This window comes from Biomphalaria glabrata, chromosome 4, assembly GCF_947242115.1.
Source record: "Biomphalaria glabrata chromosome 4, xgBioGlab47.1, whole genome shotgun sequence".
Classification (NCBI taxonomy): Eukaryota; Metazoa; Mollusca; class Gastropoda; family Planorbidae; genus Biomphalaria; species Biomphalaria glabrata.
The window spans coordinates 33,425,750-33,497,838 of NC_074714.1; the positions used below are offsets into that span (position 1 = coordinate 33,425,750).

Here is a 72,089-nt window from a genome sequence, read left to right on the forward strand (position 1 = left end):
AAGTCTAGATCTAGTAGGCCTATATGGCCTCTATATAAGTCTAGATAAAGTAGGCCTATATGGCCTCTATATAAGTCTAGATAAAGTAGACCTATATGGCCTCTATATAAGTCTAGATCTAGTAGGCCTATATGGCCTCTATATAAGTCTAGATAAAGTAGGCCTATATGGCCTCTATATAAGTCTAGATCTAGTAGGCCTATATGGCCTCTATATAAGTCTAGATAAAGTAGGCCTATATGGCCTCTATATAAGTCTAGATCTAGTAGGCCTATATGGCCTCTATATAAGTCTAGATAAAGTAGGCCTATATATAAGTCTAGATCTAGTAGGCCTATATGGCCTATATATAATTCTAGATCTAGTAGGCCTATATGGCCTATATATAAGTCTAGATAAAGTAGGCCTATATGGCCTCTATATAAGTCTAGATCTAGTAGGCCTATATGGCCTCTATATAAGTCTAGATAAAGTAGGCCTATATGGCCTCTATATAAGTCTAGATAAAGTAGGCCTATATGGCCTATATATAAGTCTAGATCTAGTAGGCCTATATGGCCTATATATAATTCTAGATCTAGTAGGCCTATATGGCCTATATATAAGTCTAGATAAAGTAGGCCTATATGGCCTCTATATAAGTCTAGATAAAGTAGGCCTATATGGCCTCTATATAAGTCTAGATAAAGTAGGCCTATATGGCCTCTATATAAGTCTAGATAAAGTAGGCCTATATGGCCTCTATATAAGTCTAGATCTAGTAGGCCTATATGGCCTCTATATAAGTCTATGGTCAAGACTTTTCCATTTTATGAAACAAATACTCTTTCCCGCCAAATTCCTAATCGTCTCATAGCTGTTTAAAAAATATTTTGCTTGTTTTTGTATTCACCTTTTACTCCTGTAGACGACACGAGAATATATTTCTGCTGCTCAGAACACAGGGTGGCTGCCGCCTGGAGAGTATACAGCGCTTCCCCAGACACTCTACCGATCTTAAGGAGCGCGAATTGATTTTTTTTTTTGGTCTGTTGGCATACGTCCCAAGTAAAAGCTTCTCAAAAGTAATTGCCCTTCACCTGAGCACGGAAATAAGTCATACATTGGACAGTGGCGACAAGTGGTGGAAGTATCAGTAGCTAAACGCAACCTCGAACAATCGCCCAGTCCTATCACATTGGATTGACTCAATGGTTTAAAATAGCTGGTGACTGACCAACAAGATGGTCAAGGTGAGTATATTCCTCAGGGCATCTTCTCATGTGGCTGTGGTATTGGTTTCACAGGTCGACGCACTAGATTATCTGACGTCTTACTCAAGGGGAATTACTCGCGATTAACGTAACATACAGAGAATAGCTTGTGTTGGTGTCTAGTCTAGTGCCCCTGGCCTAAGTCCTGACACGTTCTGACTTAGTGACTGGTACCTAGTCATAATAAGAATTGGTTTGCCTTCCCTTTAACATTTCAGTAATACAATCCTTTGACTGTCTCACTTATTAAAAAGATTGTGTTGATCAGTTCTTTAAACTACTGAGTTTTGAAACCTCGGGATGTATGACTTAGTGACCACAACCGCTTCCCAGCCAATGTGCCCACATATCTACAAAACAAAATTATATATATATAGCCCAGAGCGCAGTGAGAATGCTTCAGAAGATGAGCCATAAAACGAATGCCTACAAATCTATTGTTTTTTTTTTTAAATCTAGTCAAACTTTTCTTGACATTTTAACAAAATTATTTGGTAAGATGCATGCTGGGTATGTGCTAGATATGTATGTGCTAATGTGTTCTAGGTGTGTAGGCCTATGTGCTAGATATGTATGTGCTAATGTGTTCTAGGTGTGTTGGCCTATGTGCTAGATATGTATGTGCTAATGTGTTGTAGGTGTGTAGGCCTATGTGCTAGATATGTATGTGCTAATGTGTTGTAGGTGTGTAGGCCTATGTGCTAGATATGTATGTGCTAATGTGTTGTAGGTGTGTAGGCCTATGTGCTAGATATGTATGTTCTAATTGGTTCTAGATAGTCTTTACAAAGCGAAGTAATTGAGGTACAAAAAAAATGCTAGAAGTCCACTGATCAAAAGACGTTGTGTTGACTTCAAACAAGACTTTATAACTTGGTCAAGGACTCAGTCCGGTTCATCGTGTCACCACATGGATGACGCACTAAATGGGGCGTCCGTTTCTAGCGCTGCCTAGTGGTCATTTGTTTTCCTATTGGCTGGAGGCGATCTTTTATTTTGATTTCTTTAGGTGATCGTTTGAACATCGCCTTCAAGTTTTTTGTAAGAAACAAAATATTCTCTTCACACAGAATGTGGATACTTCGTAAATGGTGTAATTATTTGTCTTGTTACGAGGCAGAAAGGTGGCTTGAATGTTTCAATTGGTTGGTCTCTTGTTAGGTCTTCCTTCACTATCAGACTTTTGTTGTTGTGATGTCACCTACTTGAAAACTAAATCAGACTTTGTCTTGAGATAAATAAATCGACTTAGTGGACACCTTGTAATTTATTATTTATTTCACCTTCATTTATCCCTTAGTCTGTCGGACCGCTGGGGCACCACGCAAGATCTGTCAACCGTCTTTCTCCATTCCATTACAATTATTTATTTAACAGGAGAAAAAAAGATGATTAAAAGAGCATTTTAGTATCGACTTTTTTTTTACATGGGAGGAGAGAGAAACTTAAAAATTGATCAGTACATGAACTAGTTTATTTGTTCCTAGCAAGTGTTAGATGTCAGTCTTGTCATCAATATTTGCTGTAGTAAGTAGTCCAAGCATACACTCTGCAGATATATCTGATCCTATTACTTATGTCTTTGTATAGAGCGACTTCCATTCTGTTTTAACATGCTCACAAAACTTAGGCTCCATCCCCTATATGGACATGTGGGCACTCAGCCAACATCAGAAGAAAGTCTCGACATTCGAACTTGAAATCACTCTTCCAAGTGAACAAACTAAAGCTTAACTAAAGTGAAAAAAAAAACATGTCACCCTCCCAGATTTCGCTGTCTCAAAACAAACAAACATATACAACAATACTCCCCAACCTCCAGCAAAAATGTCAAACTAAAAACTTGGTATCGAATGACCTTGACGCAATGTTTAAAAGTAGCCTTATATAAAAAAGAAAGTCTCCTCAAATCAAAAGTAAAACAATGAAATGGACGCCCCAGCTGGTTGGAAGGCACCTACCCATACAATGTTTTACCCATGTGACGACACCCTTTGCCGGACAATGGAACGCGTCCTTGAAAAGTGGACCTCTAAACCTTTGTTTTTCATGTCGACGTGGTTTTCTGCTGGGTATAAATACCGTCTCCGGTCACAAAGTAGACTACTCCAACAGACGGACGTGTTTAGTGTTGCTATCTTTCATAGGAATACATTTTTAATTCTTGATCGGTGAGTCTTTCTAAATTCTTTTTTTTTTTTTTTTTTTGCAAATATTTTGTGACCGAATTCTTAGGTTTATGCATGATTACTATCAAAATTCTCTGCAGTCTTCTTATAAGTTCTCTCTTCTTACCATGTATAATGTCATTTATTTTATAATTGTATATCTAGGATTGAAATTATATAAGATATCAATCATATTTTAGCTGTTAATGTTAGTGCACTTATTACAAAAGATAAAGAAATAAATATATGTGCTGTATACATGAATTGATGAATAGAACATATGCTTGCACTTTATTATTCGTGGTCGAGAGGCTAAGTACGCTTGAACTTGGCTTGGCTACCTATGAAGGGGGCTTGACACCCGACTCGAGCAGAGTTGTGTTTACCGAGCGCCTAAAGGCAGTACGGAAAACCTTCTCCCAGATACCCCCCCCCCCCAACTGATCCACTCATGAGATTGTACCACAGCGCTATGACAATGCTATAAGCAGGAAAGTAGCGCTATATAGAAGCTAAAATTAATTAATTAATGTTTCGGAAGGGCTAGAACTGACTTAGTTTATATTTTTTCCCTAGATTGTCGACTCGATAGTTTCGGGTTCGAGCTCTGCCCAACGCTTTCCTCCTAGAGGGTTGGGCTGGGGTTCATATGTAGACCTACTCACGTCTTGATCTTTAAATACTTAATATATTAACTCTGTTAGTTTACAGTACAAAGTAGCTGAATAAAATTCAGCATTTCTTTGAATGTTTTCACTATAAATCCGATGAGATGAGGACAGACATTTTGGGGCTGAGTCTTTAGGCTATAGGCCTAATGTCTTGGAACCATATCACATTAATAAGTGAATTTGATAAGAACAACATAGTACACCATTACTCGGTACCAAAAGGTCTACTATTCCTGATCATAGTCATAGCATTGGTCTAGAACTAGTCATTTTAAGATTAAACCTGTAAGGTCATATGGTCATATGAATTCTAGTCTTGATTCTATATCTAGATTCTAGTTCTATTCTAGTTCTATATCTAGTAATTCTAGTTATAGTTCTAGATCTAATTTGTCGGTGAACGAAATGTCAGTGAACGAATTGTCGTGTCCCTGTTTATAACTGTAACAAAGTTACAAACAAACACACGTGCACACCCAACATTAATTTGTCGTCAAACCTAGCAGGTAAAAAAAAAAGTGGTTAGATTAGCAGACTATTTTTTTTTGTACTTGAAGTTTAAAAATGTTTAGGATCTAAACAAACAAAAAGGTTAACCAGTTGTACCCATAGACATAAATAAATATAGACTGGCCGATTAAAGAGTTTTATGAAACGAAAATTTGTGACTTGCAATTTTGTGTACTTTATTATACAGCAATTATGAGCAGTATAAAAGTTAAGTATTCATATCTATTTCAGCCATACACCTATATATATTGTAAATAAGGAGGCAGTGTAGTTTTGTTTAATCTCTAAAACTGAAGATCATGCAATTTTTCATAATTCGGAAATCCGAATACAATAGATATACATGTTTTCAAGTTACATGAAGTTACTTCCTTCGGCCTGTCTATATTTATTTATGTCTATGGTTGTACAGGAGCGGGACATAACCCCGTATTTATCTGCTGACATGAAAGAGAGGACAACTCTTCTGTTCTTTTTTTCCCCACGCATTTTCCCAGATAAATCTAAAAGAGAACAAAAATCAAAACTGAAATCATGTGATAGATGTATCAATAGTCTTGTACAGAATCAAAATACACTCTTATAGAATACATATTTCAATATTAGGAGTCACAATACAAACATCAGTTGTTATGGTGGTAAAGACGACACAATTTGTTTTTCATTTATCAAGCATACTTATTTCAAAAGAAATGTAAACAAGATATTTTTATAAATTGATAACTCTTTTACTTTCCTTTCAAGGAATCAATATTCATTTTGTCTCATTTTGCAGAAAATTAAAATAATTGAGCAAGTCGACTGGTTCATTGACTACACAGAACCTGCTGTTTCCAGTGTCCAGATCTACTGCTATCATGAATGCTTACAAAGCTGCACTCTACGCTGACCGTTTAAAACAGTCCAGCCAGACCGTCAAACCTTTAGTGCCAATGACATCTCAAGAAACGGATCCAATTGATAAACATATGTTCCAAACTGCTAACATGACATCGATCACAGCCAATACACTCCTAGAAAACAATAACTACATTCTGTACCAGCATAGCCCAGAGTTTGAACTTGCACGGTTAGAAGCTGGGATGAAGTGTGAACCCGTCTCTATGTACCCCGAGAAAGACGAAGACTTCAGGGAAGTCTATATGTACCCCAAGAAAGATTTTAGGGAAGTAGAGACCTTCACGTCTGCTTTTAACCAGCTGCCTAACTTCAACAAAATTTTACTCTTTGTCTCATTGGGGTTCGTCCTACTGACCATTCTAATGCTCCCAGTACTGGTTTGCACAGTCTCTTTTGGCCATCAACTGGACGCTCGATTAAATAAACTACATAAAGTATTTCAAGATGAGAGAGAGTTGGTACATTCCTTCTTGCGTGACTCTCTGGTAGCAGATCTCAAACTGAAAACCAATGACACTTGTTTCTGTTTGTATAATCAACAATTTTCTTGGAATGATGCCAGACAGTTTTGTCTCAAACTGGGAACTGGAGTCCATCTGAGGGAAATCTACAGCCAAGACGACGACTCCCTGATGCCTCTATTTCAAAATACAAACCTTACTCAAGGAATATGGCTCGGCGGTTCTAATTTGATGAATCAAAGTGTCTGGCTATGGGACTACACAAGGACACCAATTAGTCAATGGGATAACAATCCATCAATTCAATGGGATCTTTCAGTTGACAGCAAGCAATGTTTGGAAGTCTTCAAAGGGGACAATGACATCTACAAACTGAATGGTGTTGAATGTGAGGATAAAAAATCATTTTTGTGTTCTGCTAAGTTAGTTGATTCAGCATGTGTTTGTTGAAAGTAGCCTCTGTCTTGTCATCGCCTAATGTCAAAGATAACTTACTAGGCTTCACAATAAGCATTCAATAGAAACCAAAGTTTGAATTTTTAACATAAATGTGCCATGGCTTAAATAAAATACCTCCTAGTCAGTAAAAAAATAAATACACTGATTTAAATAAGAATTTATTTTTTAAAAATTGGGACAAAATGTAAATAGACCTTAACTGCTTGATTGATTGTCTTTATTTCATTTAAAATAAGATTTGTTTTTCAACATTGTTATATATATATATTTATTTTTAGAAATACTTGTAGAAAGAGTAATTAGATGAAAGCCATGGTAACTTGTTTATTTTGTCTTTTCAACTCACCAACTTATCAAATAAAGTTTATTTAGTGTATTTGTAAATACATGTAAATATAAGTTTAACCAATTTACTGTGTTGTATAAAACTGAAGTTATGTTTGCTCTTGAGTTTGACATTCCGATCAAGTCTCCATTGTTCAAATCATGGGCGTAGCCAGGATTTTTTTTCGGGGGGGGGGTTTGAACCCCAACCCCCCCCCCCCCTCTGGCTACGCCCATTGTTCAAATGTTGTTGTCACATTTATTCGTTTTGACTTGTCCAATAAAACAAAAAACGACCTACTCAAAATTTGTCCTTCTGACACTGAGTTGTAGCCTATTTTAAATCTGCCTCATTGTGTTTCTCGGTATTTAGAGAAATGAGATAGGCAAATGGTAAAGAGGAAACTTGGAACATCTAGAAATTTGTTCTATATCTATTTAGATCTATTTGTAAGCAAGCATGCCAGCTTACACAAAAGTCAAAATATAAATATTTTAGTATATATGCATATATAGTATATACATACATCTAAAATTGAGAATTTAAGCAGATTTTTTGTTAAAATACACATCACGTAATGAATTTTTGATGAATTTTTTAAATGAATCTTTTTTAATATACAATATGCAATAAGATGTCCATCACATTCCATCTTCCTATCGAGTCACGGTGTTTTCATTTCATAATTCCTTCGCATTGCTCCACGCTCCTTTAAAATACAAACTATTTCGCAGTTCCCTAAACACACACGCATACAAACATCCATAACAAAATTGTACGTGGATTTAGGTCATTATGTAATATTCTACAACTGAAATAATATATGACTTCAAATCAACGTCAATAGCATTAAACTCTGGTGTACCTGAAGGTGCAATATTAGGCCCACCACTGTTTCTAGCATAAATTATGACCTAAATACAAGCATTAATTCGGCAACAAAAGTCTATTGGAAGGAGATGGCATAATACACAGAATAATAAAAACAACAAAAGATACTGAAATGTTTACGAAGAGAATTAGATGAATTATAGAAATATTAATCCAATTGTCTTTCCAACAGGAAAATGTCAGTTATTTTGAGTAGCAGATTAGAAAAAAAACAACAACTAAAAACTAAACTAAATACTTTTAATGTGACCTATTCATATTGCTTAAATTTGAATAGTTAAAAATCAAACAAAACATTTGGTTTATTACATTCAAATGTCTGACCAATACAACACAAACATAAAAACTAAAATGCTTTTTAACCTATTAGACCAATATTAGACAATGCAACTTCTGTTTGAAAACCATCCACCCAAGAAAACAAACAAAAAAACTAGAACAGACACAAATTAGAGTCGTACAATTTCTATCAAATGAATACTCACATTTGTAATATCAATAAACTTAGAGCAGTGGCGTAGCTAGCCATGTGCGGGTGGTGAGGGCCGCACGAGGCATCAAGTGGTGAGGGGCATCAAACTAAGGATAAATTTTTTGAGTAAAAAATACCTTCTGGTATGTATTTAGTTTCAGCCATATTGAACAGACTTCCCTGCTTCTTGTCAACATTCAATACCACTGAGTGACAATAATCTCTCACTAGGTTTTCATTCAAATAATCTTTTTTTCGTTTCGTTTTCTTCTTTACTCATTAGTTCACTGTAATACATGTTTTGTAAAAAAATATCACGGGCGTTGCTTAAAGTCTGAAAAATCTGGGTGGCGCGCATAGTATTAGCTCAGAAAAAGAAATTGTGTTATCCGGTCTAAATGGTTGGTAGGTAGGAATGAAAGGGCCCAAAAAGGTAAAACTCTGAAAATAGCCGACTACTTGGATATCATTCCTTTTCTCTCATAGAAGAAAATAGCTGCGACTACCTGAACAAAATCTTGGACATCATTCCTTCTCTCTCATAGTAGAAAATAGCCGACTACTTGGATATCATTCCTTTTCTCTCATAGAAGAATCTGGCACTCAATGGGCATAGCGAACAAGTTCAAATAGAATCGCAAAGAAAAAAATCTAGGTCATTTCTAAAAGTTTGTGAAACTACTGTCTAAGTACAACCTACTCCTAAGAGTAAATGTTCTCCGAACCAAGCTAGATCCAGACCAAATACGTACATGTTTTTTAGAAATACAAAACGAAATTACAAAACGTAATAAGATTACGGGTCAAATATTTCTCCATTATTTAGACAGTACACCTGACATATCCAAACTGGATCAATGTTCTCAAATGTTAAGGTTACGTTGTCATAAAAAATGAAGAGGTATAAACACAAAAGAAAAAGCCTCGGATTTTAATGTATTCTGTCTTGGATGGGATAGTTCAAACAATAATCACCCAATATGAACAATATCATGATGTGGTAGGTAAATATGAATTTGTGTCACCATCCCAACTATCGACCCATCAGGTCGAAGCTAATCTCGATAGTGCTCACATTGACATTGACAAAAAACAAATCTTGTCTGGAGCGAAAGATACAAAGAGAACTGAAAGGTTTGTCGCAGTTTCTTAAGAAGCCTCTGAACTTCTGAAACAAGGACCGGCTTGGGATCTTGAGTTCATCAAAATAATAAAGATATCGGCGAGATGATTCAGTTCAAAATATGCTTGTTTCTTTTTGTTTTTCAGATTTCTGAAAATTGAGGTAAGCGTGGTTCTATGCTAGAGAAGTTTTTTCGGACTTAAGTTGATCTAGAATTAACTCTTTCTCTCCGTAATTATTTTTCCACGTTTTGAAGGAATTCTTCATTTGCTTATTACTATTTCACTACCCCTGTTTTGATTGGACTTCAATAGCTTTGTTGTTTGTTTTCAGAATGTGGACAAAATACATTTAAAAAATGGTTGATAGTTTTGCGAGCAAGAAAGCGCGTATTGTTTATTTCTAGTATCTTTCTGTTACATGAATATGTTTGTTACAAATAATACCGTTGTACCGTTGTTACTTTATCACAGGATGAAATTCTATCAAAAGCAAATGCCAAAGAATGAAGAAAGAAGGTTGGCAGTTCTTGTGTCCAACAGATCAAGGGATAGGTGAATGCAGGGCCGGTTTTAGGCCACTGCAACCTATGCGGTCGCAGTGGGCCCCGCGCTTTCATAGGCCCCCGCGCTAGTTCTATGTGTAATTATTAATTGCAAAATATATACGAAAAAATTTTGGAAATGTCCTGCACTAATTAAAATCTCATGAAAACTTATAAAAATCTCATGAAAAATAGCAAAAATTATCATTTGTGTGTGTCATTCATTATGGAAAACGCCATTTCTACTCTCGATAAAAAAAGAGACAATGTCAGCTTTCATGTAATAAAATGTAATGATCGGACAAATTTTCCCCATAACCGGAAGTTCCATTACCGTATTTACTTTTATAGTCACTGGCATAAAAATATGTCATAGGTTGCAAGATTCGTAAAGTAAAATTAACTTGATCACAATTTTGTACTTAGAAAAGAATGAATAAAATGCAAAGCCGAATTTATTTTCTAATAGAAAATCTTAATGTTCACTTACTATCCTTATTCCCACCTAGAGTAGGCCCCGCGCAATCAGTTTCGCATAGGGCCCCGCAATTGCTAGGACCGGCCCTAGGTGAATGTGAAGTTAGATGTGAACCTGGCCTAACTGACGTCTAATAATTAATTAATCTAATTGTTTTGTAAAGGGTCAATCTCTTATTGAAAGCTTCAAGAAAAAAAGAATTTCCTTTAAAAAGAAATCATTTAGTTTAGTGCTCTATGGTCTTGAAATGGCACTGCAGTTCACACGAGAATATAAAAAACTACTTTTAAATTTTTTTCTCTTAAAAAAAAAGTAAACAATTTTGTAAATATAGTACTTTGTAAGACAGAACTTACATAACTTACATTTTAGAATGTCGACCGTATTTATTGGTAATTAATTATTTTGTTTGGACAAGGGAAAGAAATAGTACTTGACAGATGTGGTGGTATAAGTTGAATTAGTCCCATTGAGGACTCTTCATCCCTAAGGAAACATTTTTTTATGCATTTAAAAAAGGATAATGTAAACATTCACCAAGGTACCCCATTCTGCCCTCCCCCTTTCACAACTGATCCAGACAAGTTATAGGATCATAGCGCATTGAGAAAGCTAAAATCTTAACAAAAACAATTGGTATAAATATTTCTAATCGAACAGATTCATTATGTCTAAATCAGAGGTATATATAATCACATAACTGCTACAAACTATTTAATACAATTACATTTATTATATGCTTTGTTTATTTTAAAAAAGTTTTTTTTTTTCATTGCTTTTTTTTTTTCATAAAGTTCAAGGTTATTTCTTTACATATACGGATATGAGAGAGAGAGAGAGGGAGGGAAGAGAGAGAGAGAGAGGAGGGGGAGAGAGATAGAGAGAGGGAGAAAAAAAAGAGAGGGAGAGAGCCCATGTTAAGGTTACATACTGAAAGGACATGACCAGTTAGTAATATCTAGTTCTTGTCTATTAACACTAAATTCTTCGAATGTTCCTTCAGAGTTGAAGATAGTTTACTACCTAGTCCAAACCTCCGGCAGGACGACTGGGGATGGGAGTGGGCAGGATTTGAACCCTCGACAATCGAAAAATCCGAACGACAGTCCAGCGCGCAAACCACAAGACCAGGTGGATAATATAACACTCAGTAAGTTAGTCATCAATTTGTATAACAAGCCTATCCTATAAATGTACGCATGTTTGGAATACAGGACCTGATGACCAAACAGGCAAAAGTTCATTGTACTGTGTCTGCACTGACTCTACTATATAAACATATAGTCTACTTAAACATGCTCGTTGTACAGATTCTCTCTCTGACACAGACACTTGAAAGCTTGAATAGCAACATAGAGATCCTGTTGATGTTATTTAAGTCAAACACTTGACTGGAAAGTCATTCATTTCGTAGTGACTCTTACAAAGGATTCAACAAGAAGGTTAGTAGACTTGCAGTCCCTTCTGATAAATAGTCAGTGTATGCTGCTTAGTCAATTTTTTGTTGTCTTTTGTATTTCTCTCTCTCTCTCTCTCTCTCTCTCTCTCTCTCTCTCTCTCTCTCTCTCTCTCTCTCTCTTACTCTTATTACTATCCAGCCCTTTCGTTTCTCCTCTCTGTCTATTTCTCTCTCTTTTCACCCCCGTTTCTCCATTCTTCTCTCTTTCTATGTGTCTCTCTCTTTTTGTTTCATCCATCTGCTTCTTACTTCTGCCTCTTTCTCTCTTTTTCTCTCTCTCTCTCTCCGAATTCTGTCTTAATTGTACACTTAAAGACACTTTCTATCTTAAAGTAAACAACTTCCAATTGTCTTCCAATGATTAAAATGTCTGTTTCTCTAGTTGTCTGCCCCTGTACTGCCTGCCAGAGAAACGTACAAACAACAAAACTGTTGGGAAAAAGGGGGGGGGGTCACTAAAGTGATTGCAACGTTCTTTTGACAAAATATTTATTGTAATCATTAAATATTATATTATTATTACTGTTATATTATTATTATCAATTAATTATTTACTAGTTAACTCTAGAGAAGTCATTCTCAATAGGATTCATGTCACCAAGAGAAAACAACAACTAATGGTCTAATAACAACTTTAGTTTTGGCCTTTGTGACCTTAGTTTTGTTTGCACACAACTCCTCAATGTACAACATTCTTTCTTGTGTCTAGAATGCTACGAGCAGTGCACACACCGGATACGCCCGTTGATGTGTTCCCAGGCTTTCTAGTGTTTAGTAAGGCCTTCTTTTGCTTTAGTTTTACATTTCCATAGCCAAAATGGCCCACATTTTAACTATTCCTCAAAGCCCCAAAATTTTTAACATGATTTGGAAAGACCTACTTTATAACGCTCCCCGACACACACACAAACACACACACACACACGCGCGCGCTTTGGGCCAATTCGTAATGGTCAAATGCTTTCAAACTCCATCAATTATTTTATCACCTGTTAAAAATCATCTTAGGATCAAAATTATAAATTCATTTCAACTTTTATATAGAGCTAATTATTACAATTAAATTGTTTAAAAGAAAAACGACATAAAATAAAAATTCGCGCAAATTTAGGGACTTGAGCTCCTGACTTCAGATTTAAAGTCTTATGCTTTACCAACTGAGGTAACCAAGTTTTATTAGTGTCGGAAGAAATTACGCACTGAGTCAGGGCCGGTCCTACAGATTGCGGGGCCCTATGAGAATCGGATCGCTCGAGGCCTAGTCTGAGTAGGGATAAGGATAATAAGTGAAAATATATATTTTTTGTTAGAAAATAACTTCGTCTTTTCATTTTATTAATACTTTAATAAGTACAAAGTACTAAGTACTAAGTACAAAATCACAGTCAGATCTGCCTTTTAAATGTACTCTCGACTAGCAAAATATCGCTTTAGATTTGTTTAAAGTGATTGAGATAGATTTAGAGCTCTATTTAGTTACCAGTTGAGTGACTATTACATTAAATGAAGTATTGGAACTTCCTGATTAAATTTCAAATTTGCCTTTTTTTTTACATTTTTATGAAATGAAAGTTGACGATGCCGTTTTCTTTAAATCGTGAGTTGGATTGGCGTTTTCCATAAAGAATGACTGCCCGAAATGACAATTTGGTCTATTTTTTCAGGACATTTTTATAATATTTCAGGATATTTAAATAATTTCAGGATATTTTAATAATTTCAGGAGATTTTAATAATTTCAGGAGATTTTAATAATTTCAGGAGATTTTAATAATTTCAGGAGATTTTAATAATTTCAGGAGATTTTCATGACTTTTTCGTATACTTTGCAAATTTAGGAAAGTTCCAGGAGCTCCTGGACAATCAGGAGGCCGCGGGAATATTGTTATAAGTTCAATTGGTTTAATTAAGTAATTTACAACTAGAGTTAGCGCGGGGCGTATGAAAGTGCGGGGCCCACTGCGACCGCATAGGCTGCAGTGCCCTAAGGCCTGCCCTGCACTGAGGTATAATCTTTGACTTTCTCACATGTCGCCTTAAAAAAACAACACGTGGAGTCGAACTAAAAATCGATGATGGTAAATTTAACCGATGCGGTATCGATGATGGTAAATTTAACCGATGTGGTATCGATGATGGTAAATTTAACCAATGTGGTATCGATGATGGTAAATTTAACCAATGTGGTATCAATGATGGTAAATTTAACCGATGTGGTATCAATGATGGTAAATTTAACCGATGTGGTATCAATGATGGTAAATTTAACCGATGGGGTATCAATGATGGTAAATTTAACCGATGTGGTATCAATGATGGTTAATTTAACCGATGTGGTATCAATGATAGTAAATTTAACCGATGTGGTATCAATGATGGTAAATTTAACCGATGTGGTATCGATGATGGTAAATTTAACCGATGTGGTATCGATGATGGTAAATTTAACCGATGTGGTATCAATGATGGTAAATTTAACCGATGTGGTATCAATGATGGTAAATTTAACCGATGTGGTATCGATGATGGTAAATTTAACCGATGTGGTATCAATGATGGTAAATTAAACCGATAAGGTATCGATGATGGTAAATTTAACCGATGTGGTATTAATGATGGTAAATTTAACCGATGTGGTATCAATGATGGTAAATTTAACCGATGTGGTATCGATGATGGTAAATTTAACCGATGTGGTATCGATGATGGTAAATTTAACCGATGTGGTATCAATGATGGTAAATTTAACCGATGTGGTATCGATGATGGTAAATTTAACCGATGTGGTATCAATGATGGTAAATTTAACTGATGTGGTATCGATGATGGTAAATTTAACCGATGTGGTATCAATGATGATAAATTTAACCGATGTGGTATCGATGATGGTAAATTTAACCGATGTGGTATCGATGATGGTAAATTTAACCGATGTGGTATCGATGATGGTAAATTTAACTGATGTGGTATCAATGATGGTAAATTTAACCGATGTGGTATCAATGATGGTAAATTTAACCGATGTGGTATCGATGATGGTAAATTTAACCGATGTGGTATCAATGATGGTAAATTTAACCGATGTGGTATCAATGATGGTAAATTTAACCGATGTGGTATCAATGATGGTAAATTTAACCGATGTGGTATCAATGATGGTAAATTTAACCGATGTGGTATCAATGATGGTAAATTTAACCGATGCGGTATCGATGATGAAAATAACTTAGTTGTTCCAGTTCTTCTTGTTCTCTGTAAGTGGGAGAATTATTTATAAGTGATCAATCAAATACTCCTTCTTCTCTAGCGCTTTTAGAGCATGGAATGGGTTGCCTTAGCTAACCAGGAAAACCAATGACTTGCCAGAATTTAGGTCATTGGTTAATATGCATGACTAAATGCATGACGCGTAGGACGTAATCATCTTCTTTTTTTGAAGTAACGTCTGTATTATCTAATATATAAAGCAGAAAGTAAGGCGTATGTATGTATGTGTCCCCGCATAGAAATCAAAAATCGTTTCACCGGTCTTGATAAAACTTGGCAGAAATGTTCCTTGGGTACTAACTTAGACCGTAGTGTATGTATTGTAGCCCTAAAACAAACTTAATGTGAGCAGGTCAGGCAGGCGCGAGTGTGGTGGCCTATTCTCTTCTGCTGCTCAACATTAACTTATTTATAACAGTGGCAGGTGGTAGCTCTACTGGGTGGGCCCAATCTGTGCACCTCGGTCTGCGACCAAGGGGCTAGAGTCGCCTAAGCAGCCAGACAGCACAATTAAACTAAACTACACTAATCTAGCTAACTAAAGGAACAAACTAAACTAAATTTATAAAACAAAATATAAATACACTTTATTTACAAAAAACTTACAAAGCAATAAAAATATAGATGAATACAAAAAAATAAACTTAGAAATAAACTAATCCACCTGACTATACCACTACCAACACTAACAAACTAATTAAACAAACTATCTAACTAAATCACTACAATTACTACCCTAAACCTATATCTACACAATTCTACACTAACTGAACACACTACAATAAACTAGTCTACATATAACAAAAAAGGTACAAGGAGGCGATGGCAGACTAATGGCAGCTATAACTGCGGCAAACAGGCAGTAGACTAACAACAGTTACAGTAGATGTAACGACAGCAGGAATTATAGCAGGCGGTCCCAGCTGAATATAAGCACAACAATTAAATAATTATTTCTTCTACATGGTCACACTGACCAACGGTCAACACCGGAAAAAAGAAAGAACTGACCGCACCTGTTCTATTTATAGAGCCAGGTCATGACTCGTACAAACTAACTTCTAAAGTAAAAGAGCTGGCGGGAGACATGCATGCGCTCCGCACTAGCCTAGATAGTTTACAAAACTTAAAATACAGATATAAATAGATAAAAATTAAATCTAGGATCGCCAGCTCACATTCACCCCCGCTCAAAACTTTTGCGTCCCCGCAAAATAAAAATACACAAAATACAGAGATAACAAGATTACAAAGAGAGTTTGTGTTACACAAACTCAGAGGCGGCCCCCGTCGAAGTCGGATCCCTGTCGGATCTGCATATTCGCAAATAATATTCAAGAGGTGATTTAATTTTGATGTAAAATGTTTTACACGTTTCGGATGTTCCTTCAGAGTTGAAGATAATTACTTCCTAGTCCAAACCTCCCGCAGGACGACAGGGGATGGGAGCGGGCAGGGTTTGAACCCTGGGCCATCCATAAATCTGAACGACAGTCCAGCGCGCAAACCGCACGACCAGGCAGCCATCCGATGGTCAAAAGTAATAATGTTTCAAAGATTCATTTGCCGTAAATTTAAATTTAATAAAAAAATAGTAGATTAGTTTTAGTACATTAAAACATTACAATATTGATCAAAACGTTTGGAAATGAAAATCTACACTTTTTCTTTACACTTTAAGTTTAGAAATTGAAATTCTACACCTTAATCTAGTCTATTTTAGTCTAAACTAGATCTAGAAATTCTAGATCTAGACTCTAAAATAATTTTAATTAGAATATAAATCCAGATCTAGATATACTGTAATAAAAATCTAGATCTAGTTTAAAAAATCTAGATTAGATCTAAATCAAGATATCATTCCTTTTTTAAACGCGAGTCACATAACGAGGCTTAATAAACATTACTATACCGAGTTCTTTTTTCATTTCATTTGAAGAATTAATTCCATAAAACGTCAGAGGGAAAAAAAAACACTACGTCACACGGCCTAGCTAGACTAAAAATCGCCTTCATCTATAAGAGCCATTTATCGAGTGTTCGTAGACTTTGGTGCACCGAGTGCGTTCTTTAAGCATTTCATTTAAAGAATTCATTCCATATGACGTCAAAGGGAAAAAAAACACTACGTCACACGGCCTAGCTAGAATAAAAATCGCCTTCATCATTACGAGCCTTTTATCGAGTGTTCATAGACATTGGTGCACCGAGTGCGTTCTTTTAGCATTTCATTTAAAGAATTCATTCCATGTGACGTCAAAGGAAAAAAAAACACTACGTCACACGGTTTAGTTAGACTAAAATATGTTTTTATTAATACAAGCAATTTTTTCGAGGGTTAATAGACATTGGTGCACCGAGTGCGTTCTTTTAACATTACATTTAAAGAGTCCATTCATATGACGTCAAAGAAAAAAAATTCCATTACCTCACAATAGGCTAGTACCGGTACCATAAAAAAAATGTCTTTATTTACACGAGATATTTAACGAGGGTTCATAGACATTGGTGCACTGAGTTCTAATAGATATTATTTAAAAAGGATCAAAGCCACATTGTTTTTGCGTTTTGTCTGTCAGTCGGTCTGTCCGTTATCTTGATATAAAAAAACCAACTAAAAGTTATTAAAAATTGATTAACCTTTATTTTACGTTTCAAAACATCGCAATAATTTTTAGGTATGAACACAATTGAAAAGTTTATATAATAGATTGTTCCGGATGTTTGTGTAAATAGTAAAAAAAAAAGAGAATTTCAGATAAATGTAATACCGTTAATTAATTTTTTTGGATGGTCTCGTATAAAAATTAGATGTACTACAGCCACGTGGAGAGATTTTCATACCTTACTTTGGTGTTTGGATTCTGTTTTCCTTAAAAATCGGAACATAATATTAACGATAATTAGATTTTTTAATGTTTTAGGTAGAAAGTTAAATGTACTGTAAGAGAGTAGTGAGTTAAAATATTTTTCATAAAAATCCGTAAAAACATTATTTCGTAAATGAGAAGATTATTTGTTTATTAATTAGAAGAGGGAGTTCAAACAATTATTTGGCGTTAGTAGATTTTTAAATAAATTCGGAAATTTCTGTCGACGATTTGTAAGAAACAAAATCCGGAACTTTCTTTATCGATTACAAAACTTCTATGTTATGTTTTACAAGAAAATTAAATGTCTAAAAAGTAATTTTCAGTAATCAATTCTAGTAAATTACTTTTTTTAAAAGCCTTATGCGATTTCAAACAATCATTAGGCATAATTCATGTTTTATAAAACAATATCCGGAACATTTTTACACTTAATGAAATATAAGTCAGTATAGAGATTATGATTTAGCATTAATATGCTATTTACATAAAAAACGGAACAACATATTATTGATAATGTGTTTTTGCAACGTTTAAGCATGGAAATTGAATGTAATATAAGTTAGAAGAGCAAACAAACATTTGTTGGCGTTGATTAGTTTTGCACACAAAAATCCGGAACAATCAATTTTAGATACTTAAAACTATTGAGATGTTATGGGAGGAACATTAAAGGGTAAATCAGATTTTCAATAGCTTTTAGAGTTCTAGTTTTTTAAATCTAATCGTGACGGACAGACCGACCACAGACAAAACGCACAAAAATAAGCTTCTTTTATTCGGATGGGAGCACTAAACAAAAAATAAATAAAATCTGATTTTTAAAAAAAGTTTAAGGAATTGGTTTAGCACCTGATCATGTTGCGACGTTACGCTACTGCACGAAAATCGCTGCATAAAAAGTCCATTTAAAAAAATGTGCGTGATATTTACATACAAAGTGCATTATTAGCCTTTATAAACAAACAGAAATGTTTTCTTTTAATTTTAGCAGCTAGTAGACCAGAAAAAACGTCTTTAACTATTATTTGTATTTGTTGTAAACATTTCCTGTACATTTTAAAAATATATTTGACTTAGTGATACTGAAAATACACAAAAATTGTCCATCTTTGTTAGCATATTGTAACATTGCCTCCCTTACATTTACGTAATTGTTTTAGAATTGGTGTATTTGGTGTACAAAACTCAAAAGAAAAATCTTACTCTGGAATAAATGTAACCTAACACAACTACACCAAGCTGCACTAAACTTTCAACAAACATTCTTATTAGAAAAAGACATTAACCAACCAGTCGATGACCTCTGGAATTTCATTAAAAACCATCTTAAAAGCATAATAGAAAATCATATACCAACTAAATACACATCAAACAAAATAAATAAATGCTGGTTTAATAATAGACTAAAGAAGCTTTGTAAACAGAAGGAAAACCTCTATAGAAAATTTAAAGAAACTAATGCAGAAAGAGTTTACAAAAAGTATATAAAAATTAAACACTTAACCCAAAAAGTAAGCAGACAGCTGCAGAGTGAATACATAAACAATGTAATATCTAAAGATAACAACAAAAACCTATGGTCATACATTAAGTCTAAGAAAATGGAAACAACAGGCGTAGCGCCATTAAAAGATGAACATAACATAATACATAATGATAATGAAACTAAAGCAAACATTCTAAACAAATACTTTGCATCAGCATTCTCAGCCCCAGGAGACAAAGACATATTACTGAATTTGAACCAAGTAGACAACATAGAAGATATAGTAGTACAAGAAAATGGAATTCAGAAACTATTAGCCAACACCAAACCAAATAAAGCTTCTGGACCTGATGGTATTCCAGCTAGATTACTCAAAGAACTAAGTAATGAGCTAGCCCCAGTGTTCAAAATACTCTTTCAGGCTTCACTTAACCAGGGCAGAGTACCAAAGGACTGGAAAGAAGCTAATGTCACCCCCCTATTTAAAAAAGGAGAAAAATCTGACCCAGGGAACTACAGACCAGTATCACTTACCAGCATCACATGTAAAATCCTAGAACACATAATATGTAGCAACATCATAAACCACTTAGACAAACATAATGTCCTCACACCATACCAACATGGCTTTAGGAAATATAGATCATGTGAAACACAACTAATAGGACTAATTGATGATTTTTCAAAAGGTTTAGATAATAGTGAACAAATAGATGCTATCTTACTAGATTTTTCTAAGGCTTTTGACAAAGTTCACCACCATAGTTTGCTTAAAAAATTAAAATATTTCGGCATTAATGGTCCACTGCATCAGTGGATTAAAGACTTTCTGATAGGGAGAGAACAAACTGTAATAATAAATGGCTCTAAATCAACACCGATAACAGTAAACTCAGGTGTACCTCAAGGTACAGTCTTGGGTCCACTACTATTTTTAATTTACATAAATGATTTACCAAATTGCATTAGTTCAGGAACAAAAGTCAGATTATTTGCAGACGATTGCATAATATATAGAACAATAAAAACAACACAAGACACAGATATTTTACAAAGAGAATTAGATGAATTACAGAAATGGGAATCAAATTGGAGCATGTCTTTCCACCCAGAAAAATGTCAGTTGTTAAGAGTAACAAAAAAACTAAAACAAATTAATTCCACTTATCTTATTCATGGCAAACCAGTATCACAGACTAAAAACGCAAAATACCTAGGTGTTATAATAAATGAAAAACTATCATGGAATCCACATATTGATGAAACTACAAAAAAATCAAACAAAGCATTAGGATTTATTAAAAGAAATTTCTATAAATCAAATAAGAACATAAAACTAAAATGTTACTTAACCTTGGTTAGGCCAATAATAGAATATGCATCCTCCGTTTGGGACCCCTCAACTCAAGAAAACATTAAGAAACTGGAACAGACACAAAATAGAGCAGTGAGATTCATAACAAACGAATATTCACATTTGACTAGAGTAACACCTTTAGTAAAATCACTAAATTTAGAAAGCCTTCAGGACAGAAGGCTCAAAAGTAAAGTAGCAATCATACATAAAACACTGAACCATAATCTTCAAATACAAAAACAAAATTTAATAAAATACTCTGAAAGACACAAAGATAAAGGCACATTCCTCGTCCCATATGCTAGGACAAATTTGTACAAATACTCCTTCTTCCCTAGTGCTATTAGAGCATGGAATGGGTTGCCTGAGCTAGCCAGGAAAACCAGTGACTTGGCAGAATTTAAGTCATTGGTTAATATGCATGACTAAATGCATGACGCGTAGGACGTAATCATCTTCTTTTTTGAAGTAACGTCTGTATTATATAAGATAAGATAAGATTTTTATGAAAAAATCGCTTGCATAATTAATTTTATAAATTAAACGGTTTGCTTTTAGAAAACCAAAAGTAGCCGTTGCACCTAAACTTTTCAAGCCGGATTTAATGATGAAATAATATTTTTCATATCTCTTCTAGTTTTCGAGATCTGAGTGTGACAGACGGACAGACGGACATTTTGCACAAACCTAATAGCGGCTTTTTCCCCTTACGGGGGCCGCTAAAAAAGTCAAAATATATACAGCAGAAATAAAATAAAAATAAATTCATACAAGAAAACGGAGAACTATAACCATAGCTCTCAGAATCAAAAATACATTAACCTTTATAAATGGCTTCACAAGTGGCAAAGCTTACAACAGAACCATAAAACACAGGCAATACAAAAGTGCATGACATCTTTTAAAAAATGGAACGATAAAAAAAGTAATTAACGAAAACTACATGGTTAGAGCAAATGACGCCCTAGCCAAACTTGATAAACTTAGTCACACAGACTAACAGGAACTCTTTAAGGCTTAACTTAGTTCCTTAGCCACACAGGCTAAAACAAAGTCACACAGACTTATACAAAGCCACCAAGGCTTCAACAGGCCCATAGTCACACAGACTTATGGCCAGCCACTGAAGGCTCACAATGGTCACAAAGACCAAAACATTAAAAAATAAAACATCAATACCACATAGCTGACATGTTCAGCCAAATGGCAAAACACAAAAAAAAAACTGGTACACTCAAAGTGTCATAACACAACCTGAAGTTACAGTGCTATAACAAAAAACACAGGGCATCCAACAGTGGTGATGAGACATAGAAAATAAAAAAATAAAAGGACCACTGTCAGACAAATCAACTTAATAGGGCATTAATGAGTACTTAAACTTCCTACATCAAAAAGCAAAAAAAAAGTCGAAACTACTTACAAAAAAACATTTCCTGCCTTCTAAAGGCAACTATAAAAAAAAAACATTACAAGCCTTCCAAAGGCAACAACAAAAAACCATTATATGCCTTACAAAGACAACTGCCGAGTGCTGCAATGTGCCATTTATCTATGTCATGGCCTCCAAGGTAAAACAACATTAACGAGTACCTTGACGATACATCGCAAACTTTCATGACTAGAAGAATGCACATCAGCGACCAACAACCTAAGCTCAATATTGGCTATTGAAAGCCCAATAAAGACTTAAAAAAATATCTACTATGTTGCAAAACCATTAGTAGAGCAAGCATGGAAGATACAAAAATAAAAAAATCATTATACAAAATACATCATTAATACCACACAACAAAATAATATTAAACATGCGAAAACATAGCCATACAAAGGAAAGTTTACAACAAACAAAAAAGGACTAAAACTAAAGATCCAGCCGGGTAGGTTGTCTTCTCCTTCTGGAGGACCTCCTTGGCAATTCCGGTGGGTCTGTCAATGCTGGAGCAGAGATGGACTGTGCTCTGCAATTACTTCGGCCTCAAAGCAACGTCCTTGATCTGAATGCAGTCGCCTAGGCACCCCACAATGCACTATCCAGTTCTCTATGATGGCCTTGGCAACCGTTTTGGCTGTTTGGTCTCTGGTGGGGACCGCCATAGTCCACTTTGTGAATATGTCTGTTAGCACTAGGACATTTTCTCGGCCATCGGAGGCAGGCTCGAGCACCGTAAAGTCCATGGCTACCACTTCTAAAGGAAGAGTAGCTGTGACGTGACCAGGAGGTTGATAGATTTTGGTGTTGGACTGCTTTGCAAGTAAGCATCGCTCACATGCCATACAGTGTCGCTTGATATCCTGTTCCATTTTCGGCCAATACATGTCGTTCTCCGACTCTGGACATACAATTTCATCTGCAGAAGCTGGGCTGACATCTCTCTGCAGGCATGGGGGTAGCTGCAGACTTCTCTCCTCCTCTCGGATCACTCTTCCGAGGCACCTCAACTTCAGCCTGGGACCGCTGCACCCTTCCTGCCGCTGCTGCCATTCTGCCACCCTAACCTAACACTTCAACTCTAACCAACTCTAACCCTAACCCATAACAACAAATACTAACTACCTCACAACGCACTACAACAACTTCCTAGAACTACATCCTACTAAAACTTCTAGGCCCCACACTTTAACAACAAATAACAGATAGCAAAAAAATAAAACAAAACTCCTACTGCAAACTAAACTATCCATATCCTAAAAACCTACAACAAAATAAATTCTCTAACACTGATGCCAAATCCTAACACCAATGCCAACCTAATAAATCCTAACACTGACCTAAAGAAACCTAACAAAAGCCTAAAAGGAACCTAACAACAACCTAATCTAAAAAAAATAATGTGCGTCTGGCCACTCAAGCACAGATCCCACTTCTGACACCAAAAATGTGAGCAGGTCAGGCAGGCGCGAGTGTGGTGGCCTATTCTCTTCTGCTGCTCAACATTAACTTATTTATAACAGTAGGCAGGTGGTAGCTTTACTGGGTGGGCCCAATCTGTGCACCTCGGTCTGCGACCAAGGGGCTAGAGTCGCCTAAGCAACCAGACAGCACAATTAAACTAAACTACACTAATCTAGCTAACTAAAGGAACAAACTAAACTAAATTTATAAAACAAAATATAAATACACTTTATTTACAACAAACTTACAAAGCAATAAAAATATAGATGAATACAAAAAAAAATAAACTTAGAAATAAACAACTAATCCACCTGACTATACCACTACCAACACTAACAAACTAATTAAACAAACTATCTAACTAAATCACTACAATTACTACCCTAAACCTATATCTACACAATTCTACACTAACTGAACACACTACAATAAACTAGTCTACATATAACAAAAAAGGTACAAGGAGGCGATGGCAGACTAATGGCAGCTATAACTGCGGCAAACAGGCAGTAGACTAACAACAGTTACAGTAGATGTAACGACAGCAGGAATTATAGCAGGCGGTCCCAGCTGAATATAAGCACAACAATTAAATAATTATTTCTTCTACATGGTCACACTGACCAACGGTCAACACCGGAAAAAAGAAAGAACTGACCGCACCTGTTCTATTTATAGAGCCAGGTCATGACTCGTACAAACTAACTTCTAAAGTAAAAGAGCTGGCGGGAGACATGCATGCGCTCCGCACTAGCCTAGATAGTTTACAAAACTTAAAATACAGATATAAATAGATAAAAATTAAATCTAGGATCGCCAGCTCACATTAAGACCCTCAAAAAAAAAAGTTGCCCAACTCTATAAAAGTATTGTATCTTATAAATCTAGGCCATGTTTACATGCTGTGTCTGAATGATGAGACAAGACCGAGAGGTCACGCATGCGCAGAGATAAAAATCCCTAGACCTAAATTATCTCTAATTCAAGAAAACATTATTTTGTTATTTTACACATGAACATACAAATACCTGTCTATTCATTTCATCATTTGAGGCACATTAACATTCAAATTTGAGTTGACAAAACATTTGTTACATAAAATCGTTCACTCTAAATGTAAATAGCTTTAAACGTCTTGACATACTTTTCCGTAGCTTGCGGCACCGTTAGATCGCGTAGTGATACAAATGAAATGAACGTCAGAGGTCATAATATCGCGCATTATAAAGGCATATTATTAAACTAATAAACTACGTACATAATACAATTTACTTTCCAATGTGTTTTTTAAAAACATTTCAGCCTACAGTTACGGTTTAATTTTATTTTCAATTTACTTTTTTCTTTAAGATTTACTTATGCGCAATTAGACCTCTTAGCAATTTAGCTACAAAATGATAAATGAAACACGGCTAATGTATCTAGGTCAGTGATGCCCAAAATACGGCCCGCGGGCCACATCCGGCCCGCGACGTGGTTCCATCCGACCCGCCGAAATGTCGGCACAAAGTATATAAAATCCGCTAACCCCCCCCCCCCTCCTAAAGAAAAGGTTTAAAAATGTCTCTTTACCTACGTTAGGGCCATCAATTTTACTCCGATTGATTGGTACCATGACCAACATTTGTGCGTTTATGAATGAAACTCTTAATGTAGAATTTATCAGTTAAAATTTACTTTTTTGGAAGAACATGATAATAAGCCAATATTTTTTGAGTTGTAACTAAAGTCTGGCTGTTGTTTTTTTAAAAACCCAAATATAAAACAAATTTGACGCCATTTGAATAAAAATATTGTTAAAATACGTCTAGCGATTGGAAGATTAATGTTAATATTTATCAAAAAGAGTCAATAATATGAGTCGTTGGTAAAGTTAGCTACACTGTTACTCAAATTTTTAGTAGAGAAATGAAACCATTTTCAGACGCATGAAAAAAAATAAATACTAATATCCCATTAATGAATGTAAGTGCTAGATCCACGGGTTTCTAATCAAATAGTTTCAGGTCAATTTCATTTCATTTTTGTACCTTTCCTTTATGTGGCCCGCGACACCAGTGTCGGAAATAAAAATGGCCTCAGGTCGATTTATGTTGGGCATCACTGATCTAGGTCGACACATTACACCTAGCTCGACATAAGCTCACATCACAGTGTTTATATTTATTATATTTTACTATAATAGGCTCAAAGTTTATTTATTTACTAGACTACTGTGGCAATCAAATAGTTTAGATTCTAAATCTAGAGCTACATAAAATTAAACTAACAATGTTATATTCACGCGTTCGCTTTGAATATATTTTATTGCTTTTTGTCACCTATACGCCTGCAGTATTCACCAAGGCAACGCGTATTGAGGTCATGAACTTTCGGCTCTAAATAAAATTAAAAACAGATGTTGGCTTTTGGCTAATAAATTGAATAAACTCTTATTTTGCGTTATATTTAGATCATTGAGAGTTCAATATTTTACTCTCTTAAATATACGTTTGACTATACTTTTAATAAAGAATACACATTTTAAAAATAGATCTAAAACCTACTTTCATTTCTATGACTAGACTACTATGGCATTCAAGTTTTTTTTTAGATTTTAGATCTATATCTACATTAAATTAAACTAACAATGTTATATTAACAGTTACATTTACGCGTTCGCTTTAGGTATAATATGACATCTGGATATCGTGCACTTCTAAATACACAAGCCAATGTTTTCATTGAATAATTGGATCTTGATAAATGCATGCTATTTTTAGAAAGAAAAACCCGAGCAAAGCCGAGAAAAATTAAAGCTAGTATAAGATAAGATAAGATCAATCAGGGCTCTTGTAAAAAAATAATAGATTACATCACCATATATATGTATATATATATATAATTCTCTTCTTCCCTCAACAGTTTAAACGAGTAGTAAGGAGTAAAGGAGAGATCACTCTGCGAATAGTCCACGAGAAAACAAGAAGGGGGGGGGGGGTGGAGGGCACGTAGTCACAAAATAGCAGGGCAGGACCGTTGCAATATCAATCTTTTTTTTTAAATATTTCTACCTCAAGTTAAAAAAAAGGGGGGGGGGGGAAGTAATCTACTCTTTAGTAACTATCGAAGCGACAGAGCACGCTCAAGAGTTTGGACACAATGGAAAGATCACTCTTTTATTTTTGCAACTCGGACGGTGGGAGTTATCCTAGGTAATTTAAGAGCGAAATAAAAAAAGAAAATTTTCATCTGTATATTTATGGAGATTGGTATGAGTTTTCAAAAGATTTTAATAATTTTCGGATATTTCCATGAATTTTTCGTACATTTTGTAATTGTAAGAGATTTCCAGGACCTCCTGTTAAATCGACAGAAGGCGCGGGAAATCTGTTATAAGTTATAAAATGGTTTAATTTAATAATTTATACACCTAAAATTAGAGCGGGTCCTATAAAAGTGCTGGGCCCACTGCGGTCGCATAGGTTGCAGTGGCCTAAGGTTGGCCCTGCAAAATAGCGGCGTATGCTACGCCGCCGGTCGACTAGTTGTTATAGTTTTAACAAAAATCAATGTTGTTTATAAAGCAGCGGTTCTCACTAGCAAAGAGGCAGGTAGTTGGCAGTAGATGGTCTGTTGGAGAGCTCTGATAAAGAGCGCGGGACACATATTTGAGGTACAAAAAAAAAGCTCTTGTAGAAGACAGGCGCAGAAGGAAATTTAAATAGACCGCCGGCGGATTACAGCTTTGTCTACGCGAGATGCTAAAAAAATATATAGGTCGCAGTGGGTTTCCGTTGTCATGTGAAACACTGCACTCATCATTAATTCTCGGAATCGAAGACATTGCCATTATTATTGTTGGTAAATATATGATCATTGCCTCTCTCTCTCTCTCTCTCTCTCTTTCGGTTTCTATCTGTCTCTCGTTATATCTCTTTCTCTGTCTCTCTGTCACTCTATTACTCCGTCTCTCAATCTTTCTCTGTTTCTTTGACTCTTTCTCTATCTCTGTCTCTCTCTGTCTTTTTTCCCTCTAACGTTCTCTGCTTCTCTGTCTCTTTTTCTTTGTCTCTTTCTGTCTCTCTCTCTCTCTCTGTTTTTTTCTCTGCCAATATGTTTCGTAACTTGACACAGACACAAAGATTGAGGAATTCATCTTACTACTCTTACAAACAAACATTTCTGTGTCCATTTTTTTAAATGCTTTCATAATGAAATTAAATCTTAAATTTTAAATAGAATACATTGTTTGAATATATTTTACTATATTTCTTTCCCTTATTTTATAATATACTTCTGTTCATTGTTTTTTTTTTTTTTGGTTTATTTCTCAACAGGAGTTCAACTTTAGGAAACAGCAATACTCTTAGTCCTGGCCTGATATATACTGACAACATTCTCTGCTGCTGTCACAAATCTAGTTCGTTCCAAGTTATGGGCATTTAGTATTGGATACTTTCTAAGTACTTCTACGACCTGGCAAAACAAAAGTATCTACCACAGAACTGGAACAAATCAACAGTCTATCCAATTAACTATGACAACGAACCGTGACAAAAATTCCAGACCACTTCCAAAAGTGTCAGAGACATTTCCAGCTTCCAGACCACCGTACAACAATGTCACTAACCAACATGGTGCAGCGAGCATGCCTTCTAACAGTAAACTGGCATCTAACGAACGTCCGGTGTACATGGACATCCCAGAACTTCAGCAGAGACGCCCAGAACCTGGTGCATACTCTCAACTCTCAGTGGTAGACCATTACGAGATGTTGGCTCCGGCCGAAAGTAGCCGAGTCAAGTCCACTCCGCAGACACCCCAGAAAGTGGTTACTAAGAAATGTGTCTGTTTAGCCGTTGGCTGCATTCTGTTTTGCCTGGTTGTTGTTTTGGCCTCTTCACTGGCCACTCTTTTCGTATTAAGGAATAATCTGGACAAGAACTTAAATACGAAATTTTCTTCTTTGGTGAACTTCCAGTCTGCCATTAAGATGGAACTAATCCAGTCTATACAATCACTTTGTAGCAACTATAACGAGACAACAGATTTGACAATTCTTTACTCTGATACATGTTATTGTCTGTACAGAAAACAACTTACTTGGGACTCGGCCAGAGAATTTTGTCTCAGTAAAGGACCAGGAGTGCACCTGGCCGAAATCTACGATAAAAAGACAAACGACTTCCTTATTCCCATCTTGCAAGCTTCACAAACAAATACAGGGATCTGGCTCGGTGGTTCGGACCTGGTCAAAGAGGGTGTTTGGCTGTGGAACTACACAAAGATACCGATAGAGACCTTTAACCCTACACAATGGGCGCTTAACGAGCCCAGTAATTTCAGATTCAGATTCACCTTAGAGGAGCACTGTCTGGAAGTATTTAACCACACAGCTCCAATATTCATGTGGAATGATCATTCGTGTACAAAGGACAATGTAAAACCTTTCTTATGTCAGTCTCCGAAAATAGGGTCACGATGTTTTTGTTAAAACTCAGTTTATCAGATTCATTGTATTCATCCGCTGCTCTAAAGCCCAGTTTATCGGACTATTGTTTTCATCCGCTGCACTAAAACTTTCTTTATCCGAATTATTTAAAAAAAAACAAAACATGTTGACTTTTAAAGTCAAAACTAAACGCTTAAAAATATTTTTTTTTAAAATATACTTCTATTTTATTTCAATCTATTGCTATAACGTGATCTAATGAATTGTATTAAAACTATATGGTACAAAGTTTATGTTATGAACATTTTATGGTGTTTTTAGTCTAAGTCAACTCTGTTCACGTTTTAATTTCATTAGAAAATGTCTCCAAGTGTTTGATAGTTGGGTGATATAAGAATTGGTGTCTTAAATACATTTTTATTTCCCGTTTATTTATTGTTTACTTTCTTTTTTCCAGTGTTCTACAAATCAACTATTAACTAGGACCAATCCCAAAGGAAAACTAACATACTAGTTGATACCCGTGTTAACTACGGTTCCAATTATCAGACTAGGTAGTATATGTTTATAATGACAGATACATTATTTGTTTTTAGTGTCTGATTGAAAGGTTTGCATTACAAACACACATTTTTCTAACTTCGAAATTCTAAAAGTCCCCCCCCCCCCAACCTCTTTCATTTTTTTTTCTCTTTCCTCTTTTAATCGAACAGTCCGCAGCCCACTTCTTTGGCCCGTTAGTTGTAGGCATAAAGAAAAAAAAAACAATCACTTTATAACACCTTTACCCGCATAGCACACAATTCATTCAGTAGAACAGCCAACATTATAATGCCACCCCCCCCTCGCATAGCACACAATTCATTCAGTAGAACAGCCAACATTATAATGCCCCCCAGCTCAACATAGCACACAATTCATTTAGTAGAACAGCCAACATTATAATGCCCCCCAGCTCAACATAGCACACAATTCATTTAGTAGAACAGCCAACATTATAATGCCACCCCCCTCGCAGAGCACACAATTCATTCAGTAGAACAGCCAACATTATAATGCCACCCCCCTCGCATAGCACACAATTCATTCAGTAGAACAGCCAACATTATAATGCCACCCCCTCTCGCATAGCACACAATTCATTTAGTAGAACAGCCAACATTACAATGCCACCCCCAGCTCAACATAGCTCACAATTCATTTAGTAGAACAGCCAACATTACAATGCTACCCCCCCCCCCCCCCGTACAGCACACAATTCATTCAGTAGAACAGCCAACATTATAATGCCACCCCCCTCGCATAGCACACAATTCATTCAGTAGAACAGCCAACATTATAATGCCACCCCCTCTCGCATAGCACACAATTCATTCAGTAGAACAGCCAACATTATAATGCCACCCCCTCTCGCATAGCACACAATTCATTCAGTAGAACAGCCAACATTATAATGCCCCCCAGCTCAACATAGCACACAATTCATTCAGTAGAACAGCCAACATTATAATGCCACCCCCTCTCGCATAGCACACAATTCATTCAGTAGAACAGCCAACATTATAATGCCCCCCAGCTCAACATAGCACACAATTCATTCAGTAGAACAGCCAACATTATAATGCCCCCCCCCTTCCGTATAGCACACAATTCATTTAGTAGAACAGCCAACATTACAATGCCACCCCCAGCTCAACATAGCTCACAATTCATTTAGTAGAACAGCCAACATTACAATGCCACCCCCCCCCCGTACAGCACACAATTCATTTAGTAGAACAGCCAACATTGCAATGCCACCCCCCCCCGTACAGCACACAATTCATTTAGTAGAACAGCCAACATTACAATGCCACCCCCCTCCCGTACAGCACACAATTCATTTAGTAGAACAGCCAACATTACAATGCCACCCCCCCCCGTACAGCACACAATTCATTTAGTAGAACAGCCAACATTACAATGTAACCCCGCCCCCGTACAGCACACAATTCATTTAGTAGAACAGCCAACATTACAATGTAACCCCCCCCCCCCCGTACAGCACACAATTCATTTAGTACAGTGGTTCCCAAACTTTTTTGTCTCGTAGACCCCCTGCCATGTTTTCTGGTTTTCGGTAGACCCCCTACTCAACTTGCAAATTTTTGCAAATTCATCAACATTATTTTTAAACAAATTTCTAACTGTAGTGCGTTGAAGAGTGAAATAGTAATTTAAAACTACACAACTACGGATATAATGTTTTATATACAAATCTGTTTAGCTATGAATTAGTCTTTCTAACATTAAATATTAATTAATTAATTAATTAATATGCCTTAAGTATCATTGTAAAAGGTTTCGCAAAGAGCAGTTTCTCGTGTATTTCTTGATCTCTCACGTGTGGCTCAAATATTAAATCTGCGGAACTGTTTTTATTAACATGAGAGGGGCGAAGGCGAGTAACTGGAGCCTAAACCAGGTCTCGTCGGTCAACCTTAAGGAAATATAAGGAGACGGCACCATTAGCGCCATGTATTCCTGGGCCGTCCCCTCTTCTTCTTTCCTTGTGGGTTCCAGGCTAGGGCTTGCCATGTTATGCTGGATGCAGGCTGGCGAAGGGTGTGACCTATCCATCTCCAGCGTCTCTGAAGGATATCTACTTCAATGGGCTGCTGCTTTGTTATTGCCACAGTTCCTCATTCGAGATCTTGTCTGGCCAGCGGATTATAAGAATCTTCCTCAGGCAGCTATTGATGAATACCTGGATTTTTTTCATGGTGGTGATGGTGGTTCTCCAGGTCTCTTCTCCATAAAGTAGTATCGGCCTAACAATGGTGTTACATAGCCTAATCTTGGTGGTGGTGCTTTTTCCCTAGATCCCCAGGTGTTCTTTAGCTAATGGAAGGCTGCTTGAGCTTTACCATGGCACCGCGATTTGGAAGCAGATGCCAAGCAGATGGGCAAGACGTGGAGACAGTTGGAGAGTCTCGCCTAGAACCGAGATGCCTGGAGAAAGCTGGTTGGTGGGCTGTGGTCTATGCCCAGAAAGGACCACAGGCATAGATGAGATGAGATAAGATGGTGACCATTAGAAAGTTTGTAGCACACAGCGCTACACCTTGTCTGACCAAACTGTATTTATATCTTTTGCAAAGATTTACATAAGAAGGTTTTAATTTTATAACTCATGCCACCGAAGCGACCTTAAACTGTATTGTCGCTTAAAGAAATTCTTTTAATACTAACAGATGTAGGTTTTTGTAAAAAGGTAATAACAATGTTTGACCTTTGCTGTTTTCCGTATTTTGCTATAAGTAAAGAAATCTTGAAAGACGCTCACAAACCAAAATCTTCTCTAAATGATGTCAAACAGAGATTTTGTGGGTCAATTCTGAACTTTGAGTGTTTGAAAGTTGTTCAAATCTTAATTTTTGTTAGGGTGGCATTGTCTCAGATGATCCTCCAGCGTAACTGGTGTCATATCGTCACAAAAGAGTCACTTAGGCAACTGCGTGTTTGACAAGGAAAGAATGAATCCCAATTTTAAATAATTAACGCTGTACAATCTACATTTCCTTTTTTTTTTTTTTTTTTTTTTTTAATATTAGTTACATGTAGACAAAATTAAGCTATTTAAATAAGTATTGAAATTGAATACAACAATGTTTCGTTTCAATAGCAGGATAAATATTGAAAGGATTAACTCGGGTACAAATCATATATTAGTGTATGAAATAATTACATTAATGGAATGTGAAAATTAAGTTACGACCTGCTTAAATGAAATCTATTACCGTAGACCCCCGTGGACATCTCATAGACCCCCAAATTATTTTTTTACTTTCGTAGACCCCTTGGAGGTCTTCGTAGACCCCTGGGGGTCTATATGGACCACTTTGGGAATCACTGATTTAGTAGAACAGCCAACATTACAATGCCCCACCTCCCCCCGTACAGCACACAATTCATTTAGTAGAACAGCCAACATTACAATGCCACCCCCCCCCCGTATAGCACACAATTCATTTAGTAAAACAGCCAACATTACAATGCCACCCCCCACCCCCCCGTACAGCACATAATTCATTTAGTAGAACAGCCAACATTATAATGCCCCCCCCCCGTATAGCACACAATTCATTTAGTAGAACAGCCAACATTATAATGCCACCCCCCTCCCTTTTCCTCAAAGAATTTTTATGTGCATCCTTCAATGAAACTTCCCTTCCAGCACACACACACACACACACACACACACACACACACACACATACACACACACACACACCTTAAATTTTAAAAAAATGCTCAACGATGACGCACTTCTGATTCATTCGAACAGAAATCTTGTTCGTTGTTGAACTGATCTAGAATGCATTTCAAATTGATCAAAAGTATCATGTCGTAGTTTCGTACAAAAAATTCGAAAGTAAACTTATTCAATAATGACATGGATTTTACTCCTAAGAGATCAAAACCATAGACTTATATATACTATATCTAGACTGGACATGGAGATTTTTTAACACTTTAAAAAAATTTCAGAATTTTTTAGAAAGTTGGATCAAGGACTGTCGTTTGAATTTATCGATGGTCCCGGGTTCAAACCCTGCCCGCTCCCATCCCCCGTCGTCCTGCGGGAGGTTTGGACTAGGAAGTAAACTATCTTCAACTCTGAAGGAACATCCGAAACATGTAAAACATTTTACAAAACATAGTATATAATTTAATTTTTAGCTCAAGATCTAGTAAATGAACATCAAAAATAAGAGTAGGCCTACTCTCGTCTAATAATTATTATTTTGCAATATTTAGATAAATAATCTAGAAAGATCTAGGTAATCAATATATTTAAATGTACATAAGATGATTTAAATCTACATGAATTATTTCGATCCAGGATTTTTGAAACATTATCTCAATGGAAACAAACAGGAAATGGCTTAGTTTCATATCTTTGCGTGAATATCCGAGAAATGATTTTGCATTATTTCTAAACTTTGAAAACTAAAGATCATTACTTTTCTAAGACGGAAAAGATTTATTGGGGCGACTCCCCTTAGAGCTTAAAAAAGAGTTTACGTACAAATATATATATATAGGTCTGTGAATCGATCAATCGCGGATAAGAATTTATTTCCGGTTTCCAGTCTAGTATAATATTGAAGTCAATGGTCAAGACTTTATGAAATCTGGAGTTCTTTGTTTTCTTGAGATACAAAGTAATTCAGCACAAAATAATTTGAAGTTTTAACAGAACCATGAATGCTAAAAAAAATTGCATATCTTGCTTTTTTTCTAATCAATTGCGATGAATTTAACTTATTAAAAGGAAAATATACAACAATTTGCATCTTTTAAGTGGAGTATCATAATTTTTATTATATTCCTGCCTTGCATGAATACTTCAATAAATTAAATATTATAGCAGTTTCAGACGAATATTTAGAACACATACAAAACCTTGAGATCAACTCTTTTGTAATTGTCCCCGAGAACTTGTGAGGAAGATCCGTTTTCCAGTTGGTTGAATGCAAGTGTCTATGAAAGTCCGAGTAATACAAAAAACAAAAGCAAAGGAAAGCCTGGTCTACCACAGAAACTCAATGAAGGCGTTTTTATTTCATTGCTCAACTTTTCCTCGGTCTTATGTTGAGAAACAAACGCAGTGAGACCCACTTATAGGACACGTTCAAGCCTCTAGGAGGACAAAGAACTAAAGCCTCACAATGGAGGAGACAAAATACAACCAAGACAAAGTGAACGTTAAAAAACTTCGCTTACAAATTAGTGAATGAAAAATGTGAGTAAGTCGTAGGTGTACAATTTGTTATATGTTCATCATACGTCTTTCAGAAAAAGCGACTTTTTAAAAAACTCTTTCAACTCACTCTGTCTCTCTACACGGTAAAAAAAATTTGTATATGTTATTTCTCCCACACCCAATCAAATCAAGCTGACATTTTGCACAATTATTTCTTGTACCTGACAAGAAAAGAATCAATTTTTAAAAATAAACCAATTAATTAATTAGCTATAGGTAATTAATTATTTTGTTTGGTATCTTGAACAAGGGAAAGAATTTGTACTTGGCTAAAGTGGTGGTATAGGATGAAATAGTCCCCTTTCTAAGTCGTCTAAGTCTTAGTGAAGACAACATGAACAAATATGACAAGGCTTATTGTCGCTATGAGGACTCTTGAGCCCCGAGTGAACATGTTTAGGCATTTAAAAAACAATCATGTAAAAATTCACCAATATACCCCCTTCTTCCCTCCTCCTTTAAAAACTGGTCCAGACAAGTGTAGGATCATAGTGCATGGAGAAAGCTAAATGCTATGGTACAATAATTGGTAAAACTATTTATAATCACACACAATCTTTTTTTTTTCAGCCAGTAACACCACTAAGCCTGTGAGCATTGTAAGAACAGAGAGAGTTTTAAGTATGCGATGAAAAAGAAAAAAAAAACATAATTATAACACAATTCAGCCTTTAGTTTGTTTAACTTTAATATTGTTATAAACCTGGTGGTGGCACAGATGGGGGTAGTGGTGTGTGTGTAGTCAGCCGACGCAAATCGCCCCAGGCCAGCGCTAGACGAGCGGTCAACCGTGACGAGCTACGACGATCAGCCGAGTCGTGTGTTAACAGGACGGTTCGGGAAGGATCGCCGTCGTGAACAGAGCACAGGAGCGTCACGAGAGTTGTAGTCATCTGACCACCTAGAAACGTCCAGCGGCGTCCTGTCCGGTTCGAGAAGGCCAGTAGGGACCCTATATATATATATAGTTCGTCCATCGTGGTTCGATGATGACCACTTTGTCATCCAGGGGGCTGAGGGCTTTGCACTGGGGTTTTATGCCTCCTCATGTGGCTGGTGAGACCTATGTGAGCCCGGAATGTTCGGCTGCACACTGGGCAGGTTATTCCAGCTGGAGCTAGTGTCGTTTGTCTTTCTTTTCTTTTCTGGCGTTTTTCTTCTGCCTGCGTTGTCTTTTTTCCTCAGCAACCTGTGCGCCAGTTTTCACAGCGTGACGCCATGATGCTCTGTCGTGTGCCTCTGTCTCCCAGGTGCCAGGGTCTATGCTGAACGTCTTCAGAGAAGCTTTGAGGGTGTCCCTGAAGCGCTTTCTTTGCCCACCTTGCGAGCGCTTTCCTTCGCTTAGTTGGCCATACAAGAGTCGTTTTGGGATGCGGTGGTCTTCCATTCTGTAGACGTGACCTGCCCATCGCAGCTGGGACTGCATCAGGATTGTGTGGATGCTTTGTAGACACGCTCTTCGAAGGACTTCTGTATCTGGTATTTTGTCTTGCCATTTGACATTTAGTATTTTTCTCAGACATGTCATGTGGAAGCGGTTTAGTCTCTTTGCATGTTTACTGTACACTGTCCATGTTTCTGAGGCATAGAGCAATGTAGGGAGGATGAAGGCTCTGTAGACCCCTAGCTTGGTGTTTGTGATGATACCACGTCTGTTCCAGACATTTGTAGACAGTCTGCCATAGGATGCACTGGCCTTGGCGATACGCAGGTCGATTTCACTATCGATTTTTCCATTTATATAGGGACCCTATATAAGAGTAGAGGTGTCGCAGTCAAGACGGTGGAGAAAAGGGGCTCAATACAGCGAGTTTCAGAAAGGAGGTTCACGACAGAAGGTCCACTACAGTCCGGTCGACTACAGCACAGTTCAGCGGTGTGGTTCTGTACGGAGCATTACGACGGTTCAGTGCGGAGTACTGTCAAGTACAGTTGAGACGACTGGCGTCTTGATCTTGGTCTGCGATCGAGTCCGACACAACGAGCCTAGTGTGTGAAGTCAGTCCTGAACTGTTGAACTCAGTGCAAGCCCGGAACGAGACGGAGAGGCCAGTGCAAGAGTTGATACGGCGGAACGGTGTTATCGGAGAAATATTTGTACAGTGTACGTGTTGCCAATTGTACAGTATTGGCTGTTATTTATTCAACTATTAAAGTGTTACGTTACTTTGGAGCCCTGAGTTGTCAAGTTCTTTAAGTTGGTGGTGTAAGGTGCAGGAGCCTGGATAGTGAGATTCGTAACAATATGTTTTAAACCTAAATTTACGCAATGCTTATTAAAGCTAGTCTGTTTAATCTTTTTTTAGCGGCCCTCGAAAGTGGAAAAGAGGCTATTAGTTTTGTGTGGTCTCTCTGTCCGTCCGTCTGTCCCGTTTAGATCCCAGAAAATAGAAGAGAAAATGAAAATCGGACATCATGATATTTTAGATCATTCAAAGTTCTGATGCAACGGCTACTTTTTTCTTTTCGAAAGTGAACCATCTAATTTTTTAAATTATATATGAAAGCAATTTTTTTTCAGAAAATTGCACCACTATTCAATGAAAAACTTCAGGCGAGATAACTTTTTGTAAAGGGTCATGGACTTCTTCATTAATAAATCAAGCTTCATTCATAGATTCGCGCATTGGTACAAAACATTTGCATCTAAGGTCACAATGATAAAAGTGTCAATGGATCATTATATAACATAACATAACATAACATTAAACAACGATATAGCACCCCTGTAATAATGCAGTGGGTACCGAGTCACATAGTTGTGACTGGCAACACAATTGCAGACTCTTTGGTCCACCAGGGAGGGCAAATTCCATCCACTGAACAGGCTGTAAGCTTTCATCAAGCCCTGGCTATAATACGAAAAACAGAAATGGAAATGTGGTTTGAGTGCCGGGGGAAGTCCCAAAAAGCGCATGAGGCGCCCTGACCGCACTTCCCCGTGGTGCAGGCTGTCCAGACCTGAGCAAGCTATTATAGCACAGTGCAGGAGAGGCCACTGTCCTGTTGGCTCATATTTCTCGCGGCTATGGCCAAATTTTGATTCACGGTGCCCCCGATGCGGGGAAGAAGAGGAAACCGTACCTCATATTCTGTTTGACTGCCCCAGACTTGCTGATCTCCGTCTCGACAGGTCTGGGAAACCCAAAATTCTCGACCTGTATGGCGACATTAATGCACTACGCAAGACAGCAAGGTTTCTGTCCAGGGCTTTTGCAAAAGAGGATTTGAGCCTCTCAAGCCCTCACTCTAATGGAGTTTGATGATGATGATGATGATGGATCATTATAAAATATGTTTTTCATTCAATAAATAACTAATTGAATAGAATACTTATTCAAATGTTATTTTTTAAATAAGAATTTTGATACGAACTTCGTTTTAGTTATAAGTGTCCAAAAAACACAACTGCTTTTATATCTCGCAGTTTTGACCTATCCTCATTATAGGAGCCTACACTTGACTGTCTAAATAAGACTAAATAGAGCCCAGATTTATATATGTTTATAATAAGAGTTCTAGTCTAGATATAGTAGATTCTAGATCAAGATTCTATATTTAGATATCTGGTTCTAGATCTAGATCTAGACTTAGATATAGACTTAGATCTAGATATAGACTTAAATCTAACTCTAGACTCTAGATCTAGACTTAGAGACTTAGATCTAGTTCTAGAACTAGACTTATGATCGAATCTAGATTTAGATCTAAAACTAGCTAGATCTATGTCTTATTTGTATGACAAATGACAATGGAGATATTAATTTTTGTTGTCATTTGTACACAATTGTAGCTTAAAGTAGGTCAAGAATTTTTTTTTTCTTGTCAATTTATCTAATTTTGTTAGAAGAATAAATCTTTTTCAGTTTCTATTTTTTACACAGCATCTCCATATATTCATTTAGCGTACACTTATAATTTTTAAAATAATAATTATTAACCTTATCCATACATTCAAAATTAATAACATGTTACATTTTAAAAGGTCCTTAATAGAAGATGAAAATACGCCTTTTACTTTAAATATTTGTATTTTTGAGACATATTTGATTAATATTCAAAAAGAGATTGATAACTAAAATGCCAATTTTATTTGTCACTTGAAATAAAATGACTGGCTATGCCCCACCCAACCTTTTGCCAGAACCTTGCAACCCCTTAGGGCGTCGTGCCCCACTGTTGTTTAGACTCTGGTTTACAGTATACTGCCAACAAACAGTAACGCCTCGATAAGGGTTACATGCATCAAATTGTCACTCTGTGTTTGAACAGATATATTTAACAATATACATTGGATACAAGGCCCTGGCAGACACTCGCACAATTTTTATTTCTACACGTAAAGACTAATAAACGCAGTCAGAATGTGCAATCAGTTATTTAATGCAATGACAAATACAAGATAAACGCAGTCAGAATGTGCAATTAGTTATTTAATGCAATGACAAATACAAGATAAACGCAGACAGAATGTGCAATTAGTTATTTAATACAATGACAAATACAAGAAGATGAAATGTATTGTATATTTAAAACAATGTTTTTTATACAAAAGAAGATGAAATGTGATACGGTAATGAACAATCCTTAGGCCATTTGCTCATGATAATCAGTTCATTTAATTCTTATTGGTCCAAACAATTGGGCAGTCAGTTTGACCGCAGTGGTCCACCTCAACATGTTTTCTATAACAATTTAAAAAAACACAAGAAAAACATAAAAAAATACTTTAAAAAAAACCAAGCTTACATTCAGCCTACTTGTGTCAATTAGTTTGGATCAGTTATGTCATTACATTTGTTACAGATCTAGACTGACAGAGAAAAAAAACGAAAAGAAAAAAGGGAGTGACCTGAATTCGAACTTGTGAGATTAAGTCTTCTAAGCCAATGCCGTAACCATTCTGCCAGTGAAGGGTCTATGAAGATTGTAAAGTAACCTATTCTGCCAGTGAAGGGTCTATGAAGATTGTAAAGTAACCTATTCTGCCAGTGAAGGGTCTATGAAGATTGTAAAGTAACCTATTCTTTTTATTTGATGTTTGCGTTCACTAAGCCTGAGACGGCAGCCTAAAAGAGAGGGGACTAATTCAGCTTATACCACCACTTCAGTCAAGTACTAGTTCATTTCTTAGTGTCAGATACCAAACAAAGTCCCTCAAAAAAAAAAAAAGTTGCCCAACTCTATGAAAGTATTTTTATTTCATGGATTTATTTAGATCTCATTTTTTTTTACTTGATTCTTATGCTGTCAGGTAAAAGAAATAATTGTGCGAAATTTCAGCTTTATCCGAGATTAGGTGTCGGAGAAATAACGTGTACAAATGTTTGGACACAAAGACAGAATAAGTTGATATAAAATTTGTCAAAAGACAAAAAAAACAAAACAACGACAACAACAACATACACATATAGACAAAAAAACATACACAAACAAACACTCACAAACTGCGCTGGATGAATTGGGCTCATCTGTACATCTCGGAAACATTGTAATAATAATAATAACAATAATAACAACATTAATGTATTCCCGAACTTTGCGGTATCATGCCTTGCGATGGCAAAACAATACTATCTCATCAGCACCTATCTTTTTGTTTTCCTATGAAAGTAGGTCGGATCGTAGGTGTTGAAAGTTTGTGCTTCATAGCTTCAGGTATTTGTGTTGAACATTTTCCTACGTGGGTGAACCCTTTAGAGCCATCTTTGAGTTTGTGTTTACACACACAAACTCTCTTCGTAATTTTGTTTTACCAAGTTTATATCAACTCACTCTATCGGTCTGTCTGTCTGTCTGTCTGTTTGTCTGTCTGTTAAAAGGTACGAACACATTTTTTCTCAGACACTCAATCTCGGATCAAATTGAAATTTTGCACAATTATTTCTTTAAGCTGACAATACAAGAATCATTATAAAAAGCTTTGCAAAATAAACTTCTCCGTCTTCTGAGTCTTGCGTGTATTTACTGTGAATGTTTTACATACAAAAATATAATACAAACAATATTGGGCAATCGTCAACATAAGAATATCTATAATATAGAGCAGAAAGTAAGGCATATGTACGTATGTCCCGAATTGAAAATCAAAACCGTTTGGCCAATTTTGATAAAAGGTGGCATAAATGTTCCTTGGATGCTAACTGGAATAGTAGCATATGCAGCCCTAAAACAAACTCAAAAAAAAAAAAGTTGCCCGACTATGAAAGTATTACTATTTCATGGATCTAGGTCATATAGCCACGTTTACATGAGACAAGACCGAAAGGTCACTCATGAGCAAAACAGAAAATGTCTTGAAGCCTTGATCTAGATTTAATTCTAAGATGGTAGATCTGCTCTTGACTTTAACACATGAACATACAAAATATAATCAATTAATTTCATTAATAAAATTAACCTTTACATTTGTTTCAAAAACATTTTTACATTGATTGGCTGCCTAATGCTGCGACGTATCCGTCTTAGTGTATATTTAATTGCCATTCATGATACAAGGCGATTATTACATTAGATACTACAGAAAGGTCACACATGCGCAGGGACATAACATTATAACATTCACGCATTCACTTTATTTACAACATTATTATTGTGTGTAATTGTTTCTAATACTCTATATCAGTGATCGTGTCAATTGTATTGAAATGAAGACCCGAGGGCCGCGGGTAATATAAGGCTAGTAATATATATATATATATATATATATATATATATATATATAAATAGCCAATCATCTGTCAAGCTCCACTTTATGGCAGTGTTTTGTTGAGTGAGATGAATGTTAACACAAACATTGGGAATTGATTGTTGAAGACTGACATAGAAAAGGTTTCAAGTCACTCTCTTCACATGCATGGTCGTTCCATTGGAAGGTGAATGTTGTATGATTATACACTTCTAAACAATGCTCCTTGTAATTAAACCCAGGCCTGACTTGACTGGGCTCACCAAGTCCCCACTGTCTAGGCTCAAAAGTCTCTAAAACTGTCCCTGAGTAGTTCCAGCGCCAAACATTTTCTTTGTTCAAGTCTGAACCGCCAAGCCAGATCCCAATGTTGGTTTGCGAGGCTTGTAAGATGGGAATCAGAAAGTCGTTTGTCTCTTGTGTGTAGATCTCTGCCAGGTGGACCCCATTTCCTTTGGCAAGACAAAACTCTCTGGCGGAGTTCCAGGAAAGCTGTTTTCTGTAGAGGCAGTAACAACTGTGAGAGGTTAGAATGGACACATCCGGTGATTCGTTACACTTGGAACTACACAAGGAAGCTAACAGGTTAGTCTGTATTTCAGACTGAGACTTTACAAACGAAGAAAATTTAGCGTTAAAGTTATTGTCTAGTTTCTTCCCTACTCCGAGCAGAGTGCCCAGTAAAGTTGCCAATACAACAACCAGACCAACTAGGATACAGCACGCAGCCAGACAGACGCATTTTTTTCTGGCCTGTGCTAAAGATGGAATACTGTTGTTTTGCACAGGGGCCAGTAACTCATAATGATCTACCACAGAGAGTTGCGAATACAATTCCGCTTGAGGATGTGTCTCCTGAAGCTGCTGGAAACCTATGTAAGAAATGCTTTTGTCTGGTTGAAGTCCACTGCTTGTTGATCCAGGATATTTACTTGCTTGGTTGGTTACATTATAGTACGGGGGACTTGACTTTGACAACGATGTTCCAGGTCCAGTTTCGTACATGTTCTGACGTGGTCTAGATTGATTGGCAGGGTTTGTCAGCGTACTTTGGTGTTTCGACATGACAATGGATTTGTTACACGTGTAGGATGTAGCTTTCAACGCTTTCGTGTTTTCCCCTTATTGAACACACTTTTAGATTTATCTCTGCTAGTTGTGAGATGTAGAGTTAAATCTCTTGAACTGAAATGTTTCATCAGATGAGCATCTAGGAAAAAGGATGTAATAACAGAACATTAATATTCATAGTAAATATTTTTTTATCAATATAAAGATCAGAATAATAACAGATTTGTGTGTGTATGTGTGTCTTTGTATATTATTGTTGTTATAGTAGTAATGCCGTAGTGTTTGTTTTATAGACTAAATTTCTGATCCAGTAGCAAGACAATAAGAAATACACCACTGATGACATCTTCAGACAGCAAGACAATATGCCATTAACTTATATCAGTACAGTATTCCACAGGTGTGTACCTTTTCTGTCATATTGCCAGCGACACGAATGTCGGAAATTAGATTGGCCGCATGTTGAATTAGGTTGGGCATCACTGCTTTAACCTATACTAATCTACACTCTAATCTATACTCTAACCTACACCAATCTATACTCTAATCTATACTCTAATTTATACTAATCTATACCCTCATCTATACTCTAATCTATACTCTAATCTTTACAAATTTGTATACCTATTCTAATCTATACTCTAATCTATACTAATCGTTGCATTATTTGAAAGCGAATGACTATGTAATAAAAGTTAGAACTTGTATTAATGCTAAGACGCTTCAAACGTAACAGACGAGATGCTAGAGTTACGTAGGTCACTTACCTTCATCTCACGTCCCTGGTAAGACTGACGGCTGTAGAGTGAAACACATTTCATCAAGTTTACTTCACAACAGCAGGAAGTCGCAAGTAACTCCAATTGTTGCATTCATACACATGTGTATAAGAGGGTGTTGTAAAGGGAATGAGTGTCTCTAAATATGTGTATGTGTGTGTGTGTGTGTGTGTCTACATCGAGCCTTCTTCCCACAGAGAGAGACTCAAAACATAAATCTTCGTTCCCCGGATGTCCTTACAGGACAAGAAACTGATGTGGTTAAGGAATTACTAATGTTAATTTATTTTTATCCTAGAAGAAAAAGGTCATATAAAAAAGATAACAGATACATAGACAGTTTTACAATGGAAGCTACAAGATAGGGAGAACTATGTGAGAATTAGGGGAACTATGTGAGAATTAGGGGAACTATGTGAGAATTAGGGGAACTATGTGAGAATTAGGGGAACTATGTGAGAATTAGGGGAACTATGTGAGAATTAGGGGAACTATGTAAGAATTAGGGGAACTATGTGAGAATTAGGGGAACTATGTGAGAATTAGGGGAACTATGTGAGAATTAGGGGAACTATGTGAGAATTAGGGGAACTATGTGAGAATTAGGGGAACTATGCGGCTGAGCAGTTCCTCAACCTCCACGGCCTCACCCTCCACGGCCTTATCTTCTTGGACCTCCACGAACTAAAAAAAACTTTAAAAGACAAATATGTATTCTAAAGAAAGATACAATTATTGTCGTTTCATTTTTTTTAACGAAGCGTTCGAGAGTTTGAAGCTACCTTTCAGTAATTGATCAGTTTAGCAGTGGACTAGATTCATTTCTCTTTCTATATAGTTCTTGAAAAAAACAAATAAAGAAAAACAACAAACATTAAGTGCGTTTGTACCCGCTGAAAGCGTGCTCTAAATAGCCAAATTTCCTGTATTATATTTTGAAAAATTATAACAGTTAAACCAGAGTTTTCAAGGTGTGGCAAGTTAGCTATTTTGTGTGTGTGTCCATAAACTGTTATATTTCTAGGAAAATAGTCAGAGCCGTTTTCGATTCCGTGAAGGTGTAGGTGAAGTGTTGACCCACCAAAGTTTGCAAGCTAATAGTAGACAATGGACAGTGTATAGGTATTTTAAAAAAGGCCCAGATACACATTCCCAGTAGTGAAGATAATTGTACATTTGTAGCTGAGACTCATTGAAGCGAGGTCAACAAGCAACTTAAAACTAAAAAACTTATAATGTCAATCGGAGACTTGTTTTGTTTTTTGTTGTTGTTTTTTTAATGAGCATATGAGTATATTTAACTAGACAAGTTTAACATTAAAATGTAATCGAAAAGTTTGCCTTAACCACCTTGACTGTGTACTAGACGTAGTCTCTGGCTACAACTGTCTGTTTTAATTACAAAATTAATGTACTCAACCCAGGTTTTAATATATATGGCTAATAAGAGTTTTTACAGTTTGTTTAATGTACAGTAACATTAAACAATACAACGTAGCAAGATCATGGTTCTTTCTTCAAGGAAATATTACCCTTATAAATGGCTTATATTACAGTCATATTTACTAAGTGCATTTTTAGTTTCCAAAGAGGGAAGCGGCCTTACTAAGATCCTTTTCAGGGTCTCCGCTTACTTAAATGTATTTCTGGTCTTGGATGTGAGTGTCCTGGGTGTAAGTAGTCCTGTGTGCGTCAGTCCTAAGTGTGAGTGACCACTACACATACCGGAGAAACAGGATATCACCACTGAAGTCTCGTGCGTAGAGTGTGTCCAATGCAGTTGGGAGGGGGAGGGGAGTAGCATTAGGCTTGTTTATTTCCTGATTTGTAAAGATGAGCGTGTTTGCGAAAGATTGTTGCAAAGTTTCTTTCAAATTTCAACATTTAGATAAGACCCCTATGGGTCTACGAAGACTTCCACGGGGCCTACGAAAGGGAAAAAGTGAATTTCGGGGTCTACAATGATGAATCTTTGATGACTTTAATTTTGGTATTCCTTTAATGGAATTATTTCATACACACATTTATGATTTGCACCTTAGGAAATCCTTTAAATTTTTATCCTGGTGCTCGAATGAAAAATTGTTATATTTAATTTAATAAATCTATTTAAATAGCGTAAATCTGTCGAATTGAGAGTAGTAATTATAAATTAAACCAAAAAAAAAAAATGTAGACTGTACAGCGTTGAGTACTTGAAATATGACATCATTCCTTCCTTGTCAAATAAGCGAGTGTTTATATGCCGCTATGAAACTATTTACGCTGTAGGATCATTAGAGATGATGTCACCCTGATAAAAAAAGACGTCTTCCTTGTATTTCTTGTTCGTTGTTACTGTCATTATTAGCTTCTGAATTTCTTCCGGATAGAGTGCGATTTTCAAGTGTATATTTATTCTTTCACATTTGGCAAGTGTGCCAGCTTTCTTATTTCCTTCTAGTGTTCTTCCTGTAATTGTTGAGTTCTACAAAGGCAGACAATTTGTTTTGTCAAAAAATGTTTTACAAGCTTCAGATTCTGTAGATAATTACATCCTAGCCCAAACCTCCAGACGGGAGATGGGAGTGGACAGGGTTCGAACCAAGGACTTTCGTGACCACCAAACGTTAGTACAGAGCATATACCACACAACCAGGCAGCCAGGAAGTATCAGAGTTTTTTTTTAAACTTTGGAGGACTGTTCTTAGTACTTCTTACATTGGTCTGGAAGACAATCTGACTGTTTGGTCTAATTGGATGATTTGCTTGCTCCAGTGCTCCCATTTCTTCTCTATGTTTGATATATTGCTCACAAGTTACATTAACTTAATTTCTTAATTAGTTTTTCTCCAGTGAGCCATTCAATTCCAGCTCCTCCGTTTGTTGTGGCTTCTTGAAAACCATCCATGCAAGCTCCAACCCATCGGTTGTTAATGAATTTGTAGAAAAGAGTTCACTATATTCTTGAGCTCTGTTGGAATGTAGTCTAATTTTTCTTAATTCTTATGTAATTGTTTGAAACGACATATTTCAGCAAAAAAAAACAACACATTTCTCTATACAGCTGACAGATTCAATCTTGTTTGGCAATGAAGTATTTATCGGCATATGTTCGATTTATTATGGATCAAGAAATCCACGAAAAACTGCTCTTAAAGAAAACTTTACAATGATACTTAAGACAAATTAATAGTTAATGTTTTTGAAGGACTGCTTAATTCAATAAATAATCCCTATTTAATCCCTATATAAGCCCTACATAATCCCCACAGAATGCCTATATAAAACAAAATCTCCGTAGCGAATAGTAAGCTTTGCCAACCTAACAAAACTTTTCCTGCGTGTTTGGTGATTGTATGTAATACCATAGATTAACTGTTATTTTAATTGGTTTAAATTTGAAGTTTGTTGATAAATTATTTCTGAATACTTCTGAAGCTTTTAATGTCGCCTTAAATTACTTTTTCACCCTTCGAGCCACAGGATATAAATTAGTTTTTAAAAAATGTATAATTTAAGTAAAGTTGAGGAATGTTCAACACTTGCAGTATAACTGAAGCAGGGGCGTAAAAAAGGACAACCACAAAACACGGTAAGGGGTCTACGAGACAAAGAAAGTCTGGGAACCACTGGCGTAGATCACAAACATTAAAAATTAAGATTTCATTATTTACAAAGCTTATATCAAAATACTCTCTCTGTCTGGTACACTTTTTGTACTCGCTTTTTCTCACATACCCATTCTCGTATCAAATTGAAACTGTACACAATGGTTTATAGTAACTAGCAAAACATGAATAACAAACATTAACATTTTTTGATTATCTTTTTTTTGTGTGAAATCGAAAAAGGGAAATAGATCCCCCTTATTGAGGACATCGCTGTATATGTGGAGTTATTTCCCTTTTTACGTTTTTACACGTTTTTCTCCCACTTCCCATTTTTGGATCGAGATGATTTTAAAAAATATTCCTAGTAGATGACAATAAATAAATAAAATATCCAATTCATTAATCAATTAGTGATTATTTAAGTAATCATGTTTTATATATAAAAAGGGAAATTATTCCTGCTGTATTGAGATACATCATTTTGCTGTTCTCCCTCTTAGATTAGCTTTTGTATTTATATTAAATATATTTATATCACAATTAAGTTACAACTAACATGAGTATGAAACTAGACTACAGCAAGACAAACATATATGAGTCTGTTTGTTATAAAGTTACAGTTCCATTGTGTATGTGTGATATTGAAATGTTAACATTTTGATATGAGAATCTATTTTAAATTATAGTCTTAAAAATGGTTTACTTTAAATTAAAAAGTTAATTATTTAATTTAAATATTTCTAAATTGTCTATCAGTAATAAAAAATACCTAACCCTTGCATGTTAGAAATATAAAATTTAAAAAATGTAATGATCACTTTTAATATTTGAGATCTAACACGGACACCACACAAACAAACACGGACATATATTGTCCAATGGTTTGTGGATCTTTTGTTACATTTATATAGATGCCTTTGGTATCTTAAAATAGGCTAAATAATAAATTCCACTATAAAAAACAGGAAAAGAGAAAATTTTCGTAAGTAAAGCAAACACACAATTGAAATATTGATTAGACATAAGAGAACAGTGAACTACATAAGAGAACACTGAACTACATTAGAGAACACTGAACTACATTAGAGAACACTGAACTACAATAGAGAACACTGAACTACATTAGAAAACACTGAGCTACATCAGAGAACACTGAACTACATTAGAGAACACTGAGCTACATTAGAGAACACTGAACTACATTAGAGAACACTGAACTACATTAGAGAACACTGAACTTCATAAAAGAACAGTGAGCTACATAAGAGAACACTGAACTACATTAGAGAACACTGAACTACAATAGAGAACACTGAGCTACATGAGAGAACACTGAACTACATTAGAGAACACTGAACTACATTAGAGAACAATGAACTACATTAGAGAACACTGAACTACATTAGAGAACACTGAACTACATAAGAGAACACTGAACTACATCAGAGAACACTGAACTACATTAGAGAACACTGAACTACATTAGAGAACACTGAACTACATTAGAGAACACTGAACTACATAAGAGAACAATGAACTACATTAGAGAACACTGAACTACAATAGAGAACACTGAACTACATTAGAGAACACTGAACTACATTAGAGAACACTGAACTACATTAGAGAACACTGAGCTACATGAGAGAACACTGAACTACATTAGAGAACACTGAGCTACATAAGAGAACACTGAACTACAATAAAGAACACTGAACTACAATAGAGAACACTGAACTACATTAGAGAACACTGAGCTACATAAGAGAACACTGAACTACAATAGAGAACACTGAACTACATTAGAGAACACTGAACTACATTAGAGAACACTGAACTACATTAGAGAACACTGAACTACATAAGAGAACAATGAACTACATTAGAGAACTCTGAACTACAATAGAGAACACTGAACTACATAAGATAACACTGAACTACAATAGAGAACACTGAACTACATAAGATAACACTGAACTACATTAGAGAACACTGAACTACATTAAAGAACACTGAGCTACATGAGAGAACACTGAACTACATTAGAGAACACTGAGCTACATAAGAGCACACTGAACTACATTAGAGAACACTGAACTACATAAGAGAACACTGAACTACATTACAGAACACTGAACTACATAAGAGAACACTGAACTACATTACAGAACACTGAACTACATTAGAGAACACTGAACTACATTAGAGAACACTGAACTACATAAGAGAACACTGAGCTACATAAGAGAACACTGAACTACAATAGAGAACACTGAACTACAATAGAGAACACTGAGCTACATAAGAGAACACTGAACTACATTACAGAACACTGAACTACATAAGAGAACTCTGAACTACATTACAGAACACTGAACTACATTAGAGAACACTGAACTACATTAGAGAACACTGAACTACATAAGAGAACACTGAGCTACATAAGAGAACACTGAACTACAATAGAGAACACTGAACTACATAAAAGAACACTGAGATACATAAGAGAACACTAAAGTGAAACATATTTTTTCATTAATGCAAAAAAGGTTTATTATTTAAAAATGAAGGTCGGTGTTTATCAATAAGTCTTTGCACCATTTAGTTCAAATTTTTGTAAACAAATTAAGAAAATGTTTTCTTTTCTTTCTCTCTATCTTCCTTTCTTTTTCTTTTTTTTTTTTGTGTGTCTCTCTCTCTCTCTCCTTTTTCTATTTTTTTCAACTTTTCTTCGTCTTCTTCTTTCTGTCTCTCTGCTTTACATTCCTCTTTCTATTTCTTTCTCTCTTTTATTTTCTTTCTTTCTCTCTCTATTTTCTCTTCTTACAGTCTCTCTAGACAATGAAACTAACATAAACATTTGGACTTGATCGGTGATGACCCACACAAAAAAGCTTTAATATAACCTCTCCCACATGGAGCGTCGTTCCAGCGATACGGTCTATTGCTAATATAGATCAAGTCCAGGCAATTCTCCTCCACTTCCGTGCCAGGAACTTTACCGGTTGGTTCCCTATCACCCCATTGCCTGGGCTCAAACACCTCTATTGGTATGCCTGTGTAGTTCCACAACCATATATTCTTGTTGATTAGGTTAGTACCACCAAGCCAGATAGATTGATTGACCTGTGCGGCACGCAAGAGGGTGGTAAGAAAGTCGTTGGTCTCCTTGTTATAGATTTCTGCTAAATGGACACCATTTCCTTTGCCGAGACAAAACCTTTTAGCGGAGTTCCATGACAGTGTCTTGTTGTAGAGACAGTAACATCGATTTAAGTAAAAAATAGTTAAATCCGCTTCCACCGTTTGGTTGCAGTCACTACATATAGTATCTATAGTATTTAGAAATTCAGTCCTTGAGTCATCATTAAGTTTGAATAGGGAAGAAAATTTGTCATTGAAGTTCTCGTCCAGTGAATTTCCCAATACAATAACTGTAGCTAGTGATGTGGCCAAAACTACGGCGATACCAGCTACAATACAGCACACGGCCAGACAGACACATTTCTTACTGGCCATCTTCTGCAGTGCGGCCGGAGTGGACCCTGAATAACTGCTTTGTACAGGGGGCAGAAACTCATAATGATTTACCACAGAGGTAAGTCTAGAATAAACTTCTGTTTCTGGATGTGTCTGTGGCGGCTGTGCGACATTCTTATAGGAGGGACTATCGCTAGAGGGCGGATCATTATTATATGCAGCTTCTTTGAAATTGTCTGCTTTAGATTTCTTGGAAGTGTCAAAGTATGACGAGTTAGAAGCGGAAGTGTTTAGATGATACAGATCCATTTATCTAGCAACTGAGGACTGCTTGTTCATTTTGAAGGACACTTATATATTTGTATTTTGTGAGGATGCTCAAAGAGTATTTGATGCCAGCTCTAAGTCATGTGTGGAGCTAGAGCTTGTTTTTATTTTATTTATAACTGTATCTGTAGTTCCGTCTGTTGGATGAAATCTAGAAAGTCATCAGAGAAGTGCTTTTGTAATGTCCCCTGTTGATTTGAGAAGAGCACCTGTGTACAAAGAAATTAAGTATTACTTCATTAACTCTTATACTACTAACTACTACTACTACTAACTACTACTACTACTACTACTACTACTACTATTACTATCAGAGCTGGCTTTAAACATAGGCAATCAAGGCAGCCTCCGATTGGTGAGGACCTTGCACAGAACTCAAAGAATGTTAAGATCTACTTGTAAGACTACAAATGTTAGAAGACTATTATCTCTTCCTTTTCTAGCCTGATGATCATGATTCGTCCATGAACATTCGAGCTACCGGCGCTATATGGATTTGTTGTTGTTGTCGTTGATTTAGATAAAGATACTGAAAGGTTTTTAATTCAAAGAAAATGTGGTAAACTAAGCTTGCAGATGAAGCGGTTATGGAAGTTGTCTAAAATAACAATATACCCTGTTGTTATATCAACTGACGGGATAATGACAACAGACCTTACAGATGCCTTTAAGACCCTTAACATTCCTAAGAAGATTCTCGTTTCCTGTCAGAGGGTTGTACTGCTGCAGACCTGCCACAGCATCTGAAAATTTCTCAGTGACCATATTGAGAGACTACAATGAATTGTGTATCTCTCTAACGAAACTTGACCCTGGCAGTGTCAGCAGAGAATGAATTGTAGTTCGTTTTAACATAATAATAATAATATTTAAAATTAATATTTCGCATATGCAAAGTTCAAAGGTCAATGACCGTGTGTTTTTGAAAGCAGTTACGGGCCTTTAGTATTTTGTATGACCATCATTCTAAGTTTACACTTAGCACTATGGAAAAATACAGAGCAGTCAAGTTTTATTTGCAAGTATTTGCGACTGAAAGCTTTTTTTGAAAAACAAAAGTATTGACTTAAATTCAAACTCATGACTCCTCAAGCCGACATACTGACCACTCTGCCAGTGAGGTGCCTATGAAAATATAAGATTGAATAATTTATTACAAACGTACTTTAAAGCGGCGACCTAAAAGGGGACTAATCTGGCTTATACCACCACTTCAGTCAAGTACAATTTCTATCCCTTGTTAAAGATACCAAACAATATAATTAATTATCAAAAGTTAATTAGCTAATTGGTCAATTTTTTTTTTAAATTGATTCTTTTGTTGCAAATAAAAGAAATAACTGCGCTTGATTGGTTGTGGTAGAAATAACGTTTACAAACTTTTTACCTGACCGTCAGAGAGACAGACTAATAGACAGTGAGTTGATATAAGCTTTGTAAACAAAAAGATTACCTTTCACGTGATCATTTAAATTTTATTTCATCTGTCTATCTCGCATTCCCAGAACCGCTGAGAAAAAACTGTGTCCGGCTACGTAGTAGGCAAGTTGTGGGCTGTGGAAAGAATGGACAACAAAACCTATTAACACAATGACAATCTACACAGAGATCTATTCAAAGTTGAATATGTCCAGAGATAAACAAAAGTCTCATTCTGTTAGTACCACCTATGAAACAACGTGACTTGAGTGTAGACTTTTCTTCATGGGGGGGGGGGGGGGGGAATCACAATATATGTGTGTGGGGGGGGGGGTATGGAAATTTCACACGCAAAAAAAAAAAGATAATATGAAAGTTCATTTTAACACTTGTTAATATTCTCTTGATATTTGTATCTACTTGTGTTTGTTTGTTTTCTGATTTGATAAACGCGGAGACTCCAGTCAATAGTCATGTTATTAAATATATTTATCTATTAATTTATTAATCTATTTTTGTAAACGCCAAAGATAATCCCGTAAGTCGTATAATACCAAAACAACAAAAAAAAATGTTTTCATTCAAATGTTAAAATTTTAGAACTTACATATGTATTTGTATTTTCCATTAGCACGACTCTTATGATCAAATAGGTCACCTATATTAAGCCTTCTCTATAACACCACCTTTCTGTTCAGTACTGTTTGTTAACCAGTTTTAAAGATAACAATAACAATTTTATCACGCGTGTTTCTCCTATCCCTACTAGCTATACTACACAGTATTTAGAAGTGATTAACTATTGAAAAATTAAAGTTAAGCTACAAATTATGCTAAATAGTTGACAAATTCCTAGACTCCAAGTATACCAAATAGGTAAAAACAAAATGTATATTTTTAAAAGTTGAACTAACCTTCAAGTCCAGTCTCACTGTTTGATCTATACACAGGCCTCGCGAAAATTACACTATAAAGAAAAACAGGATGTCCTGACAACTCAATTAAGTGTGTAAGATGTCAATATATATAGAGTTCACTATAAATGTAGATGAGTCACGGCTAAGAGGTGAATCCCAGACCCTAGCTTTGTTGCTCACAGTTTGGTCATAAACTATTTTGAGTGACTACTTTAGACCTAGTCGAGTGTTGTTTAGATTACTCAACAAGGACAATGTACCCACCTTCAATTACGAATAGCGAGATTTTGTTGTTAAAAAAACAACACTTCAATGGCGGAACTACCAATAGAACTGATGTACACGTGTTGACATCGTTGCATCTTTCCTACACTCGACGTCTTCTATTAGTTATCGAACTACTTTATTTTCAAGCAAAATCTTTGTATAGCCTATAAAGGTACTAGTTCATTTGTAAGGTTTATTCGTTGTCAAGATCTGCGGTAGAACTGTGACAGCAACGTACTATTTAGTTCTGTTTGCATGTTTAATATACAACTTTATAATGCCCCTCCCCCCGATATGTTATTGGAACAGTAAAGTTGAATGTTTTCATTTCATAATAAACTTTTTACAACTTTACATTATACTTGGTCTGAATGGTAACGGCACAGAATTGATAGAAATGCAGGGAAAAGGTTATCCTGGCCTGTGTAAATGGCTCAAACAATCTATAAGACCCCAATGGTCAGCGAGATGACTGTAGGGGGTCCGAAGAAAGATGAAAAATGTTCTTCGCTAAAATCCAGTCCCTACGATCGATATTTGAATAATAATCAACTCGCCTCTCACTTATGTATGACGACCTAAACCAAAGATTTGAAGACATTCCTTACTTGGCGATTCCCGACTAGGTCTTGAACCATTTGACGCGGACAAACTCCGACCCCAATCGCAGATGAATCCATTCTAATACAGGAGTAGCTAATTGAATATACAGAAAACCTGAAACTTTAATATTTGAAAAAAGATACCCAACAACTCTGGTTCTAAAACAGCTTCCAATTGTATATCCTGCATGATGGTTCATCGTACAGAAGTTGTTGACTACCTTACCGTCTTATTTGGTAAAACGTGGATGTAGTGACGTTATGAGCCTCCACAACTCAAAGATACTAACTAGAAACGTGTGATCGTACTTTTGACAAACATACAATATCACGTTGGTCCAAGTAATTGTTTTTGTTTCATTTAGTTATTTTAAACAAAAATTATAATTTCAATAAACACTCCAACAAACTGATTTTTAGCTGCCCCTGAAAGGGGAAAAGACGCTATTAGTCTTGTGTGGAATGTCTGTCCGTCCGTTTGTCCGTCCGTCCCATTTAGATCTCGTAAACTAGAAAACATAGTGAAAATTCGACATCATAATATTTAAAGTTCTGATGCAATGGCTACTTTTTTCTTTTCAGAAAGCGAAAAATCTAATTTTTTAAATCACTTATGTACACCACTTTTACAACTATTCACTATTAATAGTAACGGACACGGGAGGCTTTTTTATTAGGGGGGATTACCATTTACCATATTTATAACACATTTATGCAAACGGTTGTAGATTTTTTTTCCAATTTTTTTTATTTTACATTTGTACTGTTAAGTTATATAGGTTCTGTTATACTAAGTAATATTTACTCTAAAAAAATGTTTACTTTTTTTAGCGAAAAAATCTATTTAGTATGCATATAAGACCTATATAAGTTGAACATAATTTAAAATAATTAATAAGTAGTTTTTCATATTATAGCGTACACAGCAATCTATAGAATACACTATCGAACACGTAACCAATGGAAAAAAAATTTTTTTACGGAAATGTTTTTTTCTTGAGGAATAAGAGATTGACCCTTTACAAAACAATTAGATCAATTTGATATTCATTATAAGTCAAGAAATTGATTTTAGGAAACAAAGGCCATATTGCAGAAATTCAGAAACAACCAAACCGTAGAACAAGCACAAGAAAATAAATACCACAAAAATTCACAAACGACTTTTCTACCTCAGAAAGCTAAGAAAATTTAACATCGACAAAACAACAATTTTTTTTCTACAGCAACCATCAGCAGCACCTGCAGGTATGGTAATACTTCACTGGCACAAATACTTTAAATAGACTAATTAAAAAAAGCATCCTATATAACTCGAACATAGCTACCATCTCTTGAACTTTTTCTTGAGATGCCTTTCCAAAACACGATTGTTAAAGACCAACTGAAGAGGGTTTTTTCGAAATTGAGATAGCGATTGATTTAGATAGTAGATAGCATCAAAGTTAGTTCCTAAAAATTTGAGATTTTAGAAAAGCGTATTTATATTAGAAAAAGTAATTTGAAAGTGGAAAAAATAACGAGATTTGAAAATCAGCTTCAATGGCCGAAACCGGAAGTGACGTATTGTAATGGACTGAGAAAATGTAAATAAAAATAGACATGGATGGATACGTTATTGATAGCGATTCAGATGATAAACTTATATAAATCTAGCTGTCCAACAATTTTAAATGATACTTATCATGGGATGCACCAAAATGCCCTGAAGAGAACTCTTCTACTTTTTCAAAATATATTCTAGAGCAGACTACTGAATTAATATAATTATAGATAGATTATAATAGGACTAGTCAGTCACTAGTCACTAGTCTAGATCTATCTAGATCTAGATCTAGTCTACTCTACTCTCTAGTAGTATCATCAAGTACTAGTAGATCATCTAGGTCTAGGTATACTATACTTAGACTATACTAAGTCTAATAGTACTAGTATACTAATAGTACTGATAGTATACTATTAGTCTATTATAATTGTTATTATAACAAAACTAAATGGTTAGATCTATCTATATTATTTTCTATATCTCTAATTCTAGCTAGGCCTTCTAACACTTTTACTAGTCACTCACTAGATCTAGATCTAGTTTATAAATACTTGACTTGTATTATTGTACTAATTGTAGTAATACTACTAGTAGTACTAGTAATAGTTTATAAACTAGTAGATTTAACTAATTTAAGTAGATCTAGAGTAATCTAGACTAGCCTCTATGTTAAGTCTAAGCCCAGTCGCCAACATTTTTTAATGCTTGAATTTGTATATCTCTGTTCTGTAATAGTAAGACCTAGTGAGTAGTGTCCTAGCAATAGCATAAAGATTATTCATAGATATAAATATAATATTATAATAGTCAAGGACTAAACCTAAAGCCTAAGCTAAATCTATATTGACTATATAGTAGTATATAGAATATATTTATACTCTTTACTAGCCCTTACTATATTTATTAATAAGGCTAAACTTTAGATCTAAAAAAATAATAAGTCATCATTTATATTGGTATTATAAAATACAGATTTTTACTAAACACATGTGACATTTCTTTAAGTCTTAAACTTAAACAGGGCCAGTCCTGACGATTGCGGGGCCCTATGTGAAACTGATTGCGCGGGGCCTAGTCTGGGTGGGAATAAGGATAATAAGTGAAAATTAAGATTTCGTATTTAAAAAAAAATCGACTTTGAATTTTATTAAATCTTTACTAAGTACAAGATTACGATCAAATTAACTTTACTTTACGAACTTTGCAACCTATGGCATATTATATATATGGCTTAAGACCGGCCCTGGTCTTATATATATTAGATTGCCTAGACCTAGAGTAGAGTAATTTATTATTATTAAGAACTATAAGAGTTAGATGTTGATGTTAGATCAGATAATCAGTATAACATATATAATATATATATATATATATATATATATATATATATATATATATATATATATATATATATATATATATATATATATATATGTAGTGGAGTGGATATCTTTTTAAAAAACACCGGCCACCCCGATATCCACGTGACCCTTCACCCTAGATGGCACCTTGTGTCCGCGCATGACAAGGCAGACCAACGTGGGCACTGTCCATTCGACCGGCATCTCTTATCGTCCGTATGTTACTGGACCTAAGTCGTCTCCACTCCCTTTTGTGCTTGGTTCTACACCATGTGTTCACGTATGGCTGCAGGTAATCACATTTTACTTATTAATATTAGCTTGTAAATTTAATTACCGGTAGTAGTTTATATAGAATATCACTACCGCGGTTTTTGTTCATGTTGGACTATTCTTATTTTTAGAAGCCAGCATGTAGATGAATTCATTTATTGAAATGCGTACCTGTAGTATTCGATATAGAATGTGAACTGTCCATCTTGTAAATGTATTTTTACAACAAGTGTTTAGATACTGGCTTTTAAGAAACAGTATATTTGTGAGTGTATAGATTTGTTATATTTAATTATAGTTTTTGTAAGGAAAGGAAAGAGCGAAACTCTTCAAACAATGTATGTTAGTGTTATGTAGAACTAGTTGATTTATTTTTAGAGAACTATGTTGTCATTTATTTTTATAATGTTTGTTGGTGTTGCATATCTCTCTTGTGTTTGTAAAAGAGATGATTGGTTCACACTATAAGATTTTCTTTTTGTTTTTCGTTAGATCTAGTATTTAGGCCTATTAATTATGTTTAGTTTATGTTTATTTGTAATTATGTTTTATGTTTGCCTTTGGCAGGTCTTTAGTGTATAATAAAGTTTGGAATCGTCCTACAAGTTGCCTTCGTCATTTAGAATTTAGTCTTCTTCTGTGCCAAACCCACCACATATATATATATATATATATATATAACCACTAGTTCTATATATGTATACATAATTAAGTATAAATGTTAATAAATAAATTTTTTAAAATCTATTTTACAGAAAACATATATGACATGTGGCATACAGACAAGTTTACTAGATGGATCTTTCATCATTTTGGAAATACAATATTCCCTGTGAAACAAATCACAGAAACATTCTACAATTTTATTTTATATAATAAATACCAATAAATGTAAATACAAAATCACATTTTAATAGAGTTCTTCATTATACACACAACATTATTTTAGTATGTTCCTTTTCACTTGCTAGGTTTAGACAAAGTTTCGAATCAGGATTTAATATTATTATGTCATAGCCCAAAACTCCAGCAGAATGTTAGTTAATGGCAATGGTCAATGTTTGAGCCTGAGACCACAGAGAAGACAGTTCGGAATGCAAACCACACAACTTTCTGCGTTTCGAAACGTATTCAAATTTTGATCATTTCTATGTTATTGCAGATCTGAATGTCCATTGCAATGATGACTTGATCTGTACAGGGGTTACATTTAAAAAAAATAAGAGTTGGATCTCATTCTTCGAATGATGCTATTTATTAGAAATTGTAAGGTGGAATAGATATTAGAGGCTAAAAGAAAATCCACTGCCGAGGGAAGACGTAGACGTCATAAAGAACATTTAAATTGACCACCAGCTGAATGTCTTCGCTGGACGCGGCAAAATATCTAGTTTGCAGCTGGGGCTGCGTAGCCATGGAAAATACTGCATTCCTCATTCATCTTTCGACTCGACTGCCAGCCTTATTTATTTAACACTTTAAATTATGAATAGCTCTGCATTTTTTAATAACAATAATATATATATATATATATATTCAGTGATTAACTGGCAATAATTGGGTTACTAAAATTTAATAAAATGAGTTGCATAATTACATCAACAGTAGCCATAAACTGAAAAATCTGACCTAATTTCCCTTAAACTACGTCATCGACCTTGGTTGTCTGGGAAATACTGATCTCGAATGGCTTCGAGATTGTGAAATTTAATAGTCCTTAAAACTCACATTAAATTGCTTATATCTAAATAATTACAAAGAATATATGTCTTAAATTTCGTATGTATGTTTTTTTTAAGCATTATGAATCTAAAAAAAAGTATAACACCGGTTTCCGCGTCTGACCCCAAAACCTCTTCAGTTGGTCTTTAAAGACAACCCGCACCCATTAAACCACTGTTACATCAGATCTGAACGAAGTGGTCGTCTCCTTTCCATTAAGACTAAAAACTCCATCCCACTTTCGGTCGGAGAGTTACAAGGTGACAGCTGTGAGCGAGACGTAGCCTACATAGAAGTCTAAATTTATAAAGCACTCGTTGGGACTGTTGTGTTTCGTGTGTGAATGTTGTTCGAATTTTTCATCTATATTGTTATTCTACAGTAGTTACGCTGAGGTTGTCAATTGTAGTCAAACTGAATTTCCTTTTTGATTGGATCAATAAAAATTATCTTTTAATTATATATCCTTACAGACAAGCGCCTATACGAAGAGTTCATTTGTTTAAATTCAAGTTGGTTTTTGACGCAATTATTTCAAAATAAACTAAAAGTTATAAAAAATAGTTCAATTTTCAAAATGCACTTTTCCCTTTAACTATTTGGTCAAATTATTAGTACTCTGCGACCATCCATTTTAGACTCCATCCATTTATCTACATTTACTGAAACATTTTCCCATCCATTTATCTACATTTACTGAAACATTTTCCCATCCATTTATCTACATTTTCTGAAACATTTTCCCATCCATTTATCTACATTTTCTGAAACATTTTCCCATCCATTTATCTACATTTTCTGAAACATTTTCCCATCCATTTATCTACATTTTCTGAAACATTTTCCCATCCATTTATCTACATTTTCTGAAACATTTTCCCATCCATTTATCTACATTTTCTAAAACATTTTCCCATCCATTTATCTACATTTTCTGAAACATTTTCCCGTCCATTTATCTACATTTTCTGAAACATTTTCCCATCCATTTATCTACATTTTCTGAAACATTTTCCCATCCATTTATCTACATTTACTGAAACATTTTCCCATCCATTTATCTACATTTACTGAAACATTTTCCGTTGATTTCATCGTAAGAGAGTTTCAGATCCCAAGAAAAATTTAAAAAACTTGTCAATCATTGAAGACTTAGTGTCCCCTTGACATAGAGCATGAGCATTTTTTTTTAGTTAATTTTACACCTGAACATTTAAAACTAATAAACGTTAACCCCCTCCCTCCCCACCTAACCATTTTTCATCTTAGTACATATTGTACAGAGGGTAAAAGAACTAAAATACGTAACAGAAATTCTATTTTATACAAACAAGTCAAAACCAAGTTACTGTAACAAATTTTAATGTAAAAACAGAATAAAATCGTGAAAGCCAAGCAGTAGTGTAGTAATAAATCCGTTTGTCAATCTCATACGCATATCTCCATTAATCTATACAAAATGTTTCATTATAATTTTAAAAAATACACAAAAGCATTTCTTAAAATATTTCCATTTCTACAGATTATGTACAGTAAAACTTACACAATTTTAAAATTATGGACACATTAGGAATGAAAATATTTTAGCTTTTGAAAAAAAACTTTCTTAAAAGAATAAAAGGTTACGGAAGATCATTTGGGCATTAAAACTGTCGCGTCTATTGTCTTACAGTCACAGCTTTTAAAAATGGAGATTTTTAAACAGTAAAATTTAAAATAAACTTTAAACTATATACATGGTCAGCAGCTATAAAAATGTCAACTCTATTTGAACTGATATCTACCCAAATGTGAAGGTCACAATTCAACAACAACAGTTGGACTCGTCAGACGAGCACATAAAAGGTTGCGCGTAAGAGCAGTCAATGTCATTCCACTTGTACATCGGACTTGTCCAGTTGTACACTTCCAAACAACTCTCCCGATGTCCCAGAGGACTAAAAGAACTTGGCTGACCTACATCCCACTGGCTGGGCTCAAATTGTTCGATGCTTTTCCCAGTGAAGTTCCACTGCCACTCGCCACTCAAGCTTGAAGCACCCAACCAAATGCCTTGCTTTGTTTTGGCTATTTGCAGGTATGGTATCAGGAAGTCGTTGTCCTCTTTCTTGCAGATCTCAGCTAGATGGACGTCGTTTCCTTTGGTGAGACAAAACTCTCTGGCCGAGTTCCACGAGAGCTGCTTCTTATAGAGGCAGTAGCATGTTCCAGAGTATTTGACTATTAAATCCGCTGTCACTTTGCACCCTCCTTTGTTGATAGCCTCGAGCAATTCCTTACTAGACTGAACATGAAGTGTCTCCAAGGACGAAAGCTTCTCGTTCAAGCTGCTCTCAATATTTTTTCCAACGGTTAAGATGGAGGAGAGTATCGTAGTGAAGATGGCAGCTACGCTGAATATAAAGCAGCAAGTGGCGAGGGACATGAACTTTTTACTTTTTTCACTCTGCTCTGGAGAACGAGCCAGAATATGTCTTCGGGTAGGGCTCATATCGTATTGGTCCACGGACTCGAGCTGCGAATATGTTCCCGTGTCTGAATGTTCCGAGGGATGCTGGGGTAGATCCAAGTGAGATGGGCGTTTGACGATGGGGGGGAGAGCCCTACTCGGCGTATGATGGGCAAAATTGGCTGAACTACTGCCGCTTGAAACGTTGTTGTAAGACGTAACTGAAGCTGGAGAAGTCCCAGTGATTTCAGACTTGGGTTTCGCTGGAGAGATGTGAGGATTGAGCTTGGCACTGTCGATGGATCTCGTGGTACTAGTTGGTGATGTCTTTGATGTCGATGCCACGGGTCTGTCATTGGGTGGTGAAGGCTCCAAGTAAACATTCGAACTCGGATGGCCATTATTACTTTGACTTGGCCTGTTGGCATCTATCAACTCAAGGTACTCGGGCGTACTTTTATTTAACACAGTTGACATTCTGTGGAGAGAAAAAAAAACATTTTAGTCACGTAAAAAGAGAAAGGAAAGGAAAGAGAAAGAAAGGAAAGTAAAGAGACAGAAAGGAAAGGAAAGAGAAAGAAAGGAAAGGAAAGAAAGAAAGGAAAGAAAGAAAGAAAGGAAAGGAAAGAGACAGAAAGGAAAGGAAAGGAAAGAGAAAGAAAGGAAAGGAAAGAGAAAGAAAAGAAAGGAAAGAGAAAGAAAGGAAAGGAAAGAAAAAGAAAGGAAATGAAAGAGAAAGAAAGGAAAGGAAAGAGAAAGAAAGGAAAGGAAAGAAAAAGAAAGGAAATGAAAGAGAAAGAAAGGAAAGGAAAGAGAAAGAAAGGAAAGGAAAGAGAAAGAAAGGAAAGAGAAAGACAGGAAAGAGAAAGACAGGAAAGAGAAAGACAGGAAAGAGAAAGACAGGAAAGAGAAAGACAGGAAAGAGAAAGACAGGAAAGAGAAAGACAGGAAAGGAAAGAGAAAGACAGGAAAGAGAAAGAAAGGAAAGGAAAGAGAAAGAAAGGAAAGGAGAGAGAAAGAAAGGAAAGGACAGAAAGAAAGAGGAAAGGAAAGAGAAAGAAAGAGGAAAGGAAAGAGAAAGAAAGAGGAAAGGAGAGAGAAAAAAGAACGGCTTTACGTTCAGGGTTTGATTTTCTCGTTGAATGACGCATGGTAGTCCAGACACCGATTACTTGATCCTACTTGGATCGAGCATTTACTCACACAAGAAAGGTTTCAGTGTCATGGAATGACAAAATAGGAAAATTGAAAATAATTTTTGAGTTGAGAACTTGTTTGAAACATTTTACTGCTCCTTTATATTAACATGTAATTCCTTTTAAAATTTGAATTTTGAATTGAAATAAATAATTGACCTAAACGCGATAAAATTTAAGTTTCAGGGTATACTTTCAAGATTAGACATCTTAAAGATCTATTACTGCTTGATCTATCTCAATGTATTCCAGCACGTGTAGTATGCGTCGTTTCCGGGTTTGAACCCTGCCCGCCGCCACCTCCTGCGGGAAGTTTGTGCTAGGATGTGATCAATTCTGAAAGAACATCCGAAACCAAAAATTCACTAGTAAAACATTCAGCTAACAGGAAATGTTAAAACTAAATGAATTCAGTATTGTATATGATGAACAACATACGAGTTTTTAAGAAATTCATAGGAAAAATTTTAATGCAACTTTTAAAAAGGTAATATTTTTTTTGTGTGTAATCTTAATGTTTTATTTGAACACGTACTGGACATATGTTGAGATGTAGATTGGAATCGTTGACAATTATGGATTCTTATTCGTACAGAATAAGTTGTCAATTATGAGTACTTTTCAAAGAGCAATTAATCTTTGAAGACATGAAAGGGAAGATAAATCATCTCTGGGATCTGACCCCAATGCACAAGATCCAGTTACTTTCATCAATAGTGGTGAGGCCAGAGGCCGAGCATTTCTGAAATGCAGGTCTTCCAACTATTTACTATTGATGGATAATAAATGACAGGTTAACTTTTAAGTGGAACAGGAGGTAGATGACCCATTATCCATTTGCAATGTACTGGGCTGTGCATTTAAACCCCCAAGAGGTGGTACGGGTGGTATGCTTCGTTTCAATGGATTTACATTTTATTATTACCAGCCTGCCTGTGAGACAGGTAACCATGACATTCCTAAATCAACTCCGACTTCCAAAAATTGAGAATTAGTAAGATGATTATAATAATGGATGAAATTTTAAACCACTACAGGTAGTTTGGATTAGGTACTGTGGCGTATTACCGTAATCTTTGACATAGTTTGATACATGTATCCGATACCCGATATATCTTAGTATCAATGTAATGTACAGTCAAGTCAACACTGAGCTTGTTTAGACATTGTCAGACAGGACTCACTGACCAGTCAACACTGAGCTGGTTTAGACATTGTCAGACAGGACTCACTGACCAGTCAACACTGAGCTTGTTTAAACATTGTCAGACAGGACTGACTGACCAGTCAACACTGAGCTTGTTTAGACATTGTCAGACAGGACTGACTGACCAGTCAACACTGAGCTTGTTTAAACATTGTCAGACAGGACTGACTGACCAGTCAACACTGAGCTTGTTTAGACATTGTCAGACAGGACTGACCAGTCAACACTGAGCTTGTTTAGACATTGTCAGACAGGACTCACTGACCAGTCAACACTGAGCTGGTTTAGACATTGTCAGACAGGACTCACTGACAACGTCATTCTTGAAGGTAGAGTGGAGGGAGCACGAAGGTACAGTGGAGGGAGCACGAAAGTAGAGTGGAGGGAGCACGAAGGTAGAGTGGAGGGAGCACGAAGGTAGAGTGGAGGGAGCACGAAGGTAGAGTGGAGGGAGCACGAAGGTAGAGTGGAGGGAGCACGAAGGTAGAGTGGAGGGAGCACGAAGGTAGAGTGGAGGGAGCACGAAGGTACAGTGGAGGGAGCACGAAGGTACAGTGGAGGGAGCACGAAGGTAGAGTGGTTGGTCCAAAGAGAAGATGAACAACGTAACAAATTTTTTAAAATTCTGCTAAGGACAACTAACCAGGAAGTCAGAACAAAAATGTCACAGCGCCGCTGCGACGCAATGCAAACGACTAACAAAACTGATCGCTATGAGTCTATAGTTCGCTCATTGTTAGACTGAGGGACTATTTTGTCATCTAGGAGCATGAGGACTTTAGACTTGCATGCTATATTTTAAAAGAGTACTTTTAAATTAAATTAAATTTTCCTTCGTTTAAAATAAAATATATGCATATGAAAGCAAAAATGAACATTTTTAGGGTTGACACAATCCGGAGTTGGTCAATTAGCAACACTCTATAGACACGTTTTACCACGTCATTGGTGCCAACTCATTTCTAGTAGTGTTAAAAGTAGCTGACCAATCAAAATGTGGATATTTTCTCCATATAGGGGGCCCCTTTCTTGTGGAATTCCCCGGGCAGTAGCCCCACCTGCCCTCCCTTAAATGCAGTTATGCACAATATTTGTTATAAAAATCTTACTAGCGAACAAAAAACAAACAGGTCGGTCCCTCCGTATTTGATGTAACAGAACTTCTGGGAAGACATTTTAATTAAATTTAAATTTTTAAACAAACATGATATGTATTAGTTGAAGGAGGCGTGGTGGCTAAGTGGTAAGGCGCTTGGCTCTCGAACCGGAAGGTCCCAGGTTCCAATCCTGGTATTTTTTTTTAAATTTAGAGATCTTTAGGTCGCCTCCAAGTTCCCCCAGCTCTAATTGTACATGACATTAGTTGGGTAAAAGTAAAGGCAGTCGTGGTGCATGACACCCTCGATAATCCTGGGCCACAGAAAGACCTTTACATTATCTGCCCTATAGACCATATGGTCTGATGGAAGATTATAACTTTTTAGTTTTATTAATAATTTAAAGTGAAATTACTTTAAGAGAAGGTAGGAGCCTCGACTTATCGCCTTGGTAAATAGTAAACGTCTAGTTTATTAGCGGTGATCTAAAACCAGGTTTTGTTTTATACACACTATGTTAAAAGTGTTTCATACCTCTGAATCTAAAGTCAATGATTTCATACACTTCTCTGTAGCACCACTTGTCCACGTCTTGAGTGTCCACTATTAAGTGATGTGTGACTGGTGGCCAATTCGCTGTCCTCCACACACACACAGACACGCACACACTAAACAAGCTCCAGAGCGTGAAACAAATTTTGGGTTGAGATGAACTCCAGTTAACAAACTTTTTGTACCGACCTCAGTAGATACTCAGAGGCGAATCATAGGTTTGAGGAAAAAGAAAACACTTATGGCTGGGTAGAATCAAAACTGTTTAGGATCGGAAACGGGGGTGGGGGGTCAATGATCTTTAGTTATCCTGTATTCCCCCTTCATATGCTTCCGTTGTGTATTTTTAAAGACCATATAAGCCCGTGGGCTACTAGTGTTGAATGCAGTCAGGCGTGACGGTAAAATCAGAAGACATACTCAAGTCCAGTAAATGTGACTAAAAAAAGTCTTTCTTAAAATGTGAAACAAAGACATGCGCAGAGGCGTCGTTAAATTTACTGACTCATGGGCAGATAAGGGCCCTGGTGTAACTCTTTCGCCAACTGTAACCTAAGTTTCAAAGCATTAATTAGGTGTGAATATGAAGTATTCCTTAGGCCCCTATGTGACCGCAGTGGGCCCCGCACTTTCAAAGGACCCGCGCTAATTCTAAGTGTAAATTATTAAATTTAAACATTTTATAACTTATAACAGATTTCCCGCGGCCGCCTGATTTACCAGGCGCTCCTTGAAATCACCTGAATTTGCAAAATATACGAAAAAGTCATGGAAATCTCCGGAAATTATTAAAATCTTTTGAAAACATACAAATCTCATTAAATATATAGACAAAAATTGTCATTTTGGGTTGTCATTCAATATGAAAAACGCCAATCCTACGTGCGATAAATAAAAACGGCATTATGCATTAGCCGTAATTGTGTAATCTGGTGAAAGAAGCTTCTCTCGCCTCAAACTAATGAAGAATTACTTGAGGTCAACAGTTCTCGTACATAGATTGAAACATTTGGTAATTCTTGCTTTTGAGCGTGATCTATGTAGGAAATACATTTGTTATGATATACTGTATGACTTCGCTACACGCAAGGCTCGTAAAGTAGTTCTGTACGTAGTAAAGAATAAATAAAATGCAAAAACGAATTTATTTTCTGATACAGACTCTTAAATTTCACTTATTATCCTTATCCCTACTCAAACTTGGCCCGGCGAAATTCGTTTCGCATAGGGCCCCACAACGGTTGAGTCCACCGGCTCTGCTTTTTAGTGACGGGTGAATACAGAGTAGATTACTTGTTCTCCTTCCCCCCCCCCTCTTTTTTTCGCTACTAAAACAACGTGGGGTAGAAATAAAAAAGAGTGATCTTTCCATGACTTCTTGGTCACAATGGTTGAGTCCGGCCCTGCTATTTTGTGACGGGTGAATACTACTTGTTCTCCCCCCCCCCTCTTTTTTTTTCGTATGGTAACTTTAGTCTGTCAGACTTGCAGAAATAAAGTGTGATCTGTCCTTTACCTCTTGCGTGTCCAAACTGTTGAGACATGAAGAGAATTATTTATATAGATAGATTCCTCGCTCTAAGTCTGTAAATGGTTGGGAAAGTTGGACACTGGACGCTGAGGCTGAAAGAGGAATCCAAGTCTTTGAGAGGAAATGCTACAGAAAAAAAAATGCTGGGCATCAGATACCAGGACAAGAAAACAAATGAGTTTGTACTTTTACAAGTCAACACTCTGGCTGGCAAAATGGAGGAACTCCTCAATACTACGAAGAGATGAAAGCTGAGCTGGTTTGATCATATTATAAGACATGACTCACTATCAAAAGTTATTCTTCAAGGTCCAGTGGAGGGAGCACGAAGAAAGGGTCGTCCAGAGAAGGATCCATGTTGGATAACATACAAGAATGGACAGGCCTCTCTCTTGATATCTTGCTAAGAACAGCTGCTGACCGGCCAAAATGAAGGGTTTTAAACTTTTCTGGGACATTGGCAACTATGAAGGAACAGATGATGATGAAGATGATGAGATGAATGAAATACATTCAAGCTTTGTGAAAGACATTCTGCATCTCTTCCAAAAATAAATTATAATTGGGAAAAAATGATCTTAATACAATTTCTTTTATTGGTAATTAATTATTATTAAGTTTGATATCGAATAAGGGAAATAACTTCTACATTATTGAAAGATGTGAATACGGAGTTCTTTTTTTTTGTTTTTGTGTTTTACAGGGTAGTTGAAGCAACAATCACAGACATCGTCTCAAGAATAAACTGGGCACCTGAAGAAAATAGAGCAGATAGAACCCGCAGTCAGTGGGCTTTCACCGATCGACCTCCACCTGAACTGTCAAACCTCCAAGGCACTGTTATGAACTTTTTCTTTTCGGGATGAAAAGCGCTTAGAAGGGGTGGGGTGGGGGGGGGAGATGTTCTAACCCTACCCTGCCCACCGCCATCCAAGCTAGTGCAGAAGATGCGCTCTGTTACAGACTAGGGAGTTAACTCCTAACGTCACGAAGTTTCGCCCGAGTCAAGAACTTATGAAGAGGCTGGGCTAAAGGGGAAGAACTCCGCCCTTAAAACTATCTATCAATAATGTACACGTTATTTCCTTTCTTCGATATCAAACAAAATAATTAATGACTAATAACTAATTGACTCACTGGAATCATGTTAGGTAATATAAATAATTGTTTAAAGTATCAACGTGATCGGAGAATGTGCTAGGTGGAAATAGCGTTAATAAGATAAGATAAGATAAGATAATTGTATTGATCCAATCAAATAAAAACTCAGTTTGACTACAATTGACAACATCAGCGTAACTACTGTACAATAACAGCAGAGATGAAAAATTCGAACAACATTCACACACGAAACACATACACATTCACAACCAGCGCTTTATGAATTTGACTTCTATATACTTCTCGATGACGACAGCGGATCTTGTAACACTCTGACCGATAGTGGGATGAAGGAGTTTTTAAATCTTTCTGTTTTAGTCCTAATAGAAAGGTGACGACCACTTCGTTCAGATCTTATAACAGTGGTTTAATGGGTGCAGGTTGTCTTTAAGAATCGAGAGTGTTTTGGAAAGGCCTCTTTCATGAAAAGGCTCTTCAAGAGATGGTAGCTGTGTTCGAGTCATATGAGATGCTTTTTTAATTACTCTATTTAGTCTAAGTCTTTGTGCCAGTGAGATATTACCATACCAACAGGTGATGGCAAAGTTGATTAGACTGCTGATGGTTGCTGTATAAATAAGTTTAATTATTGTTTTGTCGATGTTAAATTTTCTTAGCTTTCTGAGATAGAGGAGTCGCTGGTGAATTTTGTGTAGAGGTTTTGACAGTGTTCACTTCATTACAGTTTGTTGTTGATGGTTGTTCCTAGATATTTATATTCTTGTACATGTTCTATGGTTTGATTGTTTATCGGAATTTCTGCAATATGTCTGTTATGTTTCAGAAAGTCAACAATCATTTCTTTAGTTTTCTGAACATTTAAAATTAGAAAGTTATCTATACACCATTGGTAAAAGGTGTTTAATTGTTGAATGGTACGGATTTTCTTCACCTGCAATAAGGCCAATGATTGTTGTCTCGTCAGCAAATTTTATGATGGGAGTGTCAGCTGATGAGCTCTGAATGTCATTTGTGTAAATAGTATACAATACTGGTGACAGGACGCACCCCTGCGACGCTCCAGTGCTAAGCTCTCTCGTGCCTGACACACTTTTACATATTGTCGGCGTTTGATAAGAAAGTTTAAAATCCATTCTTGTATGTTTTTGCTAACGTTCAATTCAGATAGTTTTTGTATCATGCGATGAGGTTGGATGGTGTTCAATGCGATTGAAAAATGTACGAATAATACTCTGGCGTAGTGTCTCTGAGTATCAAGATGATGGTATGGACTATTCAGCATGAATAGTATTGCATCTTCTGTACTTCTTGACGGTTTGTAAGCGAACTGGTGCGGGGCAAGACATGTTTCTACTTCTTTCAGTAGATATTTTAAAATCATTTTCTCCAGGCATTTCATTGGAATTGATGTAAGGGCTACGGGACGTAGGTCGTTGTTGGAAGGAATGATCTTCTTTTTGGGTACTGGAATTACTTCAGATGTCTTCCAAATGGAAGGTATTTTGTGCGTTTGCCATGACTTGTTGAAGATAGCACAAAAGATATAAGCTAGTTGTTCCGCACATAGCTTTACAAGTTTGCCTCTTCATTTGTCGGATCCCATGAGTCTGGCGGTGTTTACTTGTTTAAATATTTTAGTCACTTCTTGTTTATTAAACAGTTCTTGAGACTGGTTTATATTACTGTTTTCAAATGATGCCAATAAATCTTGGTGGTCTTTCTCGAAGTTGTGTCAGTCAAATCGGCTGTAGAAATCATTTAATTCATTGACAAATGTGTTATTGTCAGTGACGCACATTGGTTCGCGCTTGGGTACGTAGCCAGTAATTTGTTTCAAGCCACTCCAACAAGCTTTAGAGTTATTTTTCTTGAAAGAGCTTTCAATGTTTTCCTTGAATCTCTCTTTTCCTTCAAATAATTTCTTTTTAAGGGCTTTTTGTGGCTGAGATGAATTCAGAAGAACTGCTCTTGAACATTCTTCTCTTGTATAGAATCTCTTCCTTTATGTCTTTGGTCATCCAGGGTCTATTATTACTGAATGTTTTAATTTTCTTCTTTGGTACAATCATGTTTTTACAGAACTGGATATACGAATTAACGGTTATTGTAAGTTCATCTAGGTCAGGGCAGTTGTTTACAAACATGTCCCAATCTGTTTGCTCCAGACAACTTTGTAGCTGTAAAACAGCTTATCAGACCATGACTGGATGGACTGTACTTCGGGTTTTGTTGTTTTTAAAACCGGTTTGTACATGGCTGTAAGATGGATCATTGTTTGGTCCGACTCTCCGAGGGGAAATAACGATCGAGATGTGTTGGCCATTTGTATGTTGCTTTAAGGGGACCAAACCAACAAATTTAGCCATATCTGAATACTGAATAATTAGTTTCCCTTGTTGGTATCTAACGAAATAATTAATTTCCAATAATTAATTGACTAGTCGGCTACTTTTTTGTTTTTTATTGATTCATGTCTTGTTTATGCGAATGAATACTTGTGCCTAATTTCAACTTGATCTGAGAATGGGTGTGGGAGAAATAATGTGTACACACTTTTTTATCAAGTGAGTTGATATAAGCTTTGTAATACAACACTCGTATTGTTATCCTATTGTTATAAGTTATACAGCCCTCAGAACGATAGACTCCTTATGGAGAGGTAAATTCAAGTCATCTAGTCTTTACCGACCTACGTATTTGACTATGTCTAGGAATGTATGAAAGTCTATGCAGACAATGTGTTCGAAAGACTCAAGACACAACAAATCCGTGTACGGTGTCAAAACTATTTGGACACGTCATTTCTCTCATTTCCCATTCTATGATCTAGTTCATTGTCCCCTAAAACATGAATTATTTTTTAGTGGTAATTTCTTTTGTTTTATACAGAAAGGGGAGATAAATATTGCAGTATTGTGATATGCGCAATTAATGTTTGCGGTTAATTCCCTTACATAAGCTTTTTTTTTTTTAAAAGTGTATATGTAAGCATTAGAACAGACATGGGGTGTGTGGGTTTGTGTTGGGGGGGTGTTACAAAAACCACTTCCTGTTTGTGCAGCAACCATCTCTCCCCTTTTTACGCACTTTTTTTTTTCCCATTTTATTTTTTAGTTTTATTGTAGTAGTACTTGAGCGTATGGTGGAGTAGTCCTGTGTACTTCAGCTGGAGCTCTAATACATTATTTGTTCGTGTTTTAAGTTTCCTATTTAGCTCACATCTTTATTTCTAAGTATAAACTTAATATTTATCGTACATAATATTCTTTGTAATGGTGACACGCACCGCAACTCCAGCGTTACGTTACTGTTCCTTCGCATAATTACCGTCTCTTAAGTCACCTTAATGCTAGATGTTTAATGGTTGTCTTGGCAAGTTGCACACAAAGCGTCCTGATATCCATTGTGGATCTCGGCCTTTGAACCATGAGGATTAAATATAGGCGTGGACTTAAGGTGTAGCCGCTGTAGTGTTAGCCTTGAGTGTATTAACAGACCAGCTACGCTTGTGGTCAGTACATACACATCTATAGTAGATCACGGAACAAGGATTCAGATTGATGAAGCATGCAATAAGTAGTTCTATAGAGCGTGAAACTTGTATCCAAGCGACTGGATCATTTGGAATCTTTGTGTCAAGTTGTACACGTCAACAAGTTCAGTGGCATTGTGTGCAAGAGGTTCAGTGGCATTGTGTGCAAGAGGTTCAGTGGCATTGCGTGCAAGAGGTCCAGTGCCATTGCGTGCAAGAGGTTCAGTGGCATTGCGTGCAAGAGGTCCAGTGGCATTGCGTGCAAGAGGTCCAGTGGCATTGCGTGCAAGAAGTTAGTTGCATTGCGTACAAGAAGTTCAGTGGCATTGCGTGCAAGAGGTCCAGTGGCATTGCGTGCAAGAAGTTAGTTGCATTGCGTACAAGAAGTTCAGTGGCATTGCGTGCAAGAGGTCCAGTGGCATTGCGTGCAAGAGGTCCAGTGGCATTGCGTGCAAGAGGTTCAGTGGCATTGCGTGCAAGAGGTCCAGTGCCATTGCGTGCAAGAGGTTCAGTGGCATTGCG

The 72,089-nt window shown here is 36.2% G+C and overlaps 5 protein-coding genes and 1 long non-coding RNA gene across 9 annotated transcripts; 3 read left to right on the forward strand and 3 right to left on the reverse strand.

Annotated features, from left to right (window-relative positions):
- The first annotated feature begins 3,337 nt into the window (after positions 1 to 3,337).
- Positions 3,338 to 7,139, forward strand: LOC129926010 (uncharacterized). Its single transcript, XM_056027694.1, has 2 exons — positions 3,338 to 3,424; positions 5,378 to 7,139. The coding sequence occupies exon 2, from the start codon at positions 5,460 to 5,462 to the stop codon at positions 6,411 to 6,413; it is 954 nt and encodes a 317-aa protein (XP_055883669.1). The 5' UTR covers positions 3,338 to 3,424; positions 5,378 to 5,459; the 3' UTR covers positions 6,414 to 7,139.
- A 4,190-nt stretch (positions 7,140 to 11,329) lies between these two features.
- LOC106054012 (asialoglycoprotein receptor 2-like) lies at positions 11,330 to 29,513 on the forward strand. Its single transcript, XM_056027701.1, has 2 exons — positions 11,330 to 11,697; positions 27,913 to 29,513. The coding sequence occupies exon 2, from the start codon at positions 28,113 to 28,115 to the stop codon at positions 29,067 to 29,069; it is 957 nt and encodes a 318-aa protein (XP_055883676.1). The 5' UTR covers positions 11,330 to 11,697; positions 27,913 to 28,112; the 3' UTR covers positions 29,070 to 29,513.
- A 9,685-nt stretch (positions 29,514 to 39,198) lies between these two features.
- On the reverse strand, positions 39,199 to 43,495 carry LOC106079241 (uncharacterized). Of its 2 annotated transcripts, XR_008777755.1 has the most exons (3): positions 43,363 to 43,495; positions 39,858 to 42,734; positions 39,199 to 39,775 (listed from the first exon to the last, which is right to left on the reverse strand). XR_008777755.1 is itself a non-coding variant. In XM_056028010.1 (2 exons), the coding sequence occupies exon 2, from the start codon at positions 42,587 to 42,589 to the stop codon at positions 41,621 to 41,623; it is 969 nt and encodes a 322-aa protein (XP_055883985.1). In that variant the 5' UTR covers positions 42,590 to 42,734; positions 43,363 to 43,495; the 3' UTR covers positions 39,199 to 41,620. The 2 variants fall into 2 exon arrangements, 1 of the variants encoding a protein (XP_055883985.1); XM_056028010.1 differs by having other exon boundaries at positions 39,199 to 42,734.
- Positions 43,496 to 49,735: 6,240 nt separating this feature from the next.
- LOC106054044 (uncharacterized) lies at positions 49,736 to 53,266 on the reverse strand. Of its 2 annotated transcripts, none has more exons than XM_013209753.2 (3): positions 53,108 to 53,266; positions 52,228 to 52,328; positions 49,736 to 50,983 (listed from the first exon to the last, which is right to left on the reverse strand). In XM_013209753.2, exon 3 carries the CDS (start codon positions 50,754 to 50,756, stop codon positions 49,815 to 49,817), a length of 942 nt encoding a protein of 313 aa, XP_013065207.2. In that variant the 5' UTR covers positions 50,757 to 50,983; positions 52,228 to 52,328; positions 53,108 to 53,266; the 3' UTR covers positions 49,736 to 49,814. The 2 variants fall into 2 exon arrangements, with proteins under 2 accessions (XP_013065207.2, XP_055884173.1); XM_056028198.1 differs by lacking the exon at positions 53,108 to 53,266 and adding an exon at positions 52,801 to 53,041.
- A 2,116-nt stretch (positions 53,267 to 55,382) lies between these two features.
- LOC129925644 (uncharacterized) lies at positions 55,383 to 58,067 on the forward strand. Of its 2 annotated transcripts, none has more exons than XR_008777329.1 (2): positions 55,383 to 55,565; positions 57,915 to 58,067. It is a non-coding gene; the product is annotated as an uncharacterized LOC129925644 (long non-coding RNA). The 2 variants fall into 2 exon arrangements; XR_008777330.1 differs by lacking the exon at positions 55,383 to 55,565 and adding an exon at positions 55,836 to 55,871.
- A 2,159-nt stretch (positions 58,068 to 60,226) lies between these two features.
- Positions 60,227 to 65,566, reverse strand: LOC106054043 (uncharacterized). Its single transcript, XM_056025303.1, has 2 exons — positions 65,365 to 65,566; positions 60,227 to 61,808 (listed from the first exon to the last, which is right to left on the reverse strand). The coding sequence occupies exon 2, from the start codon at positions 61,805 to 61,807 to the stop codon at positions 60,686 to 60,688; it is 1,122 nt and encodes a 373-aa protein (XP_055881278.1). The 5' UTR covers position 61,808; positions 65,365 to 65,566; the 3' UTR covers positions 60,227 to 60,685.
- Between the last annotated feature and the right edge of the window lie 6,523 nt (positions 65,567 to 72,089).

Coding starts and splice junctions, on each gene's coding strand:
- LOC129926010 (XM_056027694.1), top strand. CDS start 5,460: ATGAATGCTTACAAAGCTGCACTCTACGCTGACCGTTTAAAACAGTCC.
- LOC106054012 (XM_056027701.1), top strand. CDS start 28,113: ATGACAACGAACCGTGACAAAAATTCCAGACCACTTCCAAAAGTGTCA.
- LOC106079241 (XM_056028010.1), bottom strand. CDS start 42,589: ATGTCGAAACACCAAAGTACGCTGACAAACCCTGCCAATCAATCTAGA.
- LOC106054044 (XM_013209753.2), bottom strand. CDS start 50,756: ATGGATCTGTATCATCTAAACACTTCCGCTTCTAACTCGTCATACTTT.
- LOC106054043 (XM_056025303.1), bottom strand. CDS start 61,807: ATGTCAACTGTGTTAAATAAAAGTACGCCCGAGTACCTTGAGTTGATA.